Below are 57,161 nucleotides of genomic sequence, written 5' to 3'. Positions count from 1 at the left end.
TAAGCAGAGCCAAGAAAACAATACACACAATGGCTGCAACAATGTATATAGAAAGAACAATAGTCACAAAAATGTATTTTTAGAAGAATGTTGTGAAATTATAACAAGCTTGGACCCAAAGAAGAGATATGAGAATACACTTCCCACTCTTTGTAGAAGTACATAGTTCATGAATTTACAACATTTCATATAATGTCATATTTTTTCAATGTGTTTTTCAATGTGTCAAGTTTTGCTTAATCTTTTTCTCTTCCTCTTTTAAAAAATTGCTTTAGCTCTCTAGGAGAGGGTATGGATAAGATTAAGGGGGGAATCTAGGTGACATAAAACAAAAAGATATCAATAAAAATCTATATTACTAGACACAAATGCTTATAGTTCAATGCCATAAAGTTCCATTGTCAATGGTACATAATTTTTTTAAAGCCTATATTCAAATAAAGATGGTGAACTAATAAACATTTGTTAAATACCTTCAATGTAAAAAAAAGTACCTTTGACTATACCACTTACTGCGTGCTAAGTACTAGGGATACAAAAAGAGGCAAAAGACAATCCCTGCCCTCAAGAGCTTACAATCTAATAGGGGAGACAACATGAAAACAAATATGGATACAAGGTATCCATCTGAATTGGTAGAGAAAATTTCTTCCCTAAGAGTTCCCTACATCTGTGAAACCACAGGTCCCAGAAAAAAAAATTGTTGATTTTTTTTGTTTTTGTTTTTTTGGTGTTGAGAATTGAGGATTATTTGGGGACTGAGAAATGAAAGATGCCAATGTGGACAGGTGGGCCTGCCAGAGATGTATGTGAGAAGCATGGTGGAGAGAGCATAGTTCTGTGTGGGACCTCTGGACTTGAAGTCAGGATAGACCTGGGTTTGCATCCCATCTCTGAAAATTCTTAGGTGGGTAACACTGGACAAATTGTATAACCTTAAGGACCTTGGATCCTTCATTTATAAAACGAAGCTAATCACTTATTGCATTTAGCATGGTACTTGCTTCACAGCAATCCTGAGGTACTTACCTCCCGGGGTAGTTTGGAGACCCAAATGGGGTAATGTAGGTACTTTGGAAAACCCTATAAATGTCAGTTATTTAGACTAATAGGTTTTCATTCAAAAAAAGGAAGATCAGAAAAGGAAGTGGGCTGGCTATGTGGTGAGGGTGAGGAATGACAGATGGCCAGTAAAAATGTTGCCCAGATACCCATGAAATGTAATTTAGATGCTTTATGGAGAATCTATGGGACAAGAAGGGCAGCTGCCCCAAAGCTGATGGATTTTTTTCAGCCACACACGTGGATGGGTTTTGATTTGCACAGATGGAGAGAATATCCCATCAATTGAACCATGGCTAGGTAATTGAAGCATTAGAGCTAAAGTCCTCATCCTGTAGGCTGAAGGCCAGCCTAGTTAAGTTTGAGTGGCTCATCAACATGTTGACTAATGACTGATTTTTTTTAACAGTAATCATCGAAAACCATCTATCAAGCGATATTTAGTTTTGAAGATCTCTGTGGAGAGAGAACCCACACCAAGGAAATCACAGGTCTTTGTAGCACAAGTTTCATTATTAGATGGTAATGCCAGGGAGTATCAGGCACAGCCCTGGGTCTGAGCCCCTCCCTCCTTTCCTCCCTCGGTGCAGAAGTAGAGTTGGGTGGTAGAGAAGATGCACCATTTTGGCAGATAGTTTATCTGGCTCTTCGAGGTGTGGATTTTATCTGACATCTACTCATCTACTCTGAGCCTCTGGCAGTGTTTGATCAGAGCTGCTCAGAACCTGGCCCCACCCAATAGCCTAACCTCAATTCTCTAATCTGGGGTTCTTATTTCCCCTTTTTTTTTTCTGACTCCCTGCGGCTGGTTGCATCTGGGAGCTTCACTTAGTCTGCAAAATCTGCTAACGACTCAGACTGTTTCCATCTTCCTAACGTCTTGTCATCCATCCCTCCACACCCCCAAGGAGGAGTGAGGTTGGAGCAGGAGGAAAGGGCAGGGTAGAGTGTCATGGGGGAGGCTGCATGTAACTGATGGCTCCATTCCAAAAGGAAACAGCTTTGTTGCAGGGAGGGGAGAAGCTCTCAAGGTAAGGGCTAGTGAGCATTGGAATAAGGGGGGAGGCCAAGGATATACTATTCCTCAACAAGCTCTTAACAAAGAGGCAATCCCCCACCCCCTACACACAGACACACACACACACACACACACACACACACACACACACACACACTCACTCACTAGCCCAGACTGACTGTATCTGCAGGATAAGGTGTCTTCTGGAGGTTCCCTAACCCTTCATATCTGAACATCGGAACAATTAGGCTCTCACCGTGATGGGCAAAGGGGACGGAGAACCTGAATCCCTCAAGTCCCCTCCCCCAGCTGGAGCTGAGAAGTACCCAAGCCCAGAAGCTGCAATGCAGACATCTGGTACATAAACACCTCATCTTCCTGCCTCTCCTTGGCATCCCTACTGCCTACGTGCCATCTGGTGGTGGTTGGAGGTAATGGAAAGACTGGGAAGGTGGAGGGGAGAAGGGAGGGAGGCAGTGGCCATTTACCAGCAGTATCGTTTCTAAAGAGTGGGGCAGTGGAAATATTGAAACTTCCTAGAATTACAACTTTTGTTAATAGATAATTTATGAACATTTGCTTTGTAATAACATGTTATATGATTATTAAAAAATTAATCTGTAATTTATAAGTATGCCTGATGCTTACCACCTGTATAAACTTGGACAAGTCACTGGGCTTCAATATCTTCATCTATAAAAAAGAGCTGGACTAGAGTAGGAGTCTCTGAAGCCCCTTCCAGGTCTGGAGCTATGGAGGATCCTATGCATAACCCTTTGAGCTGCATTTATACAACCCACGATGGCAAACACATCACATGGAGCATACTTTACGTAGGATTCTGTGATTGCCACTAAAATCATTCTTCAATGCCTCATTATAGTTTGAAGGTTATCCCAGGTTCTTGTAGCAGAAGACCACAAGCTCTGGAACCAAAGAAGAAAGACTTTTGATGGTATGTCTGTAGTCCCAGGACCCATTCTTAATAGGTTAGACAGAAGCTGATGGATTTTTTTTTTTTTGGTGAGGCAATAGAGGTTAAGTGACTTGCCCAGGGTCACACAGCTAGTGTTATGTGTCTGAGGCCGGATTTGAACTCGTCCTCCTGACTTCAGGGCCTATGCTCTATCCACTGAGCTACCTAGCTGCCCCAAAGCTGATGGATTTTTTTCAGCCACACACAGTTCCTGAAGACCATTTACTGAGCTATGGGAATATGGGAGTTGCAACCTGGTCAGAAGGTACAGTAACCATGTTGACAAGATTAAAAATCCATAAAGTAGTCTTCTTTTTGGGTAATCAGGGTTAAGTAACTTGCCCTGGGTCACACAACTGGTAAGTATCAGAGGCTGGATTTGAACTCTGATCCTCCTGATTCCAGTGCCAGTGATCTATCTCCTACATGACCTAGCTGCCCCTCATGAAGCATTATTCTAAAGAAAGGGTCTGACGTTGGATGGTGATAGGCAATGGAGCAGGTACCAGGGATCAGGGATCAGGTGCTGATAGAACCCGGGAATTTCCACCTTAACATGCTCCTTTGATAATCAGGCAACAAACATTCGTTAAGCACCTACTAAATGTTACAAAAATGGGAGTTTTTGCCTTCAAGGAGTTTACATTGGTTAAAATCCCTCTTTAAATGTAGTACCCAGACCTGAACTCAATGTTAAACATAGATGTAGTCTATGGCAGAGGACAATAGGGCTGTCACCTCCTATTAATAGAACTCTCCCTACCATCTCCCACACTCATCTTCTCCAAGCTAAACATTCAAAGTCTATCAATCATTCCTCATGACGATTTCAAATCTCTTCACTAGGAGGACATTGTGGCATAATGAAAAGAGTCCTGGATTTGAAGTCAGAGGATCTGGGTTTAAATCCAGGCTCCACTATACTTCTGTGTGGCCTGGAAGTAAGCTATAACTTCTCAGTTGTTCCAGAAGATGACTTCAAAGACTCCTTACAGTTTTAAGTCTGTGATATTATGACCGTCTGCTTCCCTGAATACTGCTTAAGAATGAATTAGCTTTTAAGACAGACCATATTGTTGATTAATATTGAACTTGTCTTTTTGTCCCTTGTCTTTTTCATGTGAACTGCTCCCAAGACAGAGCTCTCCCTCCTCCCTTCTGCCTTCTCCTCCTTTTCATCTGAAGTCCAAATTTGTACAATTGACGTGTTGGATCAGTTTGTAAAACTTTACCTTTTTTCCTTCTCATCAAAGGCCCTCTGGCCCTTTGACCCACTTTAAATTGACTTCACCTTAACTTGCTTCTATGCCTAGTCTTGACTCCATTGTCTTCAATGAACTTTAATGAACCACTAACCACCCTAAGTCACAGAACTAAAATTGCCACACAGTCCTCTCCCATCTGATGCCATTGACTTTTTATTCTTCAACCTTGGTAAATTCCTGATTTGATTTTTCTACTCTTGCTCCTAGGCTACTGAATGTTACTGGAGAAAGATCTGCATAACCTGTGCCCATCTGTGCCATGTATGTACTCTTCTTACATGATTATTTACCTTTTGGCCCATAATGATGATGATTCATCTTGAAACAGAGTCTGAGGACCTGTCCTTTCCCCTTCCCAGGAAAGTCAGCGATCTTACACTTGACATATATTGAGTTTTGTTTTGTTTTGGAGGCAATTGGGGTTAAGTGACTTGCCCAGAGTCACACAGCTAGTGACTTATGTGTCTGAAGCCAGATTTGAACTCAGGTCCTCCTGACTCCAAGGCAGGAGCTCTATCCACTGCCCCGATCTTACACTTGAAATGGACAAGAAGATAGAGTGGACACGACATGGACCTTGGGGACCAGAATTGGGTAGCTGTTTCTTTCGGTTGCTTTTGGGATTCTGGATTTCCTACTTTCTGTGCAAACAGAGAATGGTGAAGCTCCTACAAGGTGCACTAGACCTGAACCACGTGAGAAAGTTGCTGAGACCCAAGACTACCTGCTGGTGGTCTAGAAGAAGAAGAGGCAAAATCATTACTAATCCTCCCCCTGAATCTTCAGCCTCAGAAAACTGAGGTGGCAAGAGATCTGCAGTATGTAACTGGAACTGCAGTGGGTAAGAGTAGATGCTTTCCAGGCTGGAACACATGTGCCCTCTTCCCTTACAACATTTCCATGATCAGTAAGTGTGGGTGGTTTGAGAACTTTTCCTATCTCTTTGAAGAACTGGGAGGGCAACTAGGAGGAAGCTTTGGGAGATGAGTGCTCAATTTGTTTACTTTCATTTTTACCATATTCCCTAGGTTATTTAGCCACAGTGGTTTGACTACTTGCATACTGTATCTATTGGAGTGGAGGTATTGATGATTGACAGAAGAGATTCCAGATGTGGGGTGGCAGAGCTAGTCACAGATTTCAAAAATTTGTCATTTTGACTAAAATTTGAACTCCACCAACGCTGGGTCTTAATGCTTGAAGTGAAACGCTGTGGCCGTTGGAGGAGCGCCCTAGGCATTTGTAGGTTGAGCACCATCTGGTGGCCAATAAGGATAATACAGCCTGTAGGAAGGCTATAGACGTGTGGGAGAGGAACTGAGATGGTTACCAGGCTTGCTAGGGGCTCAAGGAGAGTGCCTCTCCATGGGTAACTTAGATAATTAATACAGAGAAATATTGCCTTTCTGAGGCATGAGCTTGTTTGGACAGCTCAGCTGCACTGTCCTATGTAGTGTACATACAAAGCATCATGTAGAACATACATATAAAATGTCGCATGTGAATTTTATTTCATACACATTTATAGTGTAAAAGCTCACATAGGCCCTCACTGTTTTATCTGACAGTCATTTTATTCTATTCTTATTGTCCTTCTATCTCAACTCCAATAGGGATTGCTCCAAACTTTTCCCTCTCTCCTCAAGCTTCCAATCACCCCTCACACTTATGAGATGGAGGTAGCCTCCTACTTCACTCAAAGAAGATTGAAGCTGTCTGAACTCCCTCAACTTTCTTTTATTCTAAAAATTCTCATTATTTTCACCCATTCTTTTGTCCTGTATCAAAAGAAGGGGGCAGCTAGGTGATGCAATGGATGGAGCACTGGACTTGGAATCAGGAAGACTTATCTTTCAGAGTTCAAATCTAGCCTCAGACTGGGTCACTAGCTGTGACCCTGGGCAAATCACTTAACTGTTTGCCTCAGTTTCCTTATCTGTAAAATGAGCTGGAGAAGGCAATGGCAAACCATTCCAGCATCTTTACCAAGAAAACCCCAAATTGGGTCAGGAAGAGTTGGATTTGACTGTACAACAAATTCTTGTTAAGAGTAATCACTCCGCCCTTTATTCTGTCTCTTCCTGCCTTCTCCATGACTTTGTTCCAGAATTCACCTCATAACAGTAGCTCACATTTATATAGCACTTTATTATTATCTCAATTACGCAGATGAGGAAATTTTCGAGAGGTTGTGACTTGCCAAGATCACACTACTAAGATATTCAAACCAAGATCTCTCCTGACGCTGTCTAGTGCTTTCCCTACTTCACATTGCCTGCTGCCTTTTCATGAATCTTTAATCTCTCCTACACTTTTGATTTCGCTACAAATATCTTTTCTTCCCTCAATCTTTCTCCTCTTCATCATGGTCATTTTTTTAAAAGTAGTTATCATTTGGTCCTGCCATTTTATCACTACCCCTTGTGATTTGACTATCTCCACCACTCCACTAAAACTACGGTCATCAAGGGCATTATGACACACACTTGTAGTACTTCTTTATGGGGAACCTGAGGCTGGTGGATTGCCTGAGTTTGGGAATTCTGAGGTGCAGTAGGGAAAAGGCCATCAGGCGTCCACACTAACTTCTCCACCCATATGGTGAGCCCCCCTGGAGGTGAGGACAGGGTACCAGGCTGCCTAAGGAGAGGCAAGCCAGTCTAGGTCATTAACAGAGCCAAAGTGTCTATGCTGACCAGCAGTGGGGTTCAGCTGTGAATGGCCACTGGCAAGTCAGAAGACTTTTTGGATATCCTTTCCTCTTTTAGCGTCTTCATTCCCCTACTCCTTTAACAAGTCCTGTCTCTTTTTTCCTCATCCTGACCTCTTAAGAAGGGTGTTTCCCAAAGTTCTGTCATGGGTTCTGCTCTTTCTCTACACTCTTACCTGGCAGTCTCATTGCTCCCAAAGCATTAGCCATCATGGAACAATGAATGAAAATGCATTTATTCAGTAATTGTTATGTGTACCATCCTACATATACAACTCTCTGATCTCTATCTCTAACTTTGGCCTCTCTCGAGTTACAGACTTGAGTCTCCAAATGGCTAATGGCTCTCTAGTGGGGTATTCTAGCCAAACCATTCTCCTTGCCACCTTCCTTATGTGCTCTGCATTTTCCTGTCTGTGGAAGGTGTTCTCAGAACATGGAATGCTGCTCTCCTCACCTGTCCTTTAAAGCTCAACTCAACTAGCATCTTCTCCTTGATCCCCTAATTGGTAATGACCTTTCCATCTCTTATAGCTATGTTGTTGTTGTTATTATTATTATTATTATTATTATTACAGTAATTTGTTACACACAGCCAGATTGTAAACTGAACAAGAGTGGGGCCCATGTTTTGTCTAAACTTTATACTTCCCCAGGGGTCTAGCACTGAGCTCTATACACAGTAGAGATGCTCAGTAAATATTCATTTAATTGTTGAATTCCTATTAAATTTAATCTTTTGGCTCAGTCAATAAACATTAAGCACCAACTGTATGCCAAATATTGTGCTAGGTGTGGGGCAGAGACAAAAAATGAAATTGTCCCTGCCCCTCAAGGAGGATTACAGACAAAATATACACATATAAGTATATATAAAATAAAAGGTATTTTTTCCCCCCGGAGTGGGGGTAGAGGGAGGAGGAGATGAGGCATTAGCAGCTAAGGAAACAGAAAAAACAAAACAAAACAAAACAAAACAAAAGGGGCAGCTAGGTGGCGCAGTGGATACAGCACTAGCCCTGAAGTCAGGAGGACCCGAGTTCAAATCCGGCCTTGGACCAAACACTTGACACTAGCTGTGTGACCCTGGGCAAGTCACTTAACCCCAATTGCCTAAAAAAAAAAATGAGGGGGGAAAAAAAACAAAACAAAGCAGCTAAGGAAACAGGAAAGACCTTATGTAGGAGATGGTGGTTGATTTGAGCCCTGAAGGAAAGTAGAGATTTTAAGGGTCAAAGATGAGGAGTGCACCGTAGTCACAGGGGGACAGACAGCCCAGCATTCTAGCCTGTCAAAAAAAAAAACCCTTAGTTTTGATTCTATCACCTAACAAATTGGCAATTCCTTCTCACTTTGTGTCATTTACACAGTTGTTAATTAATATTTTTTATCTAAGTCACTGATGGAAAGACTGAAAAAGAACAGAGTCCTGAGGAATGCCTTCACTTTGGATACGCCCAACAAAACAATGTTATCATGTACAGCTCCTATTTCTCCAGTTAATCTATCCACAAGACTGTTATGAATATCAAATGCCTTGATAAAAGCAAAATACTGTGTCTGCTCTACTAATCTGGTATCCTAACCAAAATAGAAAAAGGTTAGTTTAACGTAACTTGTTTTTAGCTCAACTCAACAATCATTTATTAAGCACCTACCATGTGCTAAGACTTGCTTGCTAGGTGCTCAGAAAGAGAAATTACAAAGACTCTGCCCTCAAGGAGAGAGTATTCTAGTACAATAAGACAGGGTGAGACATGTACCCAAATAAGTATATATAATACCAAGAAGAAAATGATTGAATCCATAAAAAGGTCAGAGGGGCATGGAAGAGTCTAAGATAGGGATGGTTTCCTAATCTGGGAGGTCCATGAACTTGTTTTTAAAACATTCTGACAACTTTATTTCCGTATAATTGGTTTTCTTTGTAACCCTATGTTATTTTATTTAATGCCTTTAAAAACTCCTCCAAAAAGGGGTGAGTAGCCTTCAACACACTGTCAAAGGTGTTCATTACACAAAAGAAGGTTAAGAATGCTTGGTCTAGGAAATGGAGAGTATTTTTAGCTAAGGGAAGACGTACACTGCAGATACAGAACTGAAGTCATCTTCAGAGAAGCAATAATTGGAAGACCCAGGAATTAAATTTGCCATGAGATTGTATGTAGAGAAAAAAGAGGCCAAAAAGGATCTTGAGAGACACACACACCTAAAAGGGTGAAGGAGAAAGAAGCAGTGATGAAGTCAGCCACATAACTCAGAAAGGTAGAAGAGCCACTAGGAGAGAATGACATAGAAAAGAAGGGAATAGAGGAGGCAATGATCAGTAATGTCAAATGCTGCAGCATGGAGGATGAAGACTTGAGAGGCAGTTAGATTATGCAATCAGTTCCCTGGTGACCTGAGAGAACGCAGTTTCAGTACCATGGCGCAGTCGGAAGGCAGCTTGAGGAGGGAATGGGTATTGAGGAAGGAAGAAAATGTCAATATTAAGTGTAGACTTTTTTTTCCTCCTGGATTAGCACTGAACAGGAGAGAGAGAGGAAGTTTACAGAACTGTGTATGGTCAAAGGAGGGTTTTCATTAGAATACCTGAGCAAGTTCAGAGGAATGAGAATGAAGATGAAACAATGAGGAGATGGATCAGTGAGCATGGTTTTGGAAGAGTGAAGGAAACATGGAGATGGGCATAAGTAGAGGGGTTAACTCTGGCAAGAAGGTGCATCTTATTTCTAGAAGGAAGCAAGTACTCAACAAACATTTACTGTCTATGTTCCAGGTGCCTGGGGACACAAATACCAAAGAAAGAAAAACAATCCCTGCTCTCAAGGTCCTTACACTCCATCAAAGAATGATAGAGAACAGAGGGATGTGGAGATGAAGGAGAGGTCAAGATGGATAGCTTCAGTCTTCTCAGGAAAGCTATAAACAAGGTACACTTCTTGAGAACAAGTACTTGAGGATAAAGGAGGTTTAGAACAGCTGCTTGGGAAAACTTGATAGGGAGCATAAAAAAAAAGAGAGAAAAGTGAAAGGACTGGTGTTGAGTGTGAAGCAGTGACGATTGAGTTGAAAAGCACATATTTGTGGGGGAGACAGCTTAGTTTTGTGACTTCCTTCAGAAACTGCACTGCCTGTGAGCAGGAGCAGAGAAGGCAGATGGTGGGGAGTAACCAGAGTTAAGAGATTAACAGGACAGGAACATCACCCTGCCAATGAGCCCATGCTGGCTCCTGGTGTACACCATATTCTTTTTCAAGTGCTCATAAACAATTGTTAATAATCCATTTTTAGAATTCTTCCAGGGACTGATGCCAAGCTTACTGGTCTAGTTTCCAGATTCTATTATTTTTAAAAACTGGAACATCTGGCCATTTCCAATCTGCTGGAATGTTTATTTTTGGTTTCTGACCCTGAGTGTGACCATGGGGACACAACCAGAGAAAGGAGGAATCAGTGGTTCTGGTCTATTTTAAAGGCCCTAAAAGATGCCACAGGAAAATTAAAATAGACCAGAAACCAAACTCACCCTTTCCTGATTACAAACATGATGTCCAATAAGAGAGGGCACTTCCAATTTTTTCTTCAGCTCAACCAACAGTGAGAGGAGCTGATACCAACTAATGAAGCTGCACACTGGCAACCTTAGGGGATGTGACAGAATCTCCTTCTCAGGCCTCCTTACAGGTGACAGCATAGGGATCAGCTGAATAGTGGAGACTAATCTTATAAGAAATGACCCATCTACCACAATATCACTCAAGGCCTTACAACCCAAAATGTAGGCTTCTGAGGTAAGGAGAAGCATCACTGGCCATTAAACAATGTCACAAATGCAGCTTGAAAGGGAATGAAACCTTGCTTGGCATAGTCCATCAGCCATGGATATCTCCCCCTCCCCCACCCAACTTCTCTAGCACCTGCTATTTCAAAGTCAGGGAGGAAAGGGCAGAATCTGTCAGCTAGATGAACACCCCATCCCAGCTTCCCAGCAATACATTTCATCGCCCCTCCTCCACCAATGACCCTAGGAGCCCTGGTTAGCAAGACTGCCTGGGAATAACACTGCATTCAAGACACAGACAGGTTATTTTTAAACCTTACCATGTGTTGCCAGTCCCCTTACCCCCAACTTGAATCTTTACAGATCCACAGAGCCTTTAGTCCCGGGATCCACGACTCTTCTCATTGTCCTCTACAAAGCCATTTCCATACTGCCCACAGGTGGGTTGTGTTCAGATTTTAAAACAGGACTCCCAACACACATAACCTCCCAGTAAGTCTCCAGTGCCTCCTTTTGTTAAAAATAATTATTTTATTTCTTTGGAAAATGGTGGGGTCCTGCTCTGTGGACTCCTAACCCCACCTGGGTTAACAATTCCCTGGCCCACTGCCCTGAAACATTAGGGCCTCCTGGTATTCCTCTCCTCAACCCTGGGCCCAGAGGAATCCTCACATCAAGAAAGGGCCGAAGTCTCTGAGTCTGAAAGCTCCATATTCTGACTTTCCTTGACCCCAATTACCCTCCCTTTACAGGGTCTGGGCTCACTTTCAAAAAATCAGTGCTAGTCTATGCCATGGGTATGGGGGAGAGCAGAGCGGAGGGCAGTGTCTGAGAGCTCAACAGCCCATGAGCCAAGTGTTTCTGGGAACACAAAAGCCCTTCAGTCATCCCTGACTCTCCCAGGCTGCCAGGAGAGTCCCTTGCTCCCTTGTTAGGTTCCTCTGGCTTGGACTGAGGGAAGCTGTAAAGGTGCGCGTCTTGGGAGGCTGGGGAAAATCTAACCTTCCCTCACCTTTTCTAGAACACCAATCAATACCGGTAGGTCTGCTATCCTCATTCTCTCATGAGCTCCTTTCTATGCACACGAAGAGAAGAGACGAACAAGCCCTCTTCTCCCACCCTCTTTGCCAGGGAGGAAGTATCAGATAAGTGTCCAGCGACCTGGTCAGTGTGGCATGGCAGTGATGCGCATGCTCTGTGAGGCAATAGGGTAAGTCACCATGGGGGTAGTGGTGTGGCTCATTGTGATTCCTGCCAGCGGCTGGGCCATTGAAACAGCCACAGGGGCGACAGACACTGCCACAGGGGCCATCGAGACTGGAGGAGGGGCCATGCCTTGGGCAATTGTTTGGGCCAGAGCAGCTGAGAGTGGTGCGATCTCTGGGTTCAGGTGAGGGGGTGGTGGTGGTGGTGGAGGGGCTGTGGGAGGTGCTGCATTAGTTGGTGGGGCAGCGGGTGCACCTGTAGGAGCTACAAGCTCTTGCTGGGACACAGGTCTAGGCTGCAGGGCCTGGCTGCTGAGTGTGGTGTGTGTCTGGGCAATTCCATGGTTGTAGTTGGTGACAGTGCCCACGCTTGGTGCCAACGTTTGTTCTGTGGCTGGTGCTGTGGAGCTCAGGGTCATGACCTTGGCCTGGTTACGGAACTGGGCATTCTGCTCCAACAGGACTTCATTGGTGGCCAACAAGTTGCTGACCTGCTTCTTTAGCTCCTCCACCCGCTTCCTGAGCATAGCATTCTCTTCTTCTAGCAAACGGCACTCCAATCCCCGGGGTGGGGCCAGGCTGTACTCAAATGTCTCAAAGTGGGAACCATCTGGGGGGCACCCACCCCCTCCCCGACGACGTTTGGGGCATGGCTCATGGTCCTCAAAGCCCCGGTCCGAAAGATCATATGTGTCATAAAGATCATGGCGACGGTTGGTGGGAGCTGGACCTGCAGAACCCCCTCCACCAGTGCCCCCCCCACCCCGAGCTTCAAACTCAAAATCCCGCTGTAGATGGCGGAACTTGCACTTGGCTCCACGCTGACAATCCCCTTTGAGAAAGTCCCGGCAGATAGGAACCTCCTCTTTGCCATTGGGGAGGTCAGCTGGAGAGAGGCCCAGGCCTGCTGCCACTTTCTGCCTTAGTCGTGGGGGTAGTTCACCTGTCTTCTTGTAGCCATCCTCATCCTCCTTGGAGCCATGGATGAAGCGGCAGTTCAGACGACTGCACTCTTTGTTCTGGAAGTCATGGCAGAAGATGAATTCATTCTTGCTCACCCCCAAGTTGAAGACCTCACTCATGTCTGGGTGGCGGTAACGGCAGCGTTTGCCCCGCTTACACACATTCCTCAGAAAGTCCCGGCAGATAGCATCTGAGCTGCCTGCACTGGCTCCTGACCCAGCTCCACTGGTCTCCTCGCTGCCGCCACCTCCAGAGCCTCCATTGCTGCTCCCTGTGCCATTGGTGTAGCTGTCTCGGTCGGGCATTCTGGTCCCACTCCAAATGAGTGGCTTCTTCCTTTTCCGCCACCCTTGGGTACAAATAGGAAAAAAGAGGGCAGCGTCAGATAAAGGGATTCCTGGAAAAGGACCCTACTCGTCCCTATTCTTGGCAGTGAGAGACTGACCCACGGGGCCACTAGTAGATTCTGTGCCTACCATACTTACAGACTGGAACTGCTGCCACTGCTGGAGTATGAAGAGTATCAGGAGAGGTCTTGCCCAACCCCTTGTGCACCTGATCTTGTTGGGAGTGATTCACTTTGCTTGCTTATTTTGGGCAGGGGAGAAGGAAAAAAAAAGGGGGGGGGAGTTAAGCCACCCACCTGCTGATTAATGATGGCTAGCTGAAGAGGATAGTGTAGGATTTTGCCTCCCCCTCTCACTGACCTTATTAAAGTCACTGGAATGAAATCAAAACTTTTCATAAGTGTTTGAATAAGCTTTGCGGGAGTGTGTGTGAGGAGCTGGAGAGAGGATACTGAGGGCACTAGGGAAAGGACAATAGCAGCACAACCTTAATTTTTAATGTTCTGATCTACTCTGAACCTTTCCCAAATGTCCCTAAGTGGGGGGTGGCTTCTATACTCCAAACCTCCAGACTTTCTGGAACCCTGGACAAAGGGAGAAGTGTCACCAGCTTGGGAAGCCCCTAAACTTTTCTGGGTGTCTATTACACGGGGAGGAGAGGGATTCAGCAGCTGTTTTCCCCACCCCCAGGATAAAAAGCTTTTTGGGAAACAAGGCCAAAATGGAAGGAGAAAGTTAATCTGAACCCTGTCAACTTCATAGAAACCTTTTTTCTGTCCCTCCTCCTCCACCACCAATACCCCTTCTCACCTCCTACTCCTCAAAATCCTACCCCTGCTCAGATGGATTTCATGAGAGGTTTGACTTAACACTAAGTCAGGCTACTCCTCACACTCATAAAGTTTCTATTTATTTATAGATTCTATAAAATCCTTTTAAATCTTCCTCTTTCCTCAAGGGACATCTGAACTATCAAGTCTACTGTTTGCCCCACCCTCTGGCCCAGGACCGCTGTCTCTGTTACCACGTCTTACCCGCAAGTATTTTCCACATGATGCTAAGGGCCCCCTCTGCTGCTCAGGGATGGCAACACCACCATTCTTTTCCCTTGAATCAGTGAAGCCTCTCTTGCTTTTACTTCCATTGCCCAACTTATTCTTAACCCTGACTCCTTCCTTAGCCCTCCTTCAAATAGGCCAATAAGGTCATAACTGGCCCAACATGCAGCATGACGCATGGGGCAACAATGGTTGCATTTATGGAAGTAGAATCTAGAAATAATAAGAGTAATAAAATGGTTGCTGAAAGAGATGGCAAGCACTCTGAATGAACTAAAAAGAAAGTGACATCAGGCAGCTAGACAATAGCCATCCTAAGCCTATCTTCACTGTACATCCCTTGAAAGATCAGGAGACAACTCCCCTCACAACTCTCCCGGGATAGATACCTAAGTTATCTCAGGTAAAGTCTGGGGCTGTCGCAGGTATCCACTTCCACATCACTGATGAGATCTGAGCAGGTGACAGAGCCTTAGTGGACGCCTAAGGGTTTCCGTGAAGCTGCAGAGTCCAATAGGGTAGCAGGATTTTTGGGGTGTGCACTCTGAAGTCTTGACTTAGGATGCCAGGTCCCTTAGGCTCCAGGGTCTCTGCTCTGTTTCCTACCTGTCAAAGGGAGGTGATGTTGATAGGAAGAGGGTATGGGGACAAGACGGGATCGGAGGTCACAAAATGTGGAGGTGAAGACAACACGCGTGGGAAAGCAGAACTTTGGGCTGGGAGGAGTCGGGGAAAACAGCGTGGACGTGGAAGGCTGGCCTGAAGCTGCTGAGAACGAGCCGGGCCAAAGCTGGCTGGGGGAAAGTAAGAGCAAGGGCCCTGGGGGCTCTTCAGCCCGCCGCGCACACGCACGGGCGGCCGGCGGGCACGGGCTGAGCCACTAGCTGAGGGCCCCAGTTGGAAGACCGGGGACCCGTGACGTCACGGGGCAGGGAGAGGGGTGTGCTGAGGCAAGGGGAGTGAGTACCTGTGCTCAGGAAGCCCCATCGAGGGGCCTAGGCTAACAGAGCGGCCCTGCTGGCCGGCCCGCAGCCGAGCAGACCAGGCGGGCGCTTGGGGCCAGTCCCGGCTCCTCCCCTTCGGGCGTCGCCTCCCCCTCCCTCACCTGCAGCCAGAGCCGCCGCTGTCCCCGCCGCAGCCGCCAGTACCGCCTGCCGGCTCCTCCGACTGACAAAGAGCCGCCCACCCAGAGGCACTTCCGCTTCCTACGGAAGCGACGACGCTCTAGGAACCAGCCCCGGAACCAAACTCGATCGACGCCGTAGTGGCGCATTCGGCCCCAGGAAGCTCCCAGCAGGCTCCGCGCGTTACGATGGTAACAGAACGCTTTGCGCGGCCCGAGAACCAGGAAGTAACGCGCACCCCATGCAACCTTGGGTTCTAACCTAACCACAGCCACCATGCCCCACCCTCCTAAAATGCCAGGAGGCGCTTACTTTTTAATGCTTTTCCCCCGTTCCAGCCACAATTCCACTCAGTTCCTCTTCCCACTCCGGCATCTCAACTCATGATGTCCATTTTCATTACCTAGCACTCACTGCAGAGCCAGCCATACATCTTACGAGGGCAGAGGAACACAGACGTATTCAGATAAAGATGTGATCAAATAAACATTCAATCACGTCAACTCCCTGTGATAACTCCTTTATATCCCCTCAGCAATAGTAGTGGCAATAGAAAAGAAAGACCTTGAAATAACACACATGCTCATTTTTTTTCAAACAAGAAAGTAGTGAGGATTTATTATACAGGCGCGCTACACTTAAGCCACAAAGAAAATAATCAGTCCGGAATGACAAACGTCCCATGGCACAAAGTCAAGAGGCAGATAGATGGAATCTGCATTAAATGATGGCATGTCCTTTTGTCAGGGAGGTCTTCAGATGGTGGTAGATCTAGTAGAGTCCTTCGTAGGGTGGGGTGATGTCTCCCAAAGGTTTCTGCCTTCCTGAGTATGTCACCAAGGGTCATTCCATCTCTGCTCCTGTGGCTTCCGTGGTCAGCAGTCTGGTTACTTGGACCTCTGCCTCATCTTTCTCCTCTTGCGTTTCAGCCTGTAAAGGGGAACCAGGTAAGCCCTCCAATTTCTCTATCTCAGGGAGTCAGTATGCAACTCCATTCCAATAAAAAGCAATCCAAACATAAGTTTATTATTTTTGTTCCCAGTGACGGCAGTCACCCTAGGACAAAAAAATGCAATCAAATTAACCTATTGTTTCCAACTTTCTTTTCGGGATTAAAAAGTCGTGGGTTTTTTTTTTTCATTCCAACGACTTCTTTTTGCAAACTTGTTAACCACATCCAACCCTCAACCCTCCGGAATTCTTAAGAACTCTACCTACCTACGCATTCGCTTCTTCCTCCACTGTAGTCCAAAACGAGCCGGAGTAAAATAAGAGTCAGTTAGTACCAATAACAATGTTAAGTCCCCCAAACAAGCAACTGAGTCCACACTGCTTCTCCTATGTTTAACACCTACATTTTGCAAAATAAAATCGGGCGCATGATCCTTTCTCATTCTAAAGTTTTGTTAAAAAAATTTATCTTCTCTCTTTGAAACCAAGTCTACCCCAGAAAGCTCAGTGCATTGTGCATTCATCTGGTTACGATAAACATGCTATACTGTTCGTCCCAACCCAGCGTTCTGACTTGAGAATATAAACATAACTCAATAAGCACCAAATCTTGAGACTCCAGGTCTAACAAGATCACTGCCTCCCCATCCCTCCAAGTCCACAGCAGTACCTGACCCAGCCACCTCTTGCTCCCTTTTTTCTGCCTTCCTACCTCTTCCTACTTTTTCTCCTCTACTCCTCCCGCAGAGCTCCTGGGGCTCTCGGACCCTGGACGACAAAACGCCAGGCCACAGGCCGCTCCCTCCCCCCGCTTTCCCCTTAGGCCAGGCAGGCCTCGCTCCCCGGCGACTCCTCTGCCCCAGAGGCACAGGCAGCCCCACTTACCTTGGCTCTCATGGCGCAATGGAAGCTGTGGGGAGAGAGGAAAACAACAAGGTTAGTCTGGAGGACGGGTGGCAAACACCGAGTCCGGATGGCTACGGATTGTGGAGCCCAGCTATGAGGGAGAAAAAGAAGAACCCACTCACTCGACAAGATGGCGCTAAGAAGAAAAGACACAACGCCTCTCGCGCGTCTTATTTAACAATGCTACCGTGTCGTCACTTCCGTCCTAAATCCCTCACGTGTCCGTCCCGCCGGTGGGGCGGAGTTTCCCAGGAAAGGAACAATGGCGGCCGTCTTTTTTCCCTTAAGCTTCGTGGGCCCTAGATTACCCAGCGTACCTACGGAAAATGCTTGGAGAACACCATGAGGAGTGGCCACAGAAACATCCACCAGGCTCTGCACCCCGCCGACGTTTTTCACTTCACTGTCCTTATCCCGATTATTCCTGTGCTGGAACAGCTGCCCTTTTCCAACACGGCCTTTAAGGAATCAAGGTCATTTCCGCCCTCACTCTAATAGCCTCATGGGAGTTGTAGTCCCTTGGTGGGATCCGCCATTTTACTGTGGATGGTCCAATCTCACGTGTGGAGGTGAGGTCCTGTAAGCAGGGAACGGGGAGAGGAAGTGGGAGAAGTTGCCTATTTGATGTTTCAGTCTCTGTCCGCAGTGCATATCAGCCACGAAGAAAATTTCCAAAACGAACTTATTATTTTTCTTTTAAAGAAAGTAATACACATATATTTAAAATCAGCAAAAATTTGCCTTCTGTTCCCTCTTCCCCGCACCCCACTCCCAACCCCTCCCGACCAACCCTTTTCTCAATTGGGCATGAAAGAAAATCAAAACCCCTGTTATACATAGGTATAGTCAAAACAATTTTCTGCATTGGACATATCAAAAAGTAAATAAAAGTCTCATTCTGTACTCTGAGCCCTTTCACCTCTGCATCAGGAGATAGGTAGCATGTTCCATCATTAGCTCTCTTGAAATGTAGTTGATTATTACACTGATAACAATTCCTAATTCTTTAGGAATTTAGGAAAAGCTGTTTTTATCATATTGCTGTCGTTGTATGAACTGTTATCCTGGTTCTGTTAATTCTGCATCAGTCAGTATAAATATTCCCAGGTTTCTTTAAAACCATCTCCATCATTTCTTACAGCACCATAATATTCCATCACATTTATATACCATAACTTATTCAGTCATTCCTCAGGTTTCCATTCTTTACCACCTCAAAAAGAGATTACAAATATTTTTGCACATTCTTAGAATTTTTTTTTTACTTAAGTCTAATCCTTCCCTTCCACTACTCTCCCACTAATTCTCCCTTCTTCCATTTCCCTAATGAGTGAGTTGTATTTTGTACCCAACTATGTGTGTATTTTTTCTTTGACCAGTTCAGATAAGAGTAAGGTTCAAATGTTAGCCATCATTCCCACAGCCTTCTCTTCCTTGTATGTATAGATGTTTACTTGCTCACCCTGATTATGTAAGATAATTTTCCCTTCTCCCCCTTCACATCCTCAGTATGTTCTTGTCTTAAGATAGTTAAGAAATAACAGAACCAATTTCAGGCCTTCAGTCTAATTAGATTCCCTCTATGACCCTTGATGATGACAGGCAAACTCATTATCTTCCCTTTTCCTTGATGTCTAGGGCATCACTGCGCTTCTGGTTACTCAGGTTCCTAATTTAGGTTCATACTGGACTCTTTCCTCCAACTGCCCTACCACTAATCAGTTGACTGCCTAGCCTTGTTAATTTATGGGCTTGGGATCTGTAACCCCAAAAAGGAAAAACCCTGGACTTTCCCACATGGCCAAATCTGGTTCCCTAAGACTATAATCCCATCAACTGGCCTTTCATTGTGGCTACACCCAATCTCCCAATTCTCTGTTACCCTTAACCTAGCCTAACCCTCCATTGTCTTACTTCCCTATGGCTCCTGGCCATTTCCCACCTTTAATCCTGGCTAGGCTACATTCTCCCTTGGCCACGTGGTCCAGGTCCCAGGACTTCTGTTCACCCCAGTTTATTGGCCACTCCCATCCAGATCCTCCTTAGACCCCTCCTCCAGTCACCTCAAACTACTTAGCCGCTCCTAGATCCCTCCCACAGTCTTTCTGTATATAAGGTCCATCTTGACTCCATTAAGGTGCCTACATTCTTACAGTGTAGCCAATAGCTCGCTAACATTCAGACTCCTTAAGTCTTCCCAACATGACGGATATTCTAATAAACCTGGCCTTTGGCTGAAAGAAGGCTTGGGTCTAATTCTTTCAGGCAGAATCTGCGTGTTGTGATATTGGGGTCCCAGCACCCCTAAACCTCAACAATTCTACCTTCTCAATACCTCACCTCTCCATCTTCTCTCACAGAACTGCTACCTAATAAAGGTCCTCATCACTTTTTGCCTGGATCATTACAACAGCCTCCTATCTCTCTCCTCACCAGTCCATTTTCCACTCATTACCAAAGTGATTTCCTTAAAACATAGTTCTGACATCACCCTTCTGCTACAGTCAAAATGACATATCTACTTGTTAAGTTATCCAGCAGACCACCTTCTTTTGCCTCCTTGACTTTGTTCCCTATGCACCTCCTCCCCTCTATTTCTTGGAATTGCAAGATGATTTTAAAGGCTCAGCTGAACTGTCACCTCCTTAAAAAGATCTTTCCTGATTCCTCCAGTTGGTGCTTCCCCTAAACTAACTTGTATTTATTTTATTTATACACTGTATTTACTTTATTTGTGAACCCTGGTGTATTCCTCCTTTTCCAAGTAGATGGTTCACACCTAGAGGCAGGGAATATTAAGTGGCAGGCAAAAAGCTAAGTAGTCCCTGTTCTCAAGAAATTTACGTATGTGTACACATACATATATATGGTAATCTTGGAAAGGCCAGGTGGGTAAGGAACAATGAGCTGGGGAGACCAGGAGGTATTCTAAAAGGCTAAAGGGAGGAGGGAAGGCATTCCAAGCTTGTGTATGATGAACAGCAAAAAGGGCTGTTTGGTAGGATTGTAGAGTGGATGGGGGAAAGTAATGTGTACTAAGACTGGAAAAGTAGCATGTGCCAGGTGGTGAAGAGCTTTAGATGACAAACAGATGAGTTTATATTTAATAGAGGTGGTAAGAAGCCATCAGAATTTATTAACTACTCACACGTCATCAATACCTTCTGTCCTTGGGTACTCCTCTGATTGGAGGGAGTAATGGAGTGATCCTCCTAAAACCTCTATTTAAAAAGGGTGTCCAGGCCAGCCATCTCTTCATTTCCCATCTAGCTGTACTCCTTTGGACTTCTCCTATATTATCTATCCCCCCCCCAATCCTTTTAATCTTCCTTTTGTGTGTTATCTTCCCCTCCATAGATTTTAAGCTCCTTGAGGGCAAGGGCTTGTCTTTCTGTGCTTAGTACAGTACCTGGCACATAGCAGGCCTTAATAAGTGTGTATTGACTGACATAATCATATCTATGTTTTAAGGAAAAGCACTCTGGTAGCTCTATGGAGGATGGATTAGCAGGGAGAGGCTTGAGAAATAGGCCAATAAATAGCATTGCTATAGTCCAGGTAAGATGATGAAGTCCTGAGCTGGGGTGGTGGTTGTATAAGTGAGGAAAAGGGAGTGTACCAGAGAGATGTTATGGAGGTAGAAACAACAGTTTAGCAATGATAGGATAAATGGGGAGAGTGAGATTGAGATGTAGATGACAACAAAGGTGACTGGAAGGACAGTGGTGCACTTTATAGAAATATGGAAGACAAATGGCTTTGGAGTTTTGCTTTGGACATGTTGATTTTGAGATGACTACAGGCCTTCTAGTTTAAAATGTCCAGTAGAGTTCTGGTGATGCAGGACTGTAGCTCAGGAGAGAGAATGTGGATGAATATAGAGATTTAGGTGTCATCAACATCTAGGTGATAATTGAACCCCTGGGAGCTGAAGAAATCAGGAAAAGTGAGAGTATTCCAAGAGAAGAGAGACCATAACAGAGCAATTTTGCCAAGCTCCCTCTTGGCAAGTCATTCTCTGGGGCTCAGGTTCCTCATCTGTAAAATGGGGATACCTCTTCACAGGTATCTGCCCCGTGAGTAACAAAGAAGGTCACGTGAGACAAAAGAGGTAAAGTGCTCTGTAAATTACAAACCACTATGTAAATATCAATTATTATTAGAGGCATTCTCAAAGTTTAATTGTTGGAAGGAAGGCAGATTAAAGATTAGGAGAAACTTAAAGGAAAATCATCTTCCCCAAGGAAAATAGGAAGATAGGAAAACAGGAGAAAGAGTCTTACCCGATAGGGAATGGATACCTTTAATAATAATAACAATAATGCTTTTATTTATGTAGCATTTTATATATGTTCTCATTTGGGCTTTCAACTTTCATTGATGTTTCAGAAACCAGTGCTTGCCCCACATCTTTCCACCACAACACACACGTGTACCACCACTCCGGAGTAAACCCACATACATAGCTGAGGTGCTTGTTTCCCTATTAAATAGAGATGAAAGGTCACTGGGCTGAATTAGTCAGTATCTCCATCACTCTCACTATTGTTTATCACTGCTACTTGAGCTATTCATTCCTCCAACTGCTTGAAGTTTAGGAGCGAAACAAAGGATAAAAAAAGGCAAACTGGTCATTCTATTTGTTATTTGTTAAATTCAGAATAAAAACTAAATGCAGTTCTAGAAGGGAAAAGAAATCCCAACTGGCAAAGCTAGAATTGTAATACCTGAGGAAGAACCTCTAAGTAGGAACAGATGACACCATCATCCCCTACCCTTTGTGAATAAAATCCACAAATGCCAGCTCCTTTCAACTCAATTACTGTCTCTTTCTAGGAAATAAAGGAAACAAGAACTCACCTGGTCCAGCCTCTTAAGGCATGAATCTCATCTACAAATGTCCCCCCCAGGGCAGCTAGGTGGCGCAATGAATCTAGAGCACTGGCTCTGGAGTCAGGAGGACCTGAGTTCAGGTAGGCCTCAGACATTTGACACTAGCTCTGTGACCCTGGGCAGGTCACTTAACCTCCATTGCCTTGCCAAAAGAAAGTAAAATACGATTGATTTTGGAGCAGCTAAGTGGTGCAGTGAATAGAGCACTGGCCTGGAGGACCTGACACTCCTGACATTTACTAGCTGTATGACACTGGGCAAGTCGCTTCACCCCGACTGCCTCACCAAAATACAACAACAACCCCAACCAAAAAAAAACCCTCAGAAAAACAAAAACAAATGTCCCGACCACATAGGCATCCATGAAGATCTCTACTAATTAGGAACTTAATAGCCCATTCCACTGATGGAAAGTTCTGTTCTTTAGGTAGTTTCCATATACTCTGACCCAGAATCAGCCAGTTTGGTGTACTAAAAAGAGCTGGGGGACCTGTGTTGGAATCTCTTTGCTATTTGAATGACTTCCTCCATCCTTTTCCACTCACTTGTGGCTTCTAAAATAGCCCTTTAGGGTCAAGAAAAACAAATCTAGTTATCTCTTGCCAATACCTACAATACTTCATGAGGTTTCATAGAATTTAGAGCTTTAGGAAACCTTAGAGATGATCCCTTATTTTACAGAGGATAAAAATGAATAATCTCCAAGGTTCCTTCCACTTCAAAACCCAGAGGCTCATATAACAAAGACTTAATAGTAATAATACCAGATAGCACTTACATATATGTGTATGTATACATTTTTGTAAAGCATTTTATAAATATTTTATTTTATTCTTACAACCCTGGGAGGTAGATGCTATTATCATCTCATTTTAGAGATGAGGGTCACATAACTAGTGTCTGAGACCAGGTTTGAACTCAGGTCTTCCTGACTGCATATCCAGCAACCTGTCCACTGGACCATCTAGCTGCCAGGATTTAAACCTCAGTTGATTCCCAAATCCTTTCTGCTATCCTAGTCTTTTGAAAATAGCAGTCTCCCAGTTTTCTCTGTGTTAATAATCCCTGATTTCTTCAACCATTAATGTTTCCAGGTTTCTCACCAGTAGGTTACAGTCCTTAGGATACAGTTCAGTTCAATGCCTTTCCAAAAATGGACGCCCCACGTGTGTGACAGGGGCAGTGTTACTAGTGGAACTCGCTTTTAAAAACTGAGTCTCAATGTGGATTTGTGCAGTACGTCAAATTTTTCCTGTCTTCCCCAATCATACTTGGGTAAAGGAATGAACTACCAGACGAAAACAATATGGCACTTCTTGTTCCTATGAGAGGGAACACCACCAGATTATTGTAGTTTGTCCAGATCTCTTTGGATCCAGATTCTTTCTGTCTTCCCACAATTAGTTATCCCTCCCAGCTTCTCAAAAAATTTTATACATGCTTTCATTCGGATCAAAGCCATTAATGTTGATTACAAGAGAGTCTAGCATGAAGATCCTGAGGCACTGTCTTGCTTGCATATTGGCATATTAATAAACTTGTTGGGACTTCCAGAGACTTATCAGTTGCCCTCCCTCCAACCAAATCCATCCACACACTGAACACAAATATTACTTATCAATTTTATTTTTAAAAAATAACAGAACATTCCTGGGGGGAATGGGGGGTGATTGGGTTATTCTATTATTTCTGAACAAATGGACTCAGCAAGAGGTACATTTCCACTCCAGAAAAATTAAACAACCATAAATCTCCCACTTCCTACAGACAAGTCTTAAATTCTAATCCAGAGAAATTAGTAGGATTTTTATTACTCTTTCATCACTCCCAAAGAGGACAGAATACAACTTAAGATGGTATAAATGGCCCTCATATTAGGATAGTGGAGAGCTATCATATCCTAGGGAACCTGTTCCAGTTTACTGGAACTTGCTTACCCGAGACACATCTTCTGCTAAGACCACTCCCTCCCCCCCAACCCATCACCAAATGAGCAGCATTACAAATGGCACATCAGAAAATCATCAGCAAATCCAATTTCTTTTATTGACGCAATCTCAGTGCGTTTAAAAACCCCATGAGTTAGTGGGAGCCCCAGCTCCCCAAGAACCCACTTACTAACTGCCCCTCCCACAACAACCCACAAAGCCCCAAGAATCTGTACAATCCAAGTCAACAGCTTCAGAAAGGAGGAGACCCCTCCTCGAGAGTCAATCTGCTCCCCTGACTCCTGCCCTCTCTCAGAAGACGAACATTAGAGCACCACGCGCAGGAACCAAACTGGCAGATGGGGCTTTCAGCTCTAGATTAGGAACTATGGGTAATTCCAGGAACAAAGTTGAATTGAGAAGGATCATTTCTTTATAGTTCTGTGAGAAAACAAGTGGATCCTGTCCTTGCAAAAACAAAATTTAAACAAGAGGATCCATACAACAGAAGAGAATCCCAGAATTACAGGCTCCAGCTCCTACAAAACGGGAGAAGCCTGGCCAGACAGACTGGATCTGAATAGGATTCTGCTACATAAGAATCAAAATAAGAAATGGAGGAAGACACCTCCCCAACTCCATTTTGAGGCAAGACAAAGACTTGAAGAAGAGGCAGAATGGGGCTGGCACCCCAGACAAATAGTAAGATGATGACCACTAGGAAAGATGAGAGTAAAAAATTTCAGGGGAGGTGGCAGCAGTGCTTAAGCTAGATCAGCCATCTGCCTCTCCCTGTAGAGCTGGGCCATCAACCTTGACCAAGCAGAGAGCAATACAAAAAGTTAGAAAGAGGGGCTTGAAGACAGGTTTTGACTCCTGATTTTATTATTCAATTTCTGTTTTCTGTTTAAAGTAGTCTGCGATGGCCAGGAGCCCTAGCCTCCCAAGGCCAGAGTCAGTCGGAGCTGGTAGTCATTGGAAGGAGGGTTGGTTGTAGGGACTGGGATGAGGGAAGACGTTCCCCTCTCTGCCAGCGGTCCTGGGTGGAAAAGATGAACCGCTCTTTGTGAAGCCCAGGGTGTAGTAGGAGGGGAAATAGGGAGGAGTACTGGGCTAAGGAGATGGAAACCATCTCAGTCCCCTGCTTCATTCTCTTCTGCTGTTTCCCCAGTGGTGGCATTCTCTGCAGTCTTGGAGGCCTGGAATGGAAAGGACAACTAAAACCCTCTAACAGTTTGGGTTAGTGTCTGGGTCAATTTGGTGGGACTAGGGTATAAAGAGACAAACTTGTCAATGTACTACATGAGGGCCAACAAGAGTCTGAATCCCTTGACCACCCCCACCTTCAATGAACTATTTATTCTTTGACAAGGGCAAACCAACATGAAAGTTATGAACCCAAGCTATGAGAAGGATTATAACTAACCTTCTTTTTTTTCTTTTTCTGGGTCTTCCGACTGGCTGAACTCTGAAGGAGTGCCTAGAGGAAAGGGAAAGAAAGCAGATGATGTGTAGGGAAGAAACTCAGCATTTCCTACACTTAACTCCCCTAAGCCTTTCTCCCTCATTCTTATTCCTGGTCAGCTGACATAGAGATCCTGGATCCCTCCCAGCACCCTCTCCCTCTCACCCCCCACTGCTCACCTTGAGCTCTGCATCCTGGACCTCTAGCTCAGACTTGTAAAGCTCAGGCTCAAAGGGACCACTGGTTATCCGCATGGGACCATTGGGCATAAGCAGTACTGTGAATTTGAACTGGGCAACAAACTCACCTATGGAAAAGGGAAAAGAGTTTTGGGGCTGGAAGGTCAGTGATTGTTTTCTGATATGTTGAGCCCTTGCCTTGAAGTTACTCAACTCCAAGTTAAGAACTTAACACATTACTACTTGTAACATCCCCCAGGAGCCAGTACTCACCTTCCTTCTCATACAGAACGTTGAATGGTTGTAGTAGCTCATGTTTAGCGCATTCCACCACACCCATTCGGGCTTTCTTTTCATCCTCAAATGCCCTATATTCAAGAAGATTTGGTGATTTAAGCACCCTCACTATAATTCAACCACTATCTACTCTCCTAATTTATACAAGGCACTAGGATAGTACAAGGGTACTGAGTATACACAGACAACAATAAAATTGTTCTGCCCTCAAAGAGCTTACATGGGGAGGGGAGATGGGAGAATGCAACGTACACAATAAATACAAGGTAATCTGAGTTGTCTGAGGACAACTGGGAAGATCAGGAAAGGCTTCAGGGAAGAGTTGGCACCTGAGCTGAACCTTGAGGATAAAGATTCAGAGAAAGAGTTGAAGAATCTGTTCTTAGCATTAGCCCCTAACACTTTTCTCTCACCCTGAATTCAAAAATACATCATTAAAAGTATATGCCTGCTCCCTAGACCTTTGGCTTGGGGGGAGACAAGTCTGGGCAGGTCATGGATCCAAGGAAGGATGGGTGTGTGCAGGCAGGCTCTGAGTCATCCCCAGTCCCCAATTTGTCCCCACCGAGACTAGTACCTGAGAGTGAATGGCATGGCATCAAATCGCCTCTCTACCTCGCTAAAAAAGGCACGGGAAGTTTTCATTTTCAGACCATACTGTTTTGAAGGATCTCGCTTATAGATGGTAGTTCTCTGTCCTGCATCCTTGGCCTAAAAGAAAATAACCAAGAGACAGGTCCCTAGTTGGGTCCTTCTCCAGTTAAACTTTACTTCCTTGTGAGCACTGCAAGGGGTCATGTCCCATCCAACTTTCTTCCCTTTCTCTCCCAGAGGAAGCTCACCTTGCCCTCTCCTGAGCTCACAAGAACATCCACAGCATAGACTTCATGAACTTCAAACTCAGCTTTTTCATGGTCCTTCCTGTTGAGAACAGGAGAAGAAAAAGAGGATTAACAATTGGGGTTAAGGAGACTAGGAAGGAACATGGAAAGATTTAGCTAAGGACAGGGGGTCTGGACTTACTTCTGCTGGTCTGTGGGGTTTTGAATGATGGTTTTTTCTCCATCGATGACATGTTGCTTCAATTGGTGGGACAACATACCTATAAGTAGAGGAGAGAGAGTGAGCCTTTGGCACCTGCTGCCACAAGAAGGAAGCTGTCAGAACCCACCTCCCTCAGCAGTTTCTAAGAGAAGCTGTACAGAACAGACAACAAAGGGAGTCTGATCCTGAACTCGGGAATGACATTTCTCTGCTCTGGGCCAGGATGGATCTCCAGAGTCTTATTTCCTGGCTGAACATTCATTCTGGACTTACAGGCCCTTCAACCCACAACCTTACCTTCTATTGGTGTGCAGTTAAATGAATGGGCAACTTTGTTCCAGGCATCTGTAACTTGTGTGTTCTAGAAGGCACAAGATGAAAATCAGGACAAGAGGGCAGAAACTTACAAAGTCAAAAGTCACAGTGGCAGGGCACCCCTCCCCCAGGAAAAAAATGGGATCTACCCAGCATTAGTTCTCAAACTTTTTTGGTCTCAGGACCCCTTCACTCTCATTTTTGAGAATGTCCCAAAGAACTTCTGTTTAATATAGATACTACCTATTGATATTTACCATATTAGAAACAAAAATGTTTATTATAAAAATAGTTTTGACCCAAAGACCCCTAAAATGCTCTCAGGAACCCCCAGATGTCCCTGGACTATACTTTGAGGACTGCTACCCTAGAACAACGACTTCTTAACTTTTTCATTCTCTTACCTATCACCCTCATATCCTAAAGCTACATTCATATCAAGCTTTCCATGCTACACAGAGGGGAGGATAAAAGTAGAAGTTCTGTCTTCACTTATTTCAGCTATGTGCCACATGAAAAGGAAGAATGAAAAGAGAGGAAAGAAAGTGAAAGCAACAGATTGCAATGTAACAATAAAGATGGTAGGATGGAAAAGAGAGAAAAGGGAAGAGAGACAGACAAGTGGTGGGTGGTGAATAGGTTTCAGGAAGGCCCACAGGGAAATGAGGTTTGAAAACCCTGCCTCGGGAGGCAGCTAGTCAGAGACAATTCATTTTGGGGCATGGTGTTGGTTGGTGAGGGTGAGGGGAAGGCACAAGCTTCCCTACCATTGTATAAACCCTACACCCTTACCTGGTTTCCAGGCTTGACCAGGCGCAGGGCTGCCTCAGCACACAGGTGAGCCGCCTTAATCACATCTGCTTTTCTCCCCGTCACGGGGGTGCCCTTCAGACAAGAGAGAGAAGCAATCAGTACCTTTCCTTGAACTTGTCCCTTGCCATGCCCATCCAATGAGAAAGCAGGGAGAAAAGTACCTATTTCCTTTTTTCTTAAGGATCAGAAGGAACTTAGGGAAGGGGTACTTTAAACATTTGAGTTTATCTGCCAGTGGAAATAGATGTCTAGGTATTTTAATGGCTTGCATTTGGGTGGGGGAAGGACACTGGCAACACGGCCACACCCACATAACTTGCTTCCTTGTACCAAAAAAGGGGAGCCTGAAGGTCAAGCCACACACCTTAGATGCATCGACCACGAAACTGTGGGCTACATTTGCAATGAAGCCATCCACATGGACTCCTAGGTCACTAAAAGACACAGATGGAGCAAACTGTTAGAAACATGATTTCACATATGATAAGCCTCTCCCTGGGGTTCAAGGATCAGTCTGGGCACTACAACTGGGGAGAGCTTGGACCAAGGCTGAGAAGAGGGAGGGCCACTGACTAGTCAGGAACTTACATTTTTACTAAGTCACCCTCCTTGAGGATGTAGTCCTGGTCGCTCTTCAAGGGGGAGAAGTGACAGACACAGTTATTTACCGAGATGCTTGTAGGGAAGGCAATACCTGTAAAAAAAGTGGCTGTCAACCCTAGTACCTGTTTCTCCCTAGTTCTAGTACCCCTAAGCCAAATAGGAAGAGGGACTTCACCAGAGACTCCACCCAGGCTTAGCCACTTTGAATTGGGTAGGACAGGTCTCTGGTCCCATGCCCCACCTATATTCCCAAGTATTTCAACCCCAGAGATGATTACATAAGTCAATTCGGATCATATTGGAAAAATTTAAGAAACTAGTGAAGGGCCTGTTACCTTTCTTCATCTCCTTTTCCTTCTTGAAGATCTTTCCTGTCTCCTCCATGATCATAGCATCACCCTTCTCACACAGACCCAGCACGGATGCACCTGAAGTTGATGCCTCTACTACCACTCTCAGGACTCCTGGTAGGATAGATGGGTATCTTGCTTAGAATCCCACCACTCCAGCCTTCCAAGCACTGGGCACAACTTTGGTAAAATTAACCTGGATACTGAGCCCTGCACTCTTGGTAATGCCTTTAGATCTCATATCTCAGAAAAGCTGCTGGAAAATCTAGATAGTCCCCCCCTTTCCCTGAGAAAAATAACTCCCTTCTCAACTCTTGGTCAAAATATAACCAGATTTAAGAATAACTCCAGCCATAGTCTTTTTTTTTCTCCTTCCCTAGTTAGGAAAGTGGTACCTTTGATGTAATAGGACAGAGTTTATTAACTTTAAAAGATCCCAGGGGAAAACCCATGCGCAAGAAAAGCAAGCTAGAAGATTGTTTATAGGCATCAAGAACAGAGGGAAGATGGAGCTGAATACTGAGGCTGATGCCTTGTTAAATGTCCTCTTTTTCCATCTCCTGATACCCTCAAATTAGGGGTGTGTTAGTAAGTACAACTCAACAAAACCTTCCCCATTCCTCACAAACTTCCCAAGACAAAGTTGAATGAAATTAAATGCTGAGAACACATGGGTCGGAAGCAGCAGTGTACTCTAAATACTCAACAACACTAGTGACTTTCAAAGGAGAGAACTGTTTTCCTCATCCTACAATTTTCCAATAGCCAAACTCTAAAAAAAAGTTCTAAAAACACCCTGGTACAGGGCTTTAATGTGTATGCAGAGATGGGTCTTAAGAGAAGCAACAATCTCTAAGCCTGGGATAAATTCAGACCCAATTTGGGTTGATCTCTTTCGTGATCTTTAAAAAAAAAAAAGATGTGACTTTCCTAAGCCAGATTAAGTACTACAGACAGTACCAACCTCCACCACCCTACTGAAAGTCACTAGGACAAAAGAAAAGACATTGCAGCTCTCCAGAGAGTGGTCAGGGATATAGTTCTGAGATGTGGTCCAAGGAATTTCTGGAGAGAAGTGGGAAATTGTGACACCTGCCTGGCAGCCGGGACAGCAAAGGGACAACTGCTAGGAAAGTCACCGCATGTCAGATAAAGGGGAAAACTTCCGGCTTGGAAAACAAGCTGCTTTCCACCTGGCGTTTCGTAAGCCCGCAGCATGAGTGCGGAGGGACTCGAAAACACCCCCAAGGAGATGTCAATTCCCGGGGAAATCGAAGCTAATTCGGGACGTCCCCGGGGTGGCTCCGTGGGACTTGGGGGAGGGCAGGGGAGAGGAGCACCGTGGGATGTCGCTCCGGGGCAGCGGGCAGGCTGCGGTGGCCCAAAGCTACGGGGGAGCCCCCGTCGCCCGAGACAGGCAGGGGGAGCCCCCCTCGGAAGGCGGAGGCACGGAGAAGAAAAGGCCCCAGCGAAGCACGTGGCGGGGCAGCTGGTGTCAGCGGCGGCAGGAGAGGAGGGAGCGCCCCGCATGGGGGCCTCGGCAACACGTGCCCGGCAGGCTCCCGAGCCCCGGCCAGATGCCGGATCCCAGCGCCACCCGGCCGAACCGGCCCAGCTCCCGGCCCCGGCGCCGTTTCCCTCGAGGCCCCCGGAGCCCGAGAGGGGCGCGCCCTTCCCTCGCTGCCAACTGCCCGGCGCCCCAACCGCCCCGGCCCCCTGTTCGGCCCCGGCCCGGCTCCTCCGCACGCCCCGAGCCGCGGCCGCGGCCCCGGAGCCCGAGACTCGCCTCCGCTGGATCCCGCCCGCCCGCCTCAGCCCCCCGGGCCGCACTCACGGTTGGCGATGTCGCCCCCCATCTTGTACTTGGTCACCACCAGGTCCTCGGCGATCGTCTGTTCCTGCTGCTCGTCTTCCCCCGACATCTTCCCGCCGCCGCTGCCGCCGCTGCCGCCGCCGCCGCCGTCGCGGTCGCCTCCTGCTCAGCCGCCGCCGCTTGTGGCCGGAGCCCCCGCTGTACGTGAGGGAGGAGGGAGACCTAGTGAGCGAGAAAGCGCGAGCGAACGAGCGGGCGGGCGGGCAGGCGCGAGTGAGCAAGCGCGCGGTCTCCGGCGTAGGGCACTGTGGGATAGCGAGTCTCCGCCACCGAGGGCCACTAGTGATACACGGCACCAGGTGGACTACAACTCCCGGCCCGCCTCGCGCCCGTCAAGTCAGGCCCCAGGGCCTTGCCTTGCATGCCTGTCCTCACGCCGGGCACGCTGGGAAGAGTCGGTCGGCCGGCGGGAAGGCGGGGCTGGTGGTAAGTGGGAGGAAGAGAGAAGGGAGCGTCCCGCCCTCTCGGTTAAAAGGAAAACTACAGTTCCCAGAGGGCATCGCTGCAGGAACCCACGTGAACAGGAGGCGGGGACGCGTGGCGGGGGGCATTGTACGGAGGAGCCCTGAGGCCCCGAGTGCCGGGGTGTGTCTTGGGGGAGGCCGGGGCTCGGAATCCTGTTGGCGGACGTAGCTTCCTCGGTGGCTAGCTGGTAGGGCCGGCTGGGCTGGCTGGGTGGGTTCGGGGCCCTGAGGGGGGGGCGGGGCGGGAAAGGAGGGGCGGAGCTCCCTACCTGCCTCCACTCCAGGGCCACCTGCGCCTGCCAGGCCTGTTCCTTCTGAACCAGGCGGGCCTTAGGGAGGGCGTGCCAGCCGGCCGCGGGTATTAAAGGGCTGTCTGGCTCTAGAGCTGCCAGGGACTGCCAGAGGAGGAAACTGAGGCCCAGAGAGGCCGGGTGATCCTGCCCAGAGTCACACGGGGAAGCAAAGGGCCCAACCCAGTTTCCGAGCCCAGGTTCTTTGAAGTCCAAAGCCGTGGTTCTTTACGATGTACCAGATCAGGTGCCTGGACACCTTGGCCTGACCGGTTTCCATTTCTGCACTTGGTCAGGTTGGTTCTAGACAGCCTTGCCTAGGAATGATGGTCCGGGGGGCAGGATCAGAGAGCCAGATGTGAGCCCGACTTAAGGAAACTCTAATAAGAACTGTCCCAAAGTGGAATGGCCTAGGTGGGCATGTCGTAGGATGTCTTCTCAGTCAATGCAAGCATTTATTAAGTACCTACCACGTGCCAGACACTGTGCTAAACTGAACTCTATGGATACAAAGAAAAGCAAAAAGTTCCAGCTCTTGAGGGGCTCACAGTCTAATGGGGGAGGCAAGGTGCAAACAACTAATATATAAACAAGCTCGTACAGAATAAACTGGAGATCAACAGGGAAGCACGTCTCACCAAAGGTCTTACGGCACAGGCTGAATGAGCCATTTGTGGCCCATTCATTGTTGGAGAGGGAATTTTTGGTAAAGGCAGGGATGGGACTTTGGTGCCAAAAGCAGTTCTGGATCTGGAGTCAGGGGCCCCAGCCCTACCACTTCCAACCTAAGTGTCTCTGGACAAGTCACTTAACCTTAATGGCTTTAACTTCCATATCTTAAAAAAGGGCTGGGGAGTGAGTGTGAGTGAGTGAGAGTGTGTGTGTGTGTGTGTGTGTGAACGTTAATCCCTTCAAGCTCTAAATTTATGAGTTAAATGGTTAGGTTAATAAATGCTTATCGATGGACTGGATAGCCTCAAAGTTCTCAGATTCTGTAATTCTTCCATGTCAGGCACTTGAGAGTTGTGATGGAGGTACAGAAGTTAAAGGGAGGTTTTCTCACCAAATCCCACATGTACATTCCCACTAGTCATATATAGGAAGATGATAAAACTTTGGCATTTTTATTCAAACATGTATAAAAACAAACAAAAAAAATACAGTTCCTTCAGTGATACACCTGAGATTCTCTGCCCCATTCTCATTCCCCTCAAAAAGAGATGGGCATTGGGGAGTCTGGACCCTCCTACCATACCAACTGGAGGTGCCCCTCACTATCACTGGTTTAGGCATGGCCCAAGAAAATTGCTTTTAGGGAATCTGGTGAATTTATTTTGGGGTAGTAGGAAACCCTTGGATTATATGAAGGTATCTTTTTTACATGCATAGAAGTGTGGTTAAGTATAACTGTGAATGGAGGGAGGCCCTTCCCTTCTGGTCAGCCTTCTCGACTGCCCCAGCTTCATGTATATGTATGAGTATTTTGGTCAAACTTAGGGTAAACTTTTTTTAAAAAAAATCTCTTCCAAGAGCCCTGTCTTCACAGTTTTCTTTAACCCCTCCTTCCTCTCTCTGTCCTTCGAGCTGTGTTGAATAGGGGAGGTAGAAAGTAGATGGTCCAGCTCCTGCTTTTTACCAGCCTTGTGTGGGTAGGTGGGGAATAAATTGCCCCCCTCTCTACCAAGTGGCCACACTTTACACAGAGGCTTACTTAAGAGCCCAGAAATACCAACTGGAAAATTTGGACAGAGGAATAAGGACACAAGGATTAATTCTTCATATCTCCAGGGATTCCCCCTAAGGGAACTGGGTATGGCACACAGTATAGAGGAAACCCTCCCACCCTTAGCCGATCTTTTGGAGGAGGAGCTAGAGAAGAAAGTGCAGAATTGGCTATACCACATACATTTTGTTTAGGGTAGAAAAAGAAACTATTTAGAAGCTCCCCCTCCAACCAAGTGGGAATGAAGGGAGACAACCTCTGGAGGATGGGAGGAGAGCCTGAGAATAGGGGAAACACTGGAAGATAGTACTGAGAGGATAGAAAAGAGGGGGTGCCCTCTAGAGGTGCCAGCTGCCATAAATAGCCTCCTGAGTACAGCAGGAAGGGTTATGTCCCCTGAGCACTGGCCTTGGAGAAAAGCCGGCTATGCCAGTAGTCAGGGTTGTCAAAGGCAGAGTGAGTGGCCTCTAGGCTTCGAAGGGGCTTGAGGTGGGCATCATGGATGTAGGGGGCATGGTGCCCAGGGCCTTGAAACGATCCCATTTCTTCATACCCTTGCTCAGCTGCTGGGCAACCCCCCATGGCTGCATAATCACCCCCAGCAGTTCCTCCACCATGTCGACGATTCATATACTCATAATCCTCATCAGGAGTAGTTCCTGTAGCAGGCATGATGGGTACAGGATGGAGTGGACAGCTGTGGGTGCTGCCTAAGGAGGCACTGAGGTCTGATCCCACATCCATATATTCATAGCCCAACTCTTCCAGAGATCCTGGCCTTGGAGGTCTTGGCAGACTCTGCTTTCTTCTCCGATTCATGTATTCATACTCTTCATCCTCATCCTCTTCTTCTTCGGTGCCCAGAATGGAACTGAGGCCCACAGATGATGACAGTGTACCATCCCGGGAAGAAGGAATACCTGAAGCAGTAGGAGTAGAGAAGGAGCATTTAGGGCTAGGGGAAGGTCTCCAGAGTGTTTTGTGGATGGAGTCATGGAAAAGATCAGGGTAGGAAAGGATGAGCAAAAACAAGAGGATTAATAGGATAAGGAAAAAATTCAGAAAAGATTTCAGAGACCACGATGTCAGAAGTCCCCACCCCAATTCAGGCACCTTTGGTATGTGCATCAGGCATAACATAACCGTTGACATCCTCTTCCTCTAGCCCTGGTGGGGTGAGGGGGGTGAGGGGAGTGAGTAGGCTGTGGCGTTGGGAATGGTAGGCACTGTCCCCTCGAGGCCGAGGGCTCCGGCTTCCACACACAGATTCTGCCTCTTGCAGCTCAGCCTCGGAGCTTGTCCCCCGGCCTTCTGAAGATTCTGATGCAAGTCGGCCTCGTGGGCTCTGGAGTAAAGAGGTTGGGCAGGGGCACTGCTCACTACTCCCACGAATCACTGACCCCTAATGAAGGAAATACGTAGACACTCATAGATAAGGAAAGACAGAGTTGGCCATAGGTGGCTTGGTGGTTCCTCTTCTAAACTAACGGATGGCTTATTTGGCCCCTGGGGGTTATAGCCTAAGCCTCCAATCCCTAATGCCTTTTCTCTACATTGGACCTCTGCTAATCCCTGGGATCTTTAGTCTCTTCTAACAGTCTTCAACAAGGATGGGCAAGTCTTACCTGTCTGGTGCCTCCTAGGTTGCTCTGGTTCATTGGCATGTATCCAGATGAAGGACTCAGAAAGTTCTGACTCTGGGGAGGAAAAAAAAGGGAGAAGACAAGAGTGGCACCCCAGAACAGGGATGTTTATGAGTGTTGTACGATTTTTGGAGGGGGGAGAAGGGAACGCCTTACCCCACGTGGTCTGGACAGCGTACCAACGGGCAGGCTGGGGGCAGAGCCTAGTGTGTTTGCCAGTTCTTCCTCCTCTAGCTCCAGCTCCAGCTCCGGTTCCAGTGTCTCTACCTCCTCCAGGTCTTTGTCAGTCAGAGCAGGTGGCTCTGCACCAGGAGGCAGCCCAGGACTACTGTCCCTCTGTTCAGAGTTGAGGGATAGGTTGTTAATGGGACTGAGGGCTTTAGTCCTTCCCCTTCATCTCCATCTAAGGGCTACCTTCTCACCTTGATGACCAAATATCGTGGTGGATCCCGAGCCATTCGGGTGAATTCGTTAGCCAATTCTTTAAATGTCGGTCGTATGTTTTCATCAATCATCCAGCCTTAGGTTGAGGTAGGAGAAACCAGGGGACATAAAAAAGAGCTGTTGGTAATAAAGTTCCCAGTGGAAGGAAGACACCAAGGGGGCAAAGATCAGAGGTGATTGATGACTCACATTTAACCATGACCATGTAGACATCAATAGTACAGATCTGTGGCTGTGCTAGACGCTCTCCCTTCTCCAGCAGGTCAGGCACTTCAGCCAGTCGAAGCCCTTTATAGGGTATGTCTCCAAATGTCATCAGTTCCCATATTGTCACACCTGACCAAACAAAGTGTGAGTCAGGTAAAGGCAGCAGACTCAACATGTAGGTTGTTGAAATGGGTGACATAAGACAAGAATCTAGAGGTAATTTTAGAAAGTGTCCAGCAGGGCAATTCTAAGAGTTTGAAAGACATTTGAAATGTGTGGGGTGGGTGGTGGTTATGTGAAGGGTGAGTACTGACCATAACTCCAGACGTCACTCTGGTGTGTGTATTTTCCAAAATGGATACTCTCCAGGGCCATCCACTTGATTGGTGTCTGGTGAGTTGGGAGTGGAGGGGATGTCACCAGTTAATCCCTCTGCCCCCAATTTCCTGAGATCCCCCTAAACACCCTCCTTCTTCCACACCAATACCCTTTGCCTTCTGAACTCGGCTTCCTTACGTCCCAGATACCCTCCTCACTCTTTGGAGCCCACCATGCACTAAGTAGCAGCTTGTTATTAGGCTGACTTCTTGACCACTCCCTATTACCTTGGCACCAGTGCCTTCTGTATCTCTTCCCGACCCCTTCCTTACCTTAGCCTCACTGTGCAAAAGTTGTTTATCATCAGGTGGCAGCAGGTCAGCCACCCCAAAGTCAGCAACCTGCACCTGACTTGGGGACTTCAGCAGCACATTTCGAGCAGCCAGATTTCTGTGCACCATGCCATGTTCCTCCAGGTAGTACATGCCCTATAAGGGCAGGAGGGAACCTTGGGGGAGGGATGCTAAGAGCCAGAGCCAGCCCCGGATTCTCAGGGCCTCAGTCAGCCTTTCTCCCCATTAAGTCTTAGGAACACTCCGCCCATCTAATTGCTTTGTACCCCCTGAGGACCTCTCACCTTGGCAATCTGCACACCCCAGTTGAGCAGTAACTGCGGTCCTAGAGTCTCCCGATGTTGTCGTACGTGGTCTAGCACTGATCCCAATGGCAGAAATTGGGTGACCAGCTGCAGAGATGACCCCGGGCATAGCCCTAGTAGCCGAACGATATGGGTATGATCTAAGCTGCCAATGGCCAACATGTGCTAAAGGACACAAGAATGGATGTAGACAAAGGGCAGATGTGCTCATAGGTTCTCAAACACATTTTCAGACTTTAATATGGCTAACAGTGAGACACTATTGTTTCTAACCCAGCATCACCAACCCCTTCCCCAGCCCAGCCCACCTAAAGCTGCTCCTCCCCTGAGCACCGCCCCCAGGCTTCATCCAGCACGCCATCTCTCCACTCACATCAGTCACCGACTGGAAACTCTGCCGTCCGCTCCTGTCTTCAATGACTTTAATGCAGACTGGGATCTTGATGGACTCGCCCTCTGGGATCCATATGCCCTAGGACAGTCATGTGATTTTGGAGGGGTAAGGGACCTCAGAGATCACTCAGTCTAACATCCTCGTTTAACAGATGAGGAAACAGGCCCAGAGAGAGGGCTAGTGACTTGTCCAAAGTCACCCAGGCCTCAAGTGATAGAAGCAGGATTTCAGTGCTTTTGTTTTGGCCCAGAGAGTACCAGATGAGCCTAAGGCCATCATCCCCAAATATCAAGTCTTTTCCTCCAGCTCTTGATATTCTTCCCCTTCCATTGATGCCTCCTGCTTTTCTGGCCCCTGTGTCTCTGATTCCCTCCTTAGGAATTCTTGCACTCCCCTCACCTTGTGCACAGTTCCAAAGACACCTGAACCAAGCACTTTGAGTTTCCTCAGCTCTGTCTCCTTGAAAATTCGGGCCAAGACCTTGTTGGCCTTTTCACCAGGGTCTAGAGGTTCCAGGCTCTGTAGGTGACAGAGGGGAGCAGTCAGGAAAACCTCTTCCTGGGCTGAATCCTTTCCCATCACCCCTAGCCGTGTTCTAGAGGGAGAGCAATGAGTGGACAGGGAAGTAAGGCCCATAGTGGTGAAAGGAAGGAGAAATAGTTACCATTTTGGAGAAACGCCATACACATGTCGGGAGATAGGAAATACTGAAAGCCGCTAGGATTGGAGGTTATGTAGTAAGGGCTGTATCAGAGAAAGTATTATTTCCATGGTGTCAGGGATCATGAGAGGGTGTTGATAAGGATTTTCGAGAGAAATTTTCATGTGTGTATAAGTGTATGTGTGTATGTGTGTGTGTGTGTGTGTGTTGTGGGGAGAGGGAGAAAAAGGGTAAGAAGTCTGTTTAGATGACCTTTCTCTTGTATACCATTTTACAAGGTACTTTCACATATATTATTCCATTGTATCCTTGGTAACAATTGTGTGAGGTAGGGCAGATCTTATCCCTGTTTTACAGCTGAGGAAACTGAGGCTTTGCTCAAGGTCACACAACCAGTACTATAACTCAGTTCAAGTTTTCTTACCACTGTACCACACTGTTTGCTTGAAGAGAGGGGATTAAGAACTGACTGAGAGTGGCTCAGCAGCATGTGGGGAGGAGGTCTCCACTGGGAACTGTTGGGGTCCCTTAAGTCCAGGAAGGAGTATTCACCTCACCCCGCTCCAAGTAGCGCCTCATTGCTCTCTTATTCTGGATCTTCCGCCCTCGCAAGTAGAGCAAGGTAAGTAGCAAGACCAACGTGATCACGATCAAGCCTGCCACCACAGCTAGGCCCACAGCCACATGGGTCTTACTGTAGGATAAAGGGAACAAGGCTTGACCTGAGAATGCAGCTTCTGTACATCAACTGTATCCCCATAGCAAGGGAGTTACCAATCAAGCATCCCCACTGTCTGGCCCCCACCCATAGACTAGCCTATAGACATAATCCTCTCTATGCAAAAAGTTAATTTATCCCTGGGTAATGTAGGCTATGCCAAGTTAGTTTTAGAGGAGGAGGATACAAATACCAGTCCCTGGGTTCTTTCAGAGACTTCCCTTTCCCTTTCCTCCCCTGCCCTCCTGCAAATCTCTTATATTCAGTGAACTCCAACCTACCTGCTTATGGCCTGTGGTTGTCCCAAACAGTCATGGAGTTCTGGTCCATTACACCTGGAGTAGAATAAGACCCCCTTAGCTAGGGACTTGTACAACTGGTATTTCATTCTATGAGCTCTTCTCCCTACTGAACTTGTTCCAGAACCTCCAGTGATTTGCCCACACTGCAGTCCATATTTCATCTGAACTTATATCAATCGGGCTTGATGCTCTGATCCCTTTTTTTCTCTCTAGGCCCCACTTTTCCTTTTGTGGCCTATGTTTACCCCAGCTCCTAGGGACAGTTTCTGTGTTGGGATAGACCTCCCCCTTACAGCCTCTTAAATCTCTCAGCCTTTTATTTTTTAATTAACTAATTAATTTAGTTTTACTTTCCAACATTCACTGTTATAAAATTTTGAGTTCTAAATTTTCCCCCTCCCCAGACAGCAAGCAATCTGATACAGTCTATACAAGTACAATCACATTAAACATATTTCCACATTAGTCATGTGGTAAAAGAAGAATCAGAACAAGAGGGAAAACCCATGAGAAAAAAAAAAAAGAAAAGAGAAAATAGTATGCTGCAATCTTTGGAAAAATCTCTCATCTTGTTGTTGGGTTTCGTTCCTCTACCTCCTTCACAAGCTTTTCCCTCCTGACTTAGTTGCCCCTCTCCTATGGCCCCTCTTTCCCACCCCACCCTCTTGTTCTTCACTGACCCCTGAGTGCAGTTCTCATGGCAAGGCAGACACTCTCGATGAGCATCTGGGTACTTGTAGATGGGTCCTTTGGCACCCACGAGTCCGTGGGGGCAGCTGCTCACACAATGTGGTCCATCCCGGAAGTGGGCACACTGAGCACAAGCATCTGAGCCCTAGTGGAGGTGGAAGAAAAAGTCAAGGAGGCCTGAAGCCTGAGGATCCTTTGAGCTCATCCAGGAGGTTTCCTACTCTGGGTGAGGGATCCAGGCAGTTACCACTTCTACCCCACAAAAGCCAACACTGTATAAGCCTGTGGAGGGCAGGGTCTGACCTGCTTTTGTATTTCTGATCTTAGCACCCAGCATCCTATTGGGTACTTTAGTAAATGTGTGATGATTGATTGATTTCCTGTCAGGCTTAGGATATCCAGCCCCCTGAGCAGCCCCCTCCCTCTCCAGGGAATTCTGGGACTTATACTGTACCGAGCCATAGCAAGTGACATTGCCCTCCAGAGGCTGGCACTCAGGATGGCAGGAGAAGCATTCATCCTCATGAGCAAACTCTCGGGGTTCTCTGGAGGTAGGCCCAAGGAGACAGCATCATTTTCAGGTTCTGTCCTCCATAAGCCCTTCCCCCACCTCCAGCTCTATGTGATACCCAGCCCATCGCAAGGCAAAAAAGTTGCCATAGGAGATCTAGTCCTCCACATCACACACAGCCCCTCATCATGCCCCTCCATGACTCCTTTCTAGCTTCCCACAGTACCCATTAAGGAAGTTGCATTGGGTCACACAGACACCCCCTCGACTGTAGTTTCGACAGGATAAGCACTGGCCAGGACCAGGGCCCCAGCAACCCCCAGATGAGCACAGTGGGTCACACACTCGACCCTCTGCCACTGGAGAAGAAGAAGGAGGAGAAGTGGGTCAGAAGAGCCCAACTCAGTCTACCCACCAAATCCCAACCACTGTGCTTGGCCTTGGGTCCCACAATCTCCAGCTCAGAATCTGTTCTCCCATTCACCTCCCCATCCCTTTGGAACTTCCATATCACCACTGCCTGTCCCCCTCAGGCCTTCACTTCTACCTCACTTACCACATTCCTTTTTGGGGCGATTGTGCTTGATATCCAACCTCCCTTCCTTTGGTCCCCGAAGCAGCCTGGTCCAGTTCAGAGAGTGGTGGTAGCAGAGCTGCTTGTTGGCACTGATATAAATACGCCCAGCACTGACTTCTTTCAGGGACCGAAGGCCCAACGATGTCACGTTCACGTTTTTCATGATCAGCAGTGAGAAACCTCGACTGGGGATGGCAATGGCAATATAAAGAAGGAGGCCCCAGAGAAAAAGCTTAGGACCAGGGGGCCATGACAACTGAGTGGGAACTGTTTCTTTTTGCCCAGTGACCCCCAATTCTTCTTACTTGTTTCTCAGAATGTACTGTGGGTAAGCCTGATGCCAAAAAGTGCCGCCCCCCCCCCCCCGAATAGGTCCTGTGTCAAACAATACTGGCTTCTAAACAGACTTACTTGTAGAGACTTCGGCCACCTATGGTTGTCAGGTTGGAGAAGACACTAAAGTTGTGCATGTGGGGAGGCCAAGACTGGATGTTCAGGTAACCTGCAGAGGAAGGGAGCTTTCCTAATGAAGTCTGCCCTCTTTCCCCTCTGCACCTGCTCTCTTGCTTGTGTCTCTCCCCAAGCAGCTGGGGTACAGTGCTCCTTCCTGGGGTCACTGTTTCCCCTGTCAATGTTCCTAGTCTACTTGTTTCCCTGGAAACACATCTCTTCTTCTCTGACCCCACTTACCTGTAATCTCCCGAACTGTCTGGAAGACGTTGAGTTTCTCAGGATCCAGGGCAGGTATGTTGTGCCAGGGGTCTCTGGGGAAGATGAGGAAAAACATGAAAGTCTTCTTCAAATATTTTTAAGATGAGCTGAAAGAGGGATTAGATCACAATTTATTCTAAGGACCAGAACTAGGCTGAAATGGGTGAAAATTATAGGGATCAGACAGGAATTAACATAAGCAAGAGCTTTCCAACAATTTTCCAATAATCCAGCATTGGAATAAGCTGCCCTCCCCAAAACAAAAGCACAAGTCCCTCATCACAGGAAGTGTTAGAGCCCAGGGGAGATAAGCATCTATTAGGGATATTAGAGAGGAGATGGCATTATTGATGTCACATGATCATCTCTTTTGTTAGAGTTGGGGTGAGGAGGTGGGTAAGAGTGTGGGAAAACCCAAGAGGGATTTGAAGAAGAGAAGAGTCTAACCCTTTGAGGCCAGTGATAAGGAAGTCCAGATTTCCCAAGATCTTGGTACAGTTCACAAACCCATCGATGTTGCTAGAGTCCACAGTCTGAAATCGGCTACCTGAGCCTGTCCCTTCACAGGCTGCAAACATAAATGGGATGGGAAGGAGTCAAAGGAAATTCAGAGGGATTTGATGGGAAGCACTAAGAGGAGACTTGGGGAAATTAAATTTTCCTCTCCACCACCATGACTGGCTCACCTTTTGGACACAGCCCTCCACAGGGCTCACACATCTTCATCCCATTCTTTTCTACCTCCATCTTGTCCCCAGGACAGGCCCTGACACAGGAGGTGTGATCTATCACAAAGTTATCTGTGCAAGGAGAGAAGATGGGAAAGAAGATGAGAAAAGACAAATTCCACCGTGTCAGACCTTCCTAGGAATTGAAGCTGAGTGGGACTTAGGAAGGCTTGTCCTCTATTCCCTACACTTGACAGATAAAGGAACTCAAGGCAAAGAGTTGAAGTGACTTTTAAGAAGGCCATAGGTTGTGACTGGCAGAGCCAGGATTCAAAATAAGGTCCTCTGACTCCCAACCCAGAGTTCTTTCCCCTGTGTAATACACTGGGAACAGAGGGAAGGCCTGCCCCTCCTGTACCCTCAGGTGTCCTGATTGCCTACAGCTGGGGTTCTTGCAGCCCCCTTATCTCATGTCCTTGGTAAAAGTCCCTTGATCTCCTCCCCAAGAGTCCCTCATAGAGGGGTCATCATCTCTGTGTCCCCCTTTTTTAACCTTCCTCTCCAATCAACTTGTCACTATCCCTATGTACACACATCCAGAAACCCATAGAGTGACTTTCCCTATTCCTATTCCACTAATCTCTGCCCAGGTTTCCTTTCTCTACCTCTTGCAGCCACTTACGGGGACAGCTGGCCACACAGACCCCTCCATACTGGTACTTGGTGTGAGGATTGGGCTCTAGTTGGAAGGTGAGTTTGTTGTAGACAAGGGGCAGTGGGCACAGAGACACACAGGCTCCACTGTCATTGAAGTGTCGGCATGCCTAGGCAACAGGGGGAGAGTCAGGATGGAGGAATACTTGTGCCCACCCATACATTCCCCCAGCCACCAGGCCTCCCTCCCCATACTCTCCAATACCTGACTTCCCAGGCCAGGGCACACTAAAAGGGACCCCACACATCACCCCCAGTACATACAAAGCAGTCTGTCTCTCGGGGACCTCCACAGCCACCTGCGCACTCATCATGGCAGCACTGGTTGGGATTGGGGCCAAAGCAGTGGCCGTTGCATTGGGGGGCACAGATTGTCTTTGTCACTGGTTAGGGAAAAAAAATGGAAGGCATGACCACCAAGTTCTACCTATTCCCTATTCACTATCTTGCCCACCCCTATTCATTACCCTTCCCTCAACTGCTGGCTAGCTGAACTCACGCTAAAAGTCTTCATACTAGCCAGCTCAAGCCATAGGGGAAGATTTAAGAAACTGAAGTTTAGGGGTTTAAGAAAGGTACACACGTGTTTGGCAGTCTCCTGGTCCAGGACCCCAGCATTTCCCCCCACAGGACTCATGACAAGGGGGACCTGGTTGAGGAAAAAGGCAGAGACAAGGAAACCATCAGTATCTCTCCCCATGTCTTGTGCTGTGGTATCCTCCAAAGTGATAGAGTTAGGAAGGACAGTCACCCTGTCTCCCTCCTTGTCCCAACTCTATGCCCTGTCCTTAACAGCTCCTTCAAATACTCAGTCAGACTTAGTGTGAGGGTACAATGAGCAGGAAGTGAGGCCAATAGAATAAGAGATTAGAGATGAGGGTAGAGGACTACCCAGAAGGAAGGAGCTTGGTTGAGGCAATGGGCATGCTTATTTGATGTGTCCCAGGCTGAATGACTTAATAAGAGTCTGCAAAAGCCCAGATGAATGTCCTGGGATTATGGGATCTGGCTGAATAAAACTGCCAGGGAACCTGAAGGATGATTTTTGAGACTTTCCTGAGGGGGAAGGACTAGCAGTACTAGGCCACTATGAAGTATTTCATCCTGGAAATTTATCCACTTGTAGGATACATAGGTCCACCCTGGGGCCTGTGCAGTATCATGAGGGATCAACTTGTTCCGTGTCATGGACCTGGGGTTAGGGCACTGAGGATGAAGGTTTAATGGAGGGGACTCGCCTTTGGAGGGAAGACTTGATGGGAATGTGGGGAAGCGACTCACAGCTTTTGCCATTGTTCTTGACCACAATCTCAGCCTGTGGGTCCCTGACGATGTCTCTCCAGTCAATTGTGTCCATGTGGCAAAGTTTATCATTCCTTTCAATGTAAACACCCCCAGCCAAGATCTCTGGAGGGAAAGATGGGTAGGGTAGAGTTGAAATCTCCAGGACCAAATTGAGTTGCTTACCATAGGTTTTCCACACACGTCTATCCTGGCTTTGTGATTATATTTGAAAGGATACAAGGGTGCAAGGTAGATGGGTTTGGGTAGAAGAGGCCGAAATTACAAAGAAGAAGGCTGTGTTTGGGGATAGGGGATAGGGAAGGAGGCTGAAGCATCTCTTGGTTCTCCAGACACCTGTCCTAGATCTGGTTTAGCCAGCAGAAGACAGGCAGAGCAAGGGGGAGGCTGGAAGATTCAGCTGACTCAGCTTTCCCCACTTCTCCAACTCCAGGCTGCCCTGCCTATTTATTTTTCAACTGACTGGGGCAAGGAAGTAGGAGGGAGAGGCTGAGGCCAGAGAAAAGTGAACCAAATAATATTTAACCAGCATGCTTTTCCCTAGGGGGACAAATACAAGAAATTGGGACTGTAGTTTGGGTGTGAGGAGGTCAGGGAACTTGTAGAAGAAAATCAGGGTAAACACAGTACAATAACCCCAAATGCAAAGGAATAGGCAGAGGCCAAGTCAAGACTAGATCTTAGCTATGACTCCCCTCCTGTAGTGGCATAAGATCTTTGTTCCTCTGTATGCACCCTGTGTGGAGGGCTTGTGGTAGTCAGTTTGGTAGTTATATATGGTTATTTGAGCTGTTAAGAGTGTGAGAGAGTATGGGATGGGAAGAGAGGCGAAGAGATGAATGGGCAGCTGTCAATGAGTGTCCAGTGCACTGGTCAAAAGGGTCAGTGCAATGCTTAGACCTGGTCAGTGGGAATAGTTAGCAGGGGCAAGTAGGTGGTTCAGTGGATAGAACACTGGGACTGGAATCAGGAAGATGTGGGTTCAAATCTGTCCTAGACACTAGCTGTGTGACCCTGGGCAAGTCACTTAAGCCCTATTTGCTTCAGTTTCTCATCTCTAAAATGGGGACACACTGGAGAAGGAAATAGCAAAGCACTCCAGTATCTTTGCCAAGCAGGCTCCCGTGGGGTTACGTATAGTTGAACAAGACTGAGCAACTGAACAACTAACCTGTGAGCTGATTGAGGCGGAGCTGGCGTAGGGCATGGCTGGAGTTGGTATTATAGTTGAGCATGACAAAGATGGCAAACTTCCCGTCATAGACCTGGGCCCCCCTTACCACACGAAGGTTGGGGAGTGGCAGAGTAGAGAACTCATTCATGGCGATTAGGACATATCCTGTTACCTCCCGGATCCACTGTTGTTGGGACACAGGAGCAGCAGTGAGAAGGTGTAAACACACATCAGTCAAACACAGCCTCATGCTCCTTTCCTCCAATCACAAAAGCAAAGTAAGGAGACTCGAGGTGGGAAAGGGAGGTGACATTCCAAGTCTTCGAGATTCTCCATTCAGGAGGAAGTTGGATTTGGAGATCATTTTTAGATCCTCTACCTCTGGGAGTCAAGATGCTAAGAAGCAGAGGAGACGTGATTATCCTGCTCCGCAATGCCTTCTTTTTCTATACTGATCCCTTCCCTTCATTCTACTCTCTTGGGAACCCCATTTCTTAACCTTAAAATCTACAAAGGGTCTCCTCTTCCTCTCCCCTTTCCAACTTCTGTCCTCATCTATGCAATTATTTGCCAGGGTAGGAGGGGAGAGGACAGGTTAAGAGAAGACAGGCCCAAAGGAAGAAAAGGTTTTTTTCATACAAAAGAAAAAAAGAGAAGCAGTAAAAGTTAGGGTAATATTCTCTGATCCAGAGGAAGAGAGGTCAGGGTTGTATCTCAATTGAGTGTGTTATGTGGGAGATGCAGGTTTCCTCACCTGCAGGAAGGAGAGATCAGGGCTATGCCCTGTAAGCACAATTTCCAGGTTTCCCATCACAACCTCACACCGATCATATAGTTTGTAAAGTGTCTGATACTGGTTTTCCGCATCACCGGTTACACTCAGTCCATTGAGGGTCCCTGGGCACACTGTTAGGAGAAGAATGTGGAGAGCTCAGGATTTGTAAATCTTTCTCTAGCACTCGCTATGTACAGGGTTCTGATGGCAGTTAGATATTGGATAGATAAGGGAATTGTTTTCTGTCTTTTCTGCCTTACTTTGGAGGGAATGGAGATGGCAGAACAGAGAGGGCAGGTGAAGGAAATGGATATTGGACTTTCTTACATACAGAATTCCTAGAGGTGGAAGGAGAATAGATCCTGGGAAGTCTTACCTACAAGTTATGAGGATTAAGGGGTTAACCAAGCCAAAACTACTGTTATTTCAAGATTTTTTTTTTCAGGTAGCTAGTTTTCCAATATTGGGAAGGGTGAGGAGGAAAAAGAGGGTTATAGCTCTGCTCCTCCTTCTAGGGGCACCCAGTTCTTTATCACCCCCCCTTATGCCCCAGGGTCCTTGAAATAAAGGTCCCTTTGGGGCCAGACACACAGCCCCCATTGTGTCCACTGTGGGTGAGGAAGGGTGGGGGAAGTGGAGTGGGGGCAGTACCCAGGGCCATAGCCCATCCCACAATGAGCTGATTCTGTCCAAGAGAAGGGGGCAGCCCCCACCCCTTCCCCAGCCTCTTCTTGCTGCCCCCCCAAGCCCTAGGCTCAGACAGTGACCTCACTGGAGGGAAAAGAAAATGGTCTATAGCAGCTTTGTCTTTTTAGCTAGGAGAATAGGCACCACCCTCAATACCTCCCTCCCAAAACTTAGCTCCACCTCTCTCTTCCCCCTCTGCTATCCTTTATCCAACTGTGACTCCATCCTCACTGCACTCCATTCCCTTACCTTCAGTGTGAGTCCTCTATCCCTTCCCTCCTCCCCAGAACCCTGCATAATTTTCACCAAGGACAAAAAACATTGGGATAAACAACAGGAAACTCCCTCCCCCCCCCATCACTGTTTGGGGATAAAAAGGCTTAATTCAAGAGCTTTCCAACACAGGCCACTCCTAGACTAAAGAAGGGAGAATAAGCTGTATTGGGAGTGCATGAAGAGGCTGAGTATGTGTGTCTTTCCACCAGGTGCCCATGGGTTGGAGAAACGCCTGAACAAATTGTGATATAGAAATGTAATGGAATATGATTTTGATGTAGGAAGTGATGAACAATTCAAGGTATCTCTGCCCCTTGATCTCTGATCCCCTCCCTTTTCCAGTGGGTTAAAGCCTGTGTTGGGAGTTGAGGGCAGGAGCAGAGATACCACCTGTTTGCAGCTACTCTTCCTTGGGGGCACTGCCAGCTCATTAGGAAGCAGGCATGAAGGCATGTGGGGAATGGACACCACGGAACCCTCTCTTGCCAGCTCCATACCAGGCCTGATCCCTTGACAGATCCCCACCCCACTCTCCTAGTCAGGATTCCATTACTGAGAAGGGAGAGGGGAGACGGGATGGAGATCAGCATTGTCATTTTGGAGGGGACAAGAAGGAAGGCTGAGAACTGCATTGCTTCTGCCTGAGAGATGACTCATATAAACCAGGCAGGTTAGAACTAACTGCCTCTACCTCCCTTGCTAACAGGATGCCCCTTCACCGAAGCCCTCCCTCATGCCCACGAAGCAAAGACTTGTGAGTCTGACTGTGTGCAGTGATGTTCTTGAAAATATGTCCCTGAGAGCAGTGTGAGTTAGTGGTGAGAGAGCTAGCTAGCCTCAGAGTAAGGAAGAGCTAGGTTCAAGTAGAGCTTGTGACACATACTGGTTGTGTGACTCTGGACAAGTTACCTTGGCAACACTTTAAGATTATAAATGGCAGAACAGTTTTTGAGCTGCATCAGTGGAGAATTTCTTCACTCCCACAGGAATGAAATCACAAACTCAGAGTTTTTTTTTTTAATAGTGAGAATATATGGTGTCCTTGCCCCTGCCCTACCTCTGCCCCCACCAGCCATAACTACTCCAGGAATGCTTTTGTACCCCAGTACATTGCCTTGGGCTACCATGTCAAAAGATATCCCCCAAAATCTTTCTCTCTTTCACTCCTCCAAAGAGAATCACATTAATATGTTTGTGGGTTCTTGTGTGCTTAGGGGCAGGAGGCAGAGAATTAGAAGTCATTGTCTCCTACCCACAGGAATAAAATCCACCTCACATAAAACGGGGAGCCAAGGGCAGTAGATGGGGGTAGGGAAGAGAGCAGGAAGGAAGGACCAGGAGCCTGAAGTTAGTACTGCAGCCATTTCTAGGGAGAAAGTAGGTGTTTAAATATCCAGGGTCATGGGAAGAAGTTGTCAATCACAGGCCCTCTTAGGAAGACAGTATTGTGGGACAGCAAGGGACTGTTCTCTCCTACTACCCCCCTCTGGGGATCCTCAGTGTGAACCTCCACTCCAACAACCCCCTACCCCTGACCAGGGCTAGGACAAAGGGAGCATAGTGCGACCCAGACAAGGCCGGATGCCCAGAGGCTGAAAATCCAGATAAAGGAAGGCCTGGCCAGTGCCACAAGCGTGCCCCCCCCCCACCTCTCTCCTCCCTCAAGAAAAGAGCCAGAGCCAGAACTCCTGGTTTCCTTGCTGATAACTTCTCAGATTCCCGGAGTGTGAAGGAGAGGTAGCTACTGTCACCCCTTTTCTGCAACTACTACCCCATATACCAGACCCCTCCTCCATTCTTTCAGCTGGGAATGTTCACAATTCAAGGTCCCAGAGGCTAAATTTAGACCCAGCAACTGTGGGGGAAACACAGGTGTTTTCTCCTCACTCCCACACCCTTCACCCCTGCTGTGGGTGGGACACAAAATTCACCAAGCCCCAAACTGGGGGAAATGGCAGTAGAATACCTAATTTTTTGATCCCTTCAAATCCCACCAGCACTCAGTGATCAAAGATCCCCAAGAAAAGGGCTGGGGTGGGGGCAGTCCTTCCTGAACTGGCTCCTTAAGTTCTGTCTATAAGAGGAGACTGCCTGTCTAAGCCTCCTTTTCCTTCATGCTTCGAGTGCAAGCAAGAAGTTTAAGTGGTCGGATTTGCCAGTCTAGATTTCGTGAGGTGCATGGGAGGAAGCAGAACTGAGTGATTTTTCTGAAGTTCTTTATCACTTTATCACCTGGACTTGGCCCTCTGGCTAATCTCGGCCCAGCCCGCCCCCACCCCCACCCCCACAAGCACTCACACAAACAAGCAAGGAAGGGGAGGGGCCCGGACCTATTTTTCAACACAAGAGAACAACTGCCCCCTCCACCCCCCCCAAATCCTATCCTAGCTCCTCCCAAAGCCGGCAAAACACCGAAACTGGCGGTGCCTGAAACCTGGGGAACCAGGGGGACGGGACTGGGGAAAGAAGTTAGGCTCCAAATTCTGATTCACCTCTCGAGAAAATAAAACAATACCCCATCTCAGCTCATCATCTCTACAACCTGGAACCCCAGAATGCCTAGGTTCCTTGCAGTCTCGAAATCAGATCGGGGAACTGAGGCAGCAATCGCTTCCCCGGGAGGATCCTCGGAAGGGGTGGAGGGTTGGGGGAGGTCCAGCCAGTCCAAGCTTCGAGTGCTTCAGAGCGGGGCCAGACCGAACTGGGGCTTCAGGCACTGGCTCCTCTGATTCCGAGGCTCGCAAGCCCCAGGTTCCCCAGGCACACCAAACCCAGGCTCCTCCCAGCAGCGCGCTCCAACTTCCTCAGTCCCGCAGTCCCACTTACCTGCCTGCGAGCTGCCCACCTCCGAGCCCCTGGCCAGGTGGAGGAGCCAGCCCAATACCTGCAGCTCCAGTAACCCCTTCATAGCTGCTGCGTGCCGGGGGCAGGGGGCCCGGGCCGGTGATCCGAGGCTAAGACATCAGGATTGAAAAAGCCACCTGAGCCAGGAAGGGAGGAGGCGGAGACGGCAGTCCGTACAGGTAGCAAATGCGAAGTGTTGTTACAGGATCTAGAGTCGGAGCTGGGACCAGGGAGGGAAGGAAGAAGGTAAGGAGGTGGGGGGGGGCGGAGAGAGAAGGGAAAGGGGGGGTGCGTACGTGTGTGGGGAGTGGAGTGAGTCACGGCCGCTCCCGGACTCGCTAGTACTGGCAGCGCCTCCAACTTTCGCAGGGTTGAAGTTCGATTTCGCCCTAGTCTCAGCCTCTCCACCCGGCTCGTGCTCAGCCACCCTACTCCGCCCGCCCCCCTTACGCGGGCCCCGAGTTCATTGGCCAGACTATGGGAACCCCCCTTGCTCCGGCCAATCAGAGCGACGGAGGGAGCTCACTCTTATTTTCCCGGAGGAGAGGGAGAGCAGAAAATTCCTAAGACTGCCCCCACACACACCCCCCCCCCCGTGGATAAAGAAGGGATTCTCTATCAGGCTGGCCCCGCCCATTATGTAAATCAAACCCTCCCCCACCCTCCTACTTCCCTGGCCGGTTGGTCCACTTTGGTGTTTTTTTTAATCCCTCTTGAGGTGGGGGGGAAGGGGGGAGCTCCCGCCTCCCGCTCCTCCCCCTCTTCCCCCTCCCCCTCCTCCTGCTCCTCCTTTGGGAATTGAGACCCCACTACTGAGCCTTCTCGTCCGCACGATCCTTAGCCTCTCCGAGGCTCCGTGAAATTGCACTGTCTCCGGATGCTTCCCTCCTCCAAACCTGGCGCCTGCCCAGTCTCCCAAGAGAATTTGAAGAGGGGAGGGGGTACCAGTCTGGGAACAGACCCTAGGCCCCGCCTTTCCATTCCCACTCTGAGAAAGGAAAGGGAAAGGAGGGGAGGGGCAGACCCAGCCGGGCAAGGGTGGGGCTAAGTCTCAATGCACCTGTTGCTGCCTGCACCTCTCCTACCCCCCTCTTCTGGCCCCCCCCCACCACGGCCGATCTAAGGGACAGCTGCCTCTCCTACACCCCCTTATGAATTCGTCCAACTGTCCCAGAACTTCAGTGCCTTCTTTCTTGGGGGAAGGGGATAAGGGAGCCTCAGACAAGTTATACTGGTTGGTCCCTATTTTCTATCACCACTGCCATCACCCTAGTACAGGACTTTGTTCCCGACCACCTGAACCATTGAAATAGGCTCTGGACAGGACTTCCTGGGTCCACTCTTCCTCTGGCAACCTTTTCTTGTAAACAAAGTCACTCCTATTATTTACGAATCTTTAGTGTCTCCCTGTTGCCTACCAGTTGAGGTCCAAACTTCAATCAACAAGCATTTTAAAGTCCCTACTAAGTGTTAGGCATTGTGCTAGAAGCTAGGGATAGGAAGACAAAAGTGATACAGCCCCTGCCCTCCAGGTAAGTGGATACAACTATGAAGTGATGCTAGTGATTTAGAGAAATCAAGAAAGGACTCTTGAGGAAGGTAGCATAATAATAAGAGCAACATTTATATGGTGGTCACTATGTGCCAGGCACTGAGTACCTTTGCAGTTACTATCTCATTTAATTGTCACAACAACTCTATGAGGTAGGTGTTATGATTATCCCCATTTTACAGATGAGGAAACTGAAGCAAACAGAGGTTAATTGACTTTCTCAATGTTACACAACTGGTAAGTGTCTTGAGGCCATATTTCTCTCTCTTCTCTCTCTCTCTCTCTCTCTCTCTCTCTCTCTCTCTCTCGTTAGGCAACTGGGGTTAAGTGACTTGCCCAGGGTCACACAGCTAGTAAGGTGAAGTGTTTGGTCTGAGGCCAGATTTGAACTCATCTTCCTGACTCCAAGCCCAGGGCTCTACCACTGTGCCACCTAGATGCCCACTTATCTTTGAAGAGTCTCAAAGGGGAAGAGGTGAGGCAGAACATTCCAGATATAAAGGACAGTCCATGCAAATACATAGAGGTGTGTGGTAGAATATTATATTTAGAGAATAACTAAAAAAAATTTTTAGATGGATGGATAGAATAAGCATTGAGTGCTTACTGTGTTTGGAAGCAAGTAGCAGCAGTGTGGCTTGAACTCTAGGAGCAAGTGGAGTCTCAGTTCCAGCTTCTAACAGTCTGAATCCTGCGAAGGAATAATCAGGGCAAGAATCATAGACCCCAGGGGAGGTTGTAGTTCTATCACTCTGAACCAGCAGACCTTCCCAGCTGGCTGATAGAGGCTGAGTTTAGCAGCAGTTGACTGTTAGCAACATATCCAAATCTGGGTCAGGAATTTGCACAGCTCAGGCTGGGGAGCAGTGATCAGACTTTGTTCTGGATCAGATCACTTTGGGAATGCTAAATGTTTGGATATTCCCCAGCCTAAGCTGTTCCTGAGATCCTGGAATAACACTGCATTTAATACTCCAAGAAAGCAGCAACAGCCCAGACATTTCCTCCAGAAGTGAGCAGGGGTGGGCAGCTGGGTGGCGTAGTGGATAGAGCAGTAGTCCTGGATTCAGGAGGACCTGAGTTCAAATCCGGCCTCAGACATATAACACTAGCTGTGTGACCCTGGGCAAGTCACTTAACCCCATTGTCTAATCAAAAACAAAACAAAAAACTAGAAGTGAGCAGAGCCCAGCCCTGATATCAAGTCCAAAGTCAGAAAGTAATCTGGGAGAATGAGCAAACAAAAAAAGGTATCACCATAAAATGCTATCATAATGACACATAACCTTAAGACATAAATCCAGAAGAGAATGATTCTAAAACATCTGCAAAGAAAATCTCAGCAACAACACAAATTCAACTAGAATATTTGCAACAGATGGAACAACATTTTAAAAGAGAGTTAATAGGATATTTATTGTAGCACATTTTGTGGTGGCAAAGAGTTGGAAGCTGAGGGCATGCCCATCAATTGGGAAATGGCTGAACATGTGATGGAATGCTATTGTGCTGTAAGAAATAATGAAGGGGTTGTTTTCAGGAAAACCTGGGAAGATTTACATAAACTGATGCAAAGTGAAGTGAGCAGAATCAAAAGAACAATGTCCACAGAAACAGCAATATTTTAAAGATAATCAAGTGTGCAAAACTTAGTAACTATGGTCAATATAATGATCTAACATAGTTCCAAAGGAGTCGTGATAGAAAATGCTTTCCACCTCCAGATAGAGGTTTTGATCTTAGAGTACAAGTTGAAGCATGCTTTTTTTCCTTTCTTTATTTTCCTTACCTTTTTGGGAGTGGGTAGGAGGGGAACATAGTGAATGTAAACATGTTTTACATGACTTCATATATAATTCATAATGTAACTTCATATATAATGAGTATCATATTTCTTGCTTTCTCAGTGGATGGGGTGGGGTAGAAGCAGGGAGAGAACTTGGAATAGAAAATACAAATGAAATAGAATTTAAAAAATAAAATACATTGGAAATTATTATATAAAATGAAAACGAATTAATAGAGGTGGAGTGAAGATGGCAGAGTGAGAAGCAGCATTTTTTTGCCTTAGCTCCTCTACAATCTCCTCCACAATGACCTAGAAAGTATATCAAACTAAATTCTCAATGAGAAAGCCAAGAAAATGTCATAGTGAATCTTATTTTTTTCAGCCGATGGCAACTTTGGAAGATAAAGAGGTCTTTGGACTCTGGGGTGGAGGGTGTCCAGGAGCTCAACACAATAGCAAGTAGAAGTGATAGTGGGCTATAGGCAGTAGCAGTGGCAGGCAGCAGCCCAGTGCCCAAGGATGGTAAGGGGAGTGAATACCCGGGCAGAAAGAGATTCTAGAGGACCCTTGTGCTAGCACTGGGAGCAGGAATGGGTGCCATCTAACACCTCTGTTGCCCATTGTTTATTTCTGTGTAACAGTTCTATGGAGGAGAGGAGTCCTCATGATCACAAGGAAGCTGGGTTTCTACTTGTGTAAAGAGCAGGAAACAAGTTTCAGAAACAAAGCTGTGTGTCTCTGAGCCCAAGAGCAGAGTGAGGGACTCAGTTCTAGCCTTTAGTCCTGCACATAAACCTGCAGTAGAATAAACCAGGGCAGAAGGCAAAAACCAAAGAGAAGCCAGTAGTTCAGTCACTCTGAACCTGCAGAACCTCCTAGGGTGCTGTGACTGGGTCTGGCAGAAGTCTGTGGAAACTTAACCACACACAAGCCAAGAGAACCAAACCAGGTCAGAAATTTGCAGAGCATAGACCAGGAGAGCGGTGAACAGACCTCTTCTTGGATCACACACCACTTTGGAAACACTGAAAACTTATAGAGCCCCTAGACTGAGCTGTGAAAGCAGTAGAAGGATACAAAAGACAGTCCAAACTTGATATCTCCCCCCACCCCAGAGGTGAGCAGAGCCCAACACTAACATAAAGTCCAAAGTCAAGAAGTAGACTGGAAAAATGAGCAAATACAAAAATAATCTGATTGCAAAAATTACTCTTCGTGACAGGAGAACTCAAAACATAAGCAGAGAAGAAGAAAATTACTTAAAAACATTGACATGCAAAGTCTTGAAAGAAAAAAAAAATGCGGATTGGATGCAAGCCCATCAAGAATTCCTAAAAGAGGGTAGCTAGGTGGCACAGTGGATAGAGCACCGGTGTTGGAGTCAGGAGGACCTTAGTTCAAATCTGGCCTCAGACATATGATACTAGCTGTGTGACTCTGGGCAAGTCACTTAACCTTGATTGCCTCATCCCCTCCCCTCCCAAAAAAAGAATTCCTAAAAGAGTTAAAGAAAGTGATTTTTTTAAAAAGCAAAAAAAAATTAATAAAAGGGAAGCAATAGAGGAAAAATTGGGAATAAAAATGAGAACAATGCAAGAAAATTATGAAAAGAAAATTAATGGCTTGGTAAAAGAGATGTAAAATCTCACTGAAGAAAATAATTCCTTAAAAATTAGAATTTGCCAAGTGGAAGCTAAAGACTTCACAAGACATCAAGAAACAAAATCAAAAGACTAAAACAAATAGAAGAAAATGTGAAATATTTCATAGGAAAAGCAACTGACTTGGGAAATAGATTGAAGAATTTTTTGAGGACATTGAAAAATTGAGTATTTATTAGAATAAATTGAGGAATATAAGAATCATTGGACTACTTGGACTTCATGGAAAATCATGAACAAAAAAAGGGCTTAGATATTATATTTCAAGAAATGACAAAGGAAAACTGCCTCTGGACAGTTAGAACCACAGGACAGAGTAGAAAGGGAAAGAATCCACTGATTACTTCCTGAAAGAAATTCCAAAATGAAACCTAGGAATATTATAGCTAAAATCTAGAATTCCCAGGAGTAGGAGAAAATAGTGCAGCCAGCCAAAAAGAAATAATTCAAATACTATGGAGCTACAGGATCACACAAGATTTGGCAATTGCCACTAAATAGGAATGGAGGCTTAGGATATTATATTCTGGAAGGCAAAGGAGCTATGATTACAACTAAGATCCCAGCAAAACTGAGTATAATTCTACCAGAGAAAATGGATATTTAATGAAATAAAGGACTTTCAAGCATTCTTAATGAAAAGACTAGAACAGAATAGATAATTTGATATTCAAATGCAAGATGCAAGAGAAGCATTAAAAAAAGATAAACATGAATGAGAAATCATAAGGGACTAGACGAGGTTAAAACTGTTTACAGATGATATGATGCCCCAGAACTTTATCATAACTAGGGCTGTTAGAGTTTATGTAGAAAGAGGACAAAAGTATGTTTCTGTTATGTTGGGATGATCTCAAAAGAAGGATAAGAGAGAGGTGAAGTGGGAAAGGAGAGGAGGAATGAGGGAAATTATCTCAAATAAATGGGGTAAGAAAGAGTTTATACAGGGAAGGAGTAGGGGGAAGCAAGCAACACTTGAACCTCATTCTCATCTGAACTGGTTCAAGGAAGGAAGAATATACATACATGTTTTCGGATATAGAAATTCATCTTGCTCAAAAGGGAAATAGGATGGAAAGAAGTAAACAGAAATTGGGGGTATAAATGGAAGGTAGATAAAGGGAGCAATCATCAGAAACAAAACAGACTCGAAGAGGGGAAAGGGGAAAAGAGGATAAGTATTAGAGTATTGGATGGATAGAAATATAGTTAGCAATCATAACTGTGCATGTGAATGAGATATAGGGTTGTTTAAGAGAAGAGGAAATAGAACATTTAAATAACTCTATATGAGAAAAAGAAATCGAACAAGCCATAAGTGAATTCTCAAAGAAAAAAAAATGCCAGTCCCAGATGTATTTACAAGTGAATTCTACCAAACATTTAAAGAATAATTAATTCCAATACTGCATAAATGATTGAAAAAATAGGTATATAAGGAATCTTATCAAATTCATTCAGTGACATGATCTCAAAACTTAAACCAGGTATAGCCAAAACAAAGAAAAATATAGAAAAATGTTCTTAATAAATATTGATACAAAAATTTTAAATAAATATTAGCAAGGAGATTAGAAAAATATATTACAGAAATCATACTCTGTAAAAAACTAACTATATTTCCCTTCATCCTATCCCACCCCCCATTTATTCTATTCTGTCTTTTGACCCTGTTCCTCCTCAGAAGTGTTTGCTTCTGATTACCCCCTCCCCAATATGCTGTCCCTTCTATCATTCCCCCATCTTATCCCTTTCCCCCTCATTTTCCTGTAGGGTAAGATAGATTTCCATACCTGATTGAGTGTGTGTGTTATTCCCTCCTTAAGTCAAATCTGATGAGAATAAGATTCACTCATTCCCTCTCACCTTCCCCTACTTCCCCCTCCACTGTAAAAGCTTTTTTTTGTCTGTTTTATGTGAGATATTTTACCCCATTCTACTTCTCCCTTTCTCCTCCCAGTATAATCCTCTCTCACACCTTAATTTTATTTTTTAGATATCACCCCTTCATCTTCAACTCACCCTGTGTCCTCTATCTGTCTCTCAATCTATATATACATATATTTTTTCCCTCCAACTACCCTAATACTGACAAAGGTCTCATGAGTTACAAATATCATCTTTCCATGTGGGAATGTAAACAGTTCAACTTTAATAAGTCCCTTAAGATTTCTCTTTCCTGTTTACCTTTTCATGCTTCTCTTGAGTCTTGTATTTGAAAATTAAATTTTCTGTTCAGCTCTGGTCTTTTCATCAAGAATGCTTGAAAGTCCTCTATT

The 57,161-nt window shown here is 46.4% G+C and overlaps 3 protein-coding genes and 1 non-coding gene across 5 annotated transcripts; all 4 read right to left on the bottom strand.

Moving 5' to 3' along the window:
* Positions 1–11,326: 11,326 nt before the first annotated feature.
* On the bottom strand, positions 11,327–13,288 carry ZC3H10 (zinc finger CCCH-type containing 10). Its single transcript, XM_020990006.2, has one exon. The coding sequence runs from the start codon at positions 13,286–13,288 to the stop codon at positions 11,981–11,983; it is 1,308 nt and encodes a 435-aa protein (XP_020845665.1). The 3' UTR covers positions 11,327–11,980.
* Positions 13,289–16,512: 3,224 nt separating this feature from the next.
* On the bottom strand, positions 16,513–17,531 carry LOC110210916 (uncharacterized). Its single transcript, XR_013482583.1, has 3 exons — positions 17,349–17,531; positions 16,731–16,753; positions 16,513–16,568 (listed from the first exon to the last, which is right to left on the bottom strand). It is a non-coding gene; the product is annotated as an uncharacterized LOC110210916 (transcript).
* Positions 17,532–23,870: 6,339 nt separating this feature from the next.
* PA2G4 (proliferation-associated 2G4) lies at positions 23,871–31,359 on the bottom strand. Its single transcript, XM_020990004.2, has 13 exons — positions 31,091–31,359; positions 29,242–29,370; positions 28,892–28,997; positions 28,668–28,737; positions 28,283–28,375; positions 27,473–27,536; positions 27,155–27,233; positions 26,974–27,052; positions 26,709–26,842; positions 26,108–26,202; positions 25,835–25,962; positions 25,617–25,670; positions 23,871–25,389 (listed from the first exon to the last, which is right to left on the bottom strand). Exons 1-13 carry the CDS (start codon positions 31,176–31,178, stop codon positions 25,324–25,326), a joined length of 1,185 nt encoding a protein of 394 aa, XP_020845663.1. The 5' UTR covers positions 31,179–31,359; the 3' UTR covers positions 23,871–25,323.
* A 1,632-nt stretch (positions 31,360–32,991) lies between these two features.
* On the bottom strand, positions 32,992–50,397 carry LOC110210914 (receptor tyrosine-protein kinase erbB-3). Of its 2 annotated transcripts, none has more exons than XM_020990002.2 (28): positions 49,863–50,397; positions 46,053–46,204; positions 45,296–45,482; positions 44,104–44,229; positions 43,406–43,471; positions 43,087–43,205; positions 42,791–42,932; positions 42,127–42,240; positions 41,888–42,008; positions 41,420–41,493; positions 41,141–41,231; positions 40,709–40,914; positions 40,379–40,511; positions 40,096–40,186; positions 39,632–39,786; positions 38,931–38,984; positions 38,484–38,625; positions 37,670–37,789; positions 37,250–37,348; positions 36,856–37,041; positions 36,551–36,706; positions 36,215–36,290; positions 35,883–36,029; positions 35,672–35,769; positions 35,406–35,585; positions 35,232–35,303; positions 34,720–34,951; positions 32,992–34,526 (listed from the first exon to the last, which is right to left on the bottom strand). In XM_020990002.2, the coding sequence occupies exons 1-28, from the start codon at positions 49,942–49,944 to the stop codon at positions 33,994–33,996; spliced, it is 3,954 nt and encodes a 1,317-aa protein (XP_020845661.1). In that variant the 5' UTR covers positions 49,945–50,397; the 3' UTR covers positions 32,992–33,993. The 2 variants fall into 2 exon arrangements, with proteins under 2 accessions (XP_020845661.1, XP_020845660.1); XM_020990001.2 differs by having other exon boundaries at positions 34,720–35,008; positions 49,863–50,396.
* Positions 50,398–57,161: the final 6,764 nt, after the last annotated feature.

The sequence above is a fragment of the Phascolarctos cinereus genome, unplaced genomic scaffold, assembly GCF_003287225.1.
Source record: "Phascolarctos cinereus isolate Bilbo 61053 unplaced genomic scaffold, phaCin_HiC Scaffold_1;HRSCAF=81, whole genome shotgun sequence".
Lineage (NCBI taxonomy): Eukaryota > Metazoa > Chordata > Mammalia > Diprotodontia > Phascolarctidae > Phascolarctos > Phascolarctos cinereus.
This window is presented reverse-complemented; position numbering and strand designations above follow the sequence as displayed.

Excerpts from the sequence above, each read along its gene's own strand:
- ZC3H10 (XM_020990006.2), bottom strand. The coding sequence starts at position 13,288 with ATGCCCGACCGAGACAGCTACACCAATGGCACAGGGAGCAGCAATGGA.
- PA2G4 (XM_020990004.2), bottom strand. The coding sequence starts at position 31,178 with ATGTCGGGGGAAGACGAGCAGCAGGAACAGACGATCGCCGAGGACCTG. Across the intron at positions 29,371-31,090 it reads GGGGGGCGACATCGCCAACC|GAGTCCTGAGAGTGGTAGTA; the intron begins GTGAGTGCGGCC and ends CTATCCTACCAG. Across the intron at positions 25,963-26,107 it reads CGTTCTGTATGAGAAGGAAG|GTGAGTTTGTTGCCCAGTTC; the intron begins GTGAGTACTGGC and ends CCTTTTCCATAG.
- LOC110210914 (XM_020990001.2), bottom strand. The coding sequence starts at position 49,944 with ATGAAGGGGTTACTGGAGCTGCAGGTATTGGGCTGGCTCCTCCACCTG. Across the intron at positions 44,230-45,295 it reads CCGCCTCAATCAGCTCACAG|AGATCTTGGCTGGGGGTGTT; the intron begins GTTAGTTGTTCA and ends CTTTCCCTCCAG. Across the intron at positions 35,770-35,882 it reads CTACATGGTCATGGTTAAAT|GCTGGATGATTGATGAAAAC; the intron begins GTGAGTCATCAA and ends CCTCAACCTAAG.